Below are 72,089 nucleotides of genomic sequence, written 5' to 3'. Positions count from 1 at the left end.
TCATTGTGGTAAAACTAGGGTTGAATAAGCCATGAAAAATGGGCCAATGATAAAGGCCCCTCTTTTATGGAGAAGGAGTCCATTTTTTAATATTATTCCTGATATACCAGAACTCATGGAACTCCTCTAGTTTCTCAGACATACCCCCATGTCCCGAACTAATGGCCAACAAAGAACGATAGAAGCCCTGATACTTCATGTGTAGTCTTCAGCCAATTTTTCCAATTTCTGAAGATTTCTTTTCTTTCAGATTCTTTACTATCTGAGGACTCTTCAGTTTAACAACAGTGCTGGAGATGAAATCTCCTTCTCAGAAAATCAACTGGGTTCTGCTAATTTTGATCTCCTCAACTGGGTTTTCCTCTTGAATAAATCTTTTGTGCCCATCAAAATTGGGAAAATAGATCCTAGGGCTCCCCCAGGCAAGGATTTCACCTTAAACTCTGATGCCATTGTCTGGGCCACAAAGGTGAGCAGGAAGGAAATGTTGTAAGTTCAAGAAAAATCCATTCTCTTCTAGGGATGCAGAACATCCTTCTAACTTTTTTCATGGTGTGGAAACAATAACTTGGTCCTTAACACCAATAAGACCAAGGAGGTTATAGTGGACTATGGAAGGAATATATCGGACATCCAGTCCTTGATTTTCAATGAAGACCAAGTGGACCAAATGGCCAGTTTTAAATTTCTGGTTGTTATCTGAGGACCTGGAGCACTCACATTGCAGCACTGGTCAAAAGGGCCCAGCAGAGATTATACTACCTGAGACTTCTCAGGAAACAATAGCTGGATGAAAAACTGCTGGTGACCTTCTACCGCTGCACCATAGACATAGACATACACACCATAGACATAGACTTACTGCTCCTGTGTATGGTTTGCCAATTGCACAGTGGCAGATAGGACAGTGCTCCAGAGGGTCAACGTCATTGCCCAGAGGATCATTGGTTGCCCTCTCCCCTCCTTGGAAGAGCTTTATAGCTCCCGCAGCCTTAAGAAAGTTCAAAATATTCTTAAAGATCCATCTCCTCCTGGGCACCCTCTTTTTTTTTTAAACTTTATTACCATCTGGCAGACTGTACAGGACAATAAAAACAAGGACAAATGGGCTGAAAAACAGCTTCTATCCCAGAGCAGTAACTATATTGAATTCTACTGCATAATGCAATATTAATGCAATATCAGGGATTTTCAATTCAATTGTATAGAATGTGAAGGTTGTGTGTTTTTGTTTTATTTTTATAGTTTCCTTATGTATGATGTACACTGAAGACGGCATTTAAGTTCATTGTACGAGGTGCAATGTACGAGGTGTAACTAAATTAACTTGAGAAATGGTCAATTAAGTCAGAAAATATGGCAGGGATTTGGTAAATAACCTGCTTTGCATGTAACACACTTGAGTTCTGATTTGTATCATGCCACAAATGGTTGGGATTGGGAAAAATGTCTGAAACCCAGGACACAGTTATAAGATGGGTTGCCAGAAAGAAGAGGGGGTCAAGCTATTCTCCAAAGCACCTGAAGGCAGGACAAGAAGCAATGAATGGAAACTGATCAAGGGGAGAACCAACCTAGAACTAAGGAGAAACTTCCAGACAGTTAGAACAATTAATCAGTGGAAGGGCTTGCCTCCAGAAGTTGTGAATTCTCCAACACTGGACGTTTCTCAGAAGAGATTTGACAGCCATTTGTCTGAAATGGTATAGGGTTTCCTGCCTTAAGAGGAGGTTAGATTAGAAGACCTCCAAGGTCACTTCCAACTTTGTTATTCTAGATTCAAGATGCAACAATGAGTTCCCAACATCATTCCCATTCAGATGGATCCTCATGACTCTTTCTTTCAGAAGTGCTGTAGCTCAATGTCACAATATTTCTTTTGTATGTCCCACTACTTCCAATCTCCAGCATCTATTGGAGGGTCAGGAGTGCCACTGGCCTTAATTACCGGGAGCTGCTCCTGGTTTCTGGTAGACAGAGTTGAACCATTTCATTTGAAGAACATAGACATAGGAATATGGAATGGAAATAGGTATTTTGAAACCCATAGAGGAGAATATTTGTAGTTCAGAGTTGACATGAGGGATTCTTGGTGCTCTCTGAACTTGCTTGTTTTCTTAGCCAAACTAGGTAAAATGTAGCACTGATGATGTTACTTAATTTGGATCATGAAACATCTGCAAGAAAACAAGTAAGCTCAGAGAGCACCAAGGACCCCTCAATTTGGAAACTAATTAATGAAGCATGTTCATTGCTTAGGTCATCTCAAGAATTTTTCTTTTCTCTTTCAGAAGAAGCCCTTTGCCAGGTGTGGCATGAAGAGGTGCCATGCGGGAGAGAGGAGAAGAGTTCCAGAGGGAGAGCCTGTTTGCTGCTACCATTGTGATGCTTGTCCAGAAGGGACCATTTCTAATCAGACAGGTAGAGCAGACTTCAGATGTGGACCTTCCATGATCAAGGAAGCCACTCAGTAGATCAAAATATTTCCTTGTTATTGTTATCATTTTTTGTAAGATTGAGATGCATTCATATGTTTCAACAGAACCCTTCATGGATCTAAACTGTCCTGGTCCCAGAGGCCACCTTTCCTGATTTCAGGCAGGATAGTTTCAGGGTAGAATTTATGAAGCTCCAATTTGCATTTTCACTCCTATTGTAACATCCAGTTGGGAAAACAAACTTCCAAACTTTTCCTGAAGGGGTGAGCTGTGTGGTTCAAGTTCTCATTTTTACTGTTTTAGGGTGGGCTTCTTCTGTCAGCACTATCAATCTTCAAGGAAATCGACCTATCAGAAAATCTAAATCTTTCAATAAATGAGGATATTTGTAGCTCAGGGTTGAAATGAGGGGTCACTTGTGCTCTCTGAGCTTGGTTATTTTGCAGAGATTTCATTATCCAAACTAGATGATATCTGCAAGAAAACAACCAAGCTCAGAGACCACCAAGGACTACACAGTCCTCCTTCTCCTCCTCCTCCTCCTCCTCCTCCTCCTCCTCCTCCTCCTCCTCCTCCCCCCACTCCCTTCTATCACTGATAATGTTATCTAGTCTGAGTAATCAAACATCTGTAAGAAAACAACCAAGCTCAGAGAGCACCAATGACCCCTCAATCTCTGTGTCCACCTATCTCTCTGATTTTATCCCTGCAAGAAACCTCTGAGCAGATTTGAAGTACAAAGCAGAGAGTTCAAGGCTGGGATAGTCAACAGATAATGTACAGAAAAGAGCAACATTCCTCCCTAACAGATCTATCAATGTTCTGGGGGCTTCAGTATAAATTGGTAGTGTCAGTTTAAAAGCCACAGTAATTGTGGAAATTCACAATGGCTGGAGAGGGACTTTTCCCCAAGCAAACTGACCACGAAGTTGAAGCTGAACAAATCCTTGTCTCTAACTAACCTACCCAAGGATCACCATGAACAAAGGATGATAAGCCCCATAAATTGTACAGTGGGTCCTTTCACCACTCCTATTGTGGGTTGGCCACGACAGAAAGAGGAAAGTCATGTCAAGGGAAGGACTGTGGGAAGGATAATGCTCATGGCAGATGCCCCTGAAATCCTTAGACAAAGGTTCTTGATTTCAGATGCTGCTCACTGTGAACCCTGCCCAGAAGACCAATATCCCAACAAGGACAAGGACCAATGCATTGTCAAGAAGATCCACTTCCTTGCCTATCAGGAGACCCTGGGATACACTTTAGTTTCTCTCGCTCTTTTTCTCTCTGTGACCACATCTGCAGTTCTGGGGATTTTTTATAAACATCATGACACACCGATTGTGAAGGCCAACAACCGAGATCTCTCCTACATCCTCCTGGTATCCCTCTTGCTCTGCTTCCTCTGCTCCTTCCTCTTCATTGGTCAACCAGGGAAGCTCACCTGTCTCTTCCAACAATCTGCCTTTGCCATTCTCTTTTCTCTTGCAGTTTCCTCTGTGTTGGCAAAAACTGTCATGGTGGTTCTTGCCTTCATGGCCACCAAACCAGGGAACAAGACAAGGAAACTTTTAGGAAAACCACTGACCTACTCCATTGTCTTAGGCTGTCCTCTGGTCCAAGCAGTCCTTTGTGTCACCTGGATGGGAACCTCTCCTCCGTTTCTCAACATGGATTTCCACTCCTTATTTGGAGAGTCAATCTTGGAATGTAAGCAAGGCTCAGTTTTAATGTTTTACATTGTCCTCGCTTACCTAGGTTTTTTGGCCCTTGTCAGTTTCACAGTGGCATTTCTGGTGAGGAAATTGCCTGACAGTTTTAATGAAGCCAAGTTCATTACTTTCAGCATGCTGGTCTTTTGCTGTGTTTGGATCACTTTCCTCCCTACCTATCTGAGCACCAAAGGGAAGTTCATGGTGGCCGTGGAGATCTTCTCCATTTTGGCCTCAGGAGCTGCTCTCTTGGCTTGTATCTTTTTCCCAAAATGCTACATTATTCTATTGAGGCCCGATCTCAACTGCAGAGAAAATATAATAAGAACCAAGAATTTCTAATTGTAGGGAATGGAAGGATTTATACTCCTTGCAGACAGCTGTTCATTTCCATTCTTTTATAGAGTTCTTGAGGCCTTCTTGAGGAGGTTGAAGCAATTGGCTGCAGCCAAGAAAGCTACACACACATTTGCATTACTCAGGTGATCATGAGAACACAAATAAACCTCCAGGTGGGTTTAACAACTCACTATACTCTATCACTGTACCCTATGACTATCATTAAGTGTTGTACCTTATGATTCTTGACAAATGTATCTTTTTTTTAGTAATTTTTTTTTATTTTTTAAACACACAAACAAACATACAATGCATCTTTTCTGAACAGAATATTCGCCCGGTTTTAAATTTATACAGATTTTTGTTCATCTTTAACACAATTTTATATATAATTTTTCTCATATCATTTATTCTCTCTAATTCTAAAAAACCAATATTACCCTTCATCTTAACTTCTCATCCTAATATAGTTCATTTTTTTCTTTTCCCTCCTTAAAATTTGAATCCCTAAATTTAACTTCACATAACATAATACACTCCCCAATTATTACCTTATTTTCTCTTATTCCAATCACTAATGATTCTTTTATCAACTATTCCAAATAATACATTTCAACAATTAAACATATTCAATAAAAAATCAATTAAGTATCAATCTTACTCCAATACCTCTACATTTAAATTTGTATAACATAATACAATTCCCAATTATTTTCTTAAATTCTCTTGTTCTAATCTCAAATCAATTGGTCCAAATAGTACACTTCGACATTTTTATAAAAAACCAGTTAAATATATCTAAGTAGTTCATAATCCAATATCATTTCAACTTTCTTTTCTTATTTAGTTAAATTTCAACTATATAATTAAGAATATTCCATTTGTTACAATACCCTTCATTAATTAAAAATATTCCAATTATTACATTCATCATACATCCATATATTTTAAACTCACTTCATTAAAAATGCAGTGCATTTCTGCGTATTGACTTCCATATGGTTTTAAAATCACTTCATTAAAGATACATTTTCATCTTTTCCCTAGTATTCATTTCCTTTACCCCATATTCTCCTTCCATTTCTTTCTCCCTTTCTATCTTCATATTTTACTTTCTTTTTCTTTCCTCTTCTTCTTTTTTGTATTTTAAATTCCTGATCTCTCTTTTTCCTTTTTCTTATCTTCCCACTGTTAATCCCAATGTAATCATTTTGTTTTTTAAGATCATAAACTCTTCTATTTTGCTGTATCTTTCCCATTATTTTCCATCCCTTTTCCCTTTTTTTATTTTCTCACTGATAATCCCAGTGTAATCTTTTAAGTTTTTTTATATTCTTTCTATTCCATCCTCCTTTCTTTTTTTGTTTCTTTCCCCTTTTTCTATTTTTTCCATTGTTAAACCCAATGTAATTTTTAAAGTTCTCCTTTTTATTATTACTATCCATATAATCATTTAATTTTCCATAATCAATCTCCTTGTCTTTGTCCTCTTCTTTATTTTCAGTCTCTTTTCCTTGCTTCTCATTCGTTGTTTCTTTGTCAGCCTGAATGTATCCTAAGTCAATTTTTTGGTTATCAAGTTTCAATTTTCCATGCAACATTGTGGTCGTTTCCCTTATTTCCATTTTCAATGATAGGTACATCGTTATCATCATTTCCTTCAATTCCTGTGCCATTTTGTTCTTTCTAACTGATATTATTCCAATTGAAGTTATCTTATAATCCTTTTTTTTTTCCTCCGAGCCAAAATGCTTATGAAGAAACAAAGCCTCCTTAAAATTTCTCACATGCTGTTATCCCTTTCAAAGTCCAAGTTTTTTTCCTTTTTCCAAAACAAAAGTTCAGTGTTATAGTGATTTTTTTTCCTCCTGAAGATGGTTCTCTACAATCCACAATTATAATTGACGAGCTTAAAAGGCATCCATTTTGGTTACAGTCCATTTTAACAATTTTACTTATTTAAACTTTTTTCCCTTTCTTCTTTTTCACCTTTATATACACCAAATCAATTTAAAATTCAGTCCAGATTTATATAGTCCAGATTCTGTGTTACATTCCAATTAAGTTTCAATTTAAAGTCATTAACCAGTCCTTTCTATTACATGTTTTTCTTCATTTTTAAAAAATTTTTCTTCCCTTTAAAGTTTCCAAATTGAGAAAGAATCTTTTTGGATTCTTAGTTCTTCTAATTTTTTTAAAGTTCTCCAAGTATTTAAAATCCAAAACAGACAAATTTCTAATCGGGTTCTGTTGCTTTATAACTTCCGCCTTAATCTTCTTCTTCTGCCCTTTCCCACACCTACTAGCTGCTATTATAATGCCAGGACATTTACAATTGTTTTAAAAATCCTTTTTTTCCCCCTTTCTGCCTATGAGTTAGATATCACTCACCCAGCATCAATATTCCGCTCAGTTCTCCACTCCTGCACATTGCTTGGTCCGGTTGCCCCAGTTTACTGGCGATTATAAAGGATCAACCCCCCCCCCCACCGCTGCAGAATCAGAGAGAGTCAAATATCAAGTTCAACCAAAGATTAAATTTACAAAAAAGAAAAGAAAAAAGAAGAAAAAAATGGATTTCTGTGAAGTAAAGCAAATCTTCCCTGCCCTTCTACATTATATAAAAAAGAAAAAAAGAAAAAAAAATAAGATAGTCAAATTAGAAGGAAGGTAAAATAAAGTAAAAATGCAATTAAAAAGTAAAAAAAAGTGAGAAAGGCTGAAAAATAATGTTTTAGAATCAAAATCAAAAATCAAAATTAATAAAAAAGTCAATTTAGTAAAAAAGGGAGAAAAAATGGGGAAATTAAACAATAAAAATTTAAAGAAGAAGAATTCTTCTGACTCTTCAAGTCTTAATCCATGTGGGAACAAATTTTAGACGTCCAATTTAATTTAATTCAGTATATAGTCTCTAGTCCAAGGAGAATAAAAAATCAAAATTCAAGCCAAACATCTTCTTTTTAATTTTCAACACAAAACTGGTCAAAAAAGAAGATGAAAAATACAAAATCACAGTCCGCACAGCCAAGATGAAAAAAGGGAAAACAATACAAGAACATAAACAAAAAAGCTTCCAAAACACAGTTACTCTTCACTTCATTCTCCACAGCTCTTCTATTTATCTTCTAGCCAGAATGTCAAGGTCAGTTATTTATTCAATATTCTTCAAAGTAAAAAAGTCCTTCTTTATTTTTTTTTCTGCCATTAGATAGCACTGCAGGTTAACTTTTTGCCTCAGTTCAACACTTTCGATTCTTACTTTTGTTTAAACAAAGTGTCACAGAGCAATCAACAACGTAACAATCCAAACGGAAAAAAATGTATATTCTATTCAGTCATTTAAAGCCTTAATATACAGTAATTATAACAGTCCTCAGTCTTCTTTTCTTTTTCTTCAGTTAAATGTTAAAAATTAGTCAGAGTTTAATGGGCTCTCAAATGTGCTTTCTTCGCCGCCCCAGTTTCAGGATATGGGTGTGGATACACACCCACATCCATTCCTCATTCTCAGCCTCATTTTTTTTTTTTTTGAGGTAATAAAATTGAATTGATCTCACCTCACCGATGTCACAGGCTGCTTCTTAACTTTCTCTTTTTTTGTTCAGCCGCCCCAGCTTTTCAGCTACTTCTTGGTCGCTTTCCTCAGTGCCTGATTTGAGGAGCTTCTTCTGACCTCTCCTGGGAGTTTGTCACCTCCCTAGGTTGATCGGTATGTGCTCTACTCAGTGGTCGTCCCTACAGGATGACTTAGGTCACAGCGGACCTTCAGGCAGCAGGGATATCGACGACTCTTTGGGAGCTCCAAAGAGTTTGTCTTGCCGTTGCGGCATTGGCTCCACCTCCTTATATTGCTCATTCTAACGGCGGCCAGAATTACTCTAGCGCAAATGTGGAAGTCGACCAATGCACCATCGGAAGAAACAATAATAAAGAAAATCCTCGAATGCGCCAAATGGATAAATTAACAATGGAGATCAAAGAAAGAGAAGACTCGGATTGTTATAAAGTGTGGAATAGATTTTATACATGGTTGGAAAACAGAAATCAAATTAAGAAATAAGAATAAGTGAAATTAGATATTAACATACTGGATATAAATGTAAATAATGATCCTGCTAACAAAACAGTTAATTATGAATATTTAAAAATAAAGAGAAGGAGCGGGAGGATAAAAGCTAAGAGTAAAGACGATGCAGAAAGTTGTAAAATTGTATATATCTGTTGTTAGTATTGTATTTTAATGTCTGGTGTACGTGTGTTTTTGTTTTTGATTTCTTTTGCTATTGTGTGTTTGGTTTTAAAATGTAAAATATTCAATAAAATATACCATTTTCAATGGATCCAAAGCAGTGGTGGAATTCAAATTTTTTTTACTACCGGTTCTGTGGGCGTGGTTTGGTGGGTGTGGCAGGGGAAGGATACTGCAAAATCCCCATTCCCTCCCCACTCCTGGGGGAAGGATACTAGAAAATCCCCATTCCCTCCCCATTCCTGAGGGAATGATATTGCAAAATCTCCATTCCCACCCCACTCTGGGGCCAGCCAGAGGTGGCATTTGCTGGTTCTCCGAACTACTCAAAATTTCTGCTACTGGTTCTCGAGAACCTGCTGGATTTCACCCCTGATCCAAAGACTGTAGACCAGAGAGAAAAGTTTTTTTAAAAAAATCTCAGAAAAAGGTAAAGTGGGTTAAGGAATTATTGCAACTAACCTTGTGAAAACCTAAACTGAATGTTTGAAAAATGTTTAAATAAGCTCATTATGACTTGGGGATAATGTGCATCTGTCAGAATTGCTGAATCCAGCAATGTTTGTGTGTGTGTGTTTGTGATTGTATGTGTGTAGACGTGTAACTTGTGTGAAAGATCCGCAGTGGGGCTGAGGTGTTTTTGAATTGACTTCCCTTTTTTTTCCGATTTATTGATGTCTTTTCTCTTTACATACAATAAGTGCTTTGTGATCAGCGTATTGTCTGGGTCAATTGGCTTTCATAATGCAACTTTTCCAGTTCCTAATTTCTACCTCTCTTGTCCAACCATTGATAAAGCAAGCCCCATGTTTGAAACTATTCTGTGTCTTCTTTCCCTTTTATCTAATTATTTTAGTTATTTACTTGCAGACATTTCATTACCCAACAGGGTAACATTATCAGTGCAAGTGAGGGTGCCAACTACTGCATCTAAACAGGGAGCAATCCGTCCACCCCCTCAGTTGAAGATTCTGGCTGCTACTTCTAAAGAGCTAAATGGCTCTTGGGAATGGATAACCAACGGATACCTTCCTGAAATTTTCTGCATACCATACCTGGCCTTCAGTGCCTGCTGGTGGTAGGATTGTCTTTCATAGCCTCCCTTTTCTGAAACTGCTGGTCCCCAGAAGCACGGATGTCCTGGAAGCTGGTGAAAATTTGGTTCTTCCAAACTGGGGATAAACCCAAAACAATGGATGGAAATTAATCCAAGAGAGAAGCAACCTAGAAGGAAGCAGAACCATTAACCAGTGGGGCGGCTTGCCTTCAGGAGTTGTGGCTGCTCCATCAGTGGAGGCTTTCAAGAAGAGATTGGACAGTCGTTTTTCTGGCACGGCCTAGGGTTTCCTGCTTGAGCAGGGGGTTGGACTGGAAGACCTCCAAGGTCCCTTCTAATGTAATGAAGCGGGCTCTGATAGATGACCACTGGATAACTTTCTATTCACTCTATTCTAAAAAGCAATGCATCCGGTTGGAAAAAGAACAAACTCAGCCAAAATCCTTTTGGTTCCTCTAGGAGGCCTCTAAGTTGTCAGAAGAAAGGAACATCCTAATGACATACAGCTTAAAGGTTGGTTAGGTCAAGGGGATCCACATGAGTTAAAAGTTGTCTATCGTCAGAAGATGATTTGAATCTATGCTTCAGTAATCTACAAAAAGAATTATAACTGTTTGCAAAGAAACTCAGTAATTAGGAAATGTCAATTAAAAATGATAAATGTATATGACCATATGAATTGCTGAGTTAACAGAATCCTTTGTCTAGAAGGGTATAAAACCATTGTACCTAATTTCTGTCTTTGTTCAACGCTTCATGTACAGAGCCTTGAACCTATTGCGCAATATATAAAATCTGTCTCTGATTAATCCAAAAGTTGTGTTTGTCTTATTAAATCCACAACACTTCCAACCCTGTGATTCTGTTATCCTTTGCTGTTCTGAACCAGTTTATTCCTGCACGTTGTGTATAGTACGTTGTGTGGCTTCCTTAGGGGTAAACTGATTTGGCAAGCAGAGAATGAGGCGTTCTGGAACCTGCAGTTCTTTTTCTCTCTCTCTCTCTCTTTCATTCTCTCTGTCTCATTCTTTCATTCTCTCTCTTTCTCTTTCTTTCATTCTCTCTTTCTCATTCTTTCATTCTCTCTTTCTCATTCTTTCATTTTCTGTCTCATTCTTTCATTCTCTCTCTTTCTCATTCTTTCATTCTCTCTGTCTCATTCTTTCATTCTCTCTGTCTCATTCTTTCATTCTCTCTCTTTCTCATTCTTTCATTCTCTCTCTCTCATTCTTTCATTCTCTCTCTCTCTCTCTCTTTCATTCTCTCTGTCTCATTCTTTCATTCTCTCTGTCTCATTCTTTCATTCTCTCTCTTTCTCTCTCTTTCATTCTCTCTGTCTCATTCTTTCATTCTCTCTGTCTCATTCTTTCATTCTCTCTCTTTCTCATTCTTTCATTCTCTCTGTCTCATTCTTTCATTCTCTCTCTCTCTCTCTTTCTCTCTCTCTCATTCTTTCATTCTCTCTCTTTCTCATTCTTTCATTCTCTCTCTGTCTCATTCTTTCATTCTCTCTCTCTCATTCTTTCATTCTCTCTTTCTCATTCTTTCATTCTCTCTCTGTCTCATTCTTTCATTCTCTCTGTCTCATTCTTTCATTCTCTCTCTCTCTCTCTCTTTCATTCTCTCTGTCTCATTCTTTCATTCTCTCTCTTTCTCATTCTTTCATTCTCTGTCTCATTCTTTCATTCTCTCTCTTTCTCATTCTTTCATTCTCTCTTTCTCATTCTTTCATTCTCTCTCTTTCTCATTCTTTCATTCTCTCTGTCTCATTCTTTCATTCTCTCTCTCTCTCTCTCTTTCATTCTCTCTTTCTCATTCTTTCATTCTCTCTCTTTCTCATTCTTTCATTCTCTGTCTCATTCTTTCATTCTCTCTCTTTCTCATTCTTTCATTCTCTCTTTCTCATTCTTTCATTCTCTCTCTTTCTCATTCTTTCATTCTCTCTGTCTCATTCTTTCATTCTCTCTCTCTCTCTCTCTTTCATTCTCTCTGTCTCATTCTTTCATTCTCTCTCTTTCTCATTCCCCCCCTCTCCCTCCCTCCTCTCTGTTTACAATCGCCAGAGCTACTCCGGGAAGGGGGAGCGATGGGAAGACCTTCGATCTTCGGCTCTTGCCCTGCGAGGCTTACTCGGCGTTTTGCCCACATTCAGGGAAGAACGGGCGGGCGGAGGTGACGCTGAACTCCACCCGCCCAAGGACGCCCGTCTGTCTCCCGAGCGGAGCCGGCGAAAGAGCAGCCCGAGCTCCAGGCGGCGGCAACGGCGGCAGGTCTGGCTTTGAGACGGAGAAAACCTGGGAGGGGGGGGGGCATTTGGGAACCCTGGAGAGCATCAGTCCGGGCACCCAAAGGGGACTCGGAGTCCTTTCCGGGGAGAGGGGCCTCAACGCTGTTGGTGGGAGGGAGGGGTGGGCGGCTGGGAGGAGAAGAAGAGACCCCCGTCCTGCGTTCGCCCAACCAGCCCGAGCAGAAGCGTCGCTTTCCCGGGCTGAGTTTCGTTCCTCTTTCCCGACTGGGGCTCCGGCGGTAGAGGCTGTTGGGGGGTCGCTCCGGGCGGGTTTCCTTCGGGTTCTGGGTCTTGTGTGAATCCAGAGAAAGGTGGATTCAGGACCCAGGTTCTCTCTCTCTCTCCCGGGCAGAAATTCCGCTTCGGAGTTTTCGCCGCCAGAGCAAAGAGTTTCTTCCAAGAACTTGCTGGGCCGTTTCCCAACTTCTCCCCCCAAAATATGTCAATGGGGTTCAGTTGGGCGGCAAAATTAGATTTAAGTTTAGGTTTATTACATTTGTATACCGCCCTTCTCCCGAAGGACTCAATACAAAAATTAAAATAAATTAAAACAGAATTAAATCAAATTGGCTTCCCAAAATTTAAAACCCTTTGCCCATAAAATAACCCATTAAAATTTTAAGCCAGCCCGGCTTGGTGAAATAGGAAGGTCTTCAACGCTCGACGGAAAGTACGGAGGTCCGGGATCAGTCGTATTCCCCGGGGGTAGCTTGTTCCAGAGGGCGGGTGCCCCCACAGAGAAGGCTCTCCCCCTGGGGGTCGTCAGTCGACATTGCCTGACCAATGGTGGTTGGAATTAATAATCTAGATAAAAGACACTACAGAAGATACTACATGGAATATAAATATAAAGTCACTCGGGTGGTTTTTTTATATACGAAAATACTTATTATTGATGGGGGCAGATGGTAATTGAAGATACTGAATACACTGTTGGAAGCAGAACTTGATGTTACCCTAACACGGGCGATGGAATTAATAATCTAGTTGAAAGACATTACAGAAGATATTATATGGATTACAAACTTAAAGTCATTTGAGAATTTTATTTATATATGGAAATATCTTTTAGTGGTGTGGGCAGAAGAACAAAGATATTAAAAACATTATGTATAGTAGACCTGTAGGAAAGTGGGTGGAAATAGGTTAGGTTACTGATTGTTTAGTTTAGGAAAAGGGATGTTATGTTCAGATATTAATATACATAAAAGATTTGGATTAAGAGATATATGTATGGGGGTGGAGGAAATGGGTAGATTATGAGTTGAATAAATGCCAAATTAGGATTTATTATATAATTTTATAGCTGAATGTTGCTTTGAAATGTATAGTATAGGGGGGATATAATAATAATGTTAGAAAGAAAGGGTCAGCATATGGGGGGTGGTGTAAAAGGATGGTAAAGTATTATATAATCTGATATCAATTTGGATTTTATTTTGGAGAAGCCATGGGGGGAGGGGAGGTTAGGGAGGAGGGGGGGAAAAAGGGGAAAAAATCTGTATTTGAAAAACTTTTTCAATTAAAAAAAAAAAACATTGCCTGACCAATGGCACCCTGAGGAGACCCTCTCTGTGGGAGCGGATTGGCTGGTGGGAGGTTATCGGTGGCAGAAGGCGGTCTCGTAAATACCCGGGCCCTAAACCATGGAGCGCTTTAAAGATGAGAACCAATACCTTGAAGCGCACCCAGAAGACCACCGGGAGCCAGTGCAGCTCGCACAGGAGAGGTGTTACATGGGGGCACCATGTCGCCCCCATAATCACCCACGTGGCTGCATTCTGGACCAGCTGGAGCCTCCGGGTGCTCCTCAAGGGGAGCCCCATGTAGAGAGCATTGCAGTAGTCCAGGCGAGAGGTGACGAGGGCGTGAGTGACCGTGCATAAGGAGTCCCGATCCAGAAAGGGACGCAACTGGCGTATCAGGCGAACCTGATAGAAAGCCCCCTTGGTTAAATGTTGAACATGGGGATGTGGTTCCAAAAGTGCTTTTTTCCCAGAGGCAACTGGATTTTCTGGTTTTCCTTTGAAGACGTTTCGTTTCTTATCCAAGAATGAGAAGTGAAACTTCTTCAGAGAAAAGCCAGAAAAGCCAGCTGCCTCTGGGAAAAGGACCTTTGGGACAACCAGGACCCTGATGACTGAGGATCTCCATAGACATTGGGGATGGGGTCTTCCTGGATATGCAGGTGAGAAACAAGCTCTGTCCCTTTTGTGTCCTGATGCTGCTTGCATCGCAAGGAGGCAGTGCTTTTCTCGTGATTTTGAACAAAACTTTGGCCAAACTTATGAGGTCCATGTAACTCCCAGAGATGTTCTCTCAGTCAACCAGAGGTTCTCCGGATCCAACTCTGGAGTTGCAACTCCTAATACTCTACTGACCAGGTAGCCCTGCACACCTGGAGGAGAGCTCAGGTAAGAAAGGGCGTCTTGAAAGAGTCAAGAGATGATGGCAACCTGCCACCTTCGCTTTCTGTGGGGTCTCCAGCGACTGGCGAAGGGAAGGAGGAGAAGTTGAACATCAGGAGAAATTTAGCTAAAGCTGCTTTTACAGGACACGCTTTGCCAGATGGGCTTCAGACAGTGTTGGTATTTTCTTCTAAGCATCATCAGGTGGGAATATCTCCCTATGAGGTCTGTCTCAAGGTTATAGAAATAAGGATATTATAGAGGCTCTTTGAGATGCTGGCAACCTACCTAACTAGGTGGCTCAGTGGATAAGACACTGAGCTTGTTGATCAGAAAGGTCAGCAGTTCGGCGGTTCGAATCCCTAGTACAGGTCTCCTGCGTGAGCAGGGGGTTGGACTAGATTACCTCTAAGGTCCCTTCCAACTCTGTTATTGTTACCTTCCACCTTCTGTGGTGTGTCCAGTGACTGGGGAAGGGAAACAGGAGAAGACCAGCTGTTGAACATCAAAAGAAGCTCAGCTAAAGCGGCTTTTACAGGACAGTCTTTTGCCAAATGGGCTCCAGGCGATGGTGGTATTTTCTCCTGATGTTTCTCAGGGTGGGAATCTCTCCCTTTGAAGTCTGTCTCAAGGTTAGAGAAATACAGGCAATCCTCAACTTACAACCACAATTGAGCCCATGTTGTTAAGCGAGATGTTTGTTAAGTGAGTTTTGTCCCATTTTACGATCTTTCTTGCCTCCGTTGTTAAATGAATCACTGCATTTGTTAAATTAGTAACAACGTCGTTAAGTGAATCCAGATTCGTCATTGACTTCGCTTGTCCAGAAGGTGTTGACCACGGGATATTGCAACCTGGTTCAGCAATATGAACCAGTTGCCAAGGATCTGAATTTTGGCCACTTGACCATGGGAAGTGCTGCAAGGGTCGTAAGTGTGAAAAACGGTCATAAATCACTTTTTTTCAGGGCCGTTGTAACTTCGAACAGTCACTAACGGTCAGCTGTCGTAAGTCGAGGACTACCTGTAAACTGGATATTATAGAGCAAGATTGGGATCATGTTTGCGAAGTAATCAAGTTGTGGTTAATTTAATCCTTGGGAAATGTTTCACACGCCGCTTTTTTTAAAACACCTTCCACACCCGACTCTTTTACAATATTTGGGATGTCCTGAGGCTGTTAGGTAGGCACTGTGTGTGTGTGTGTAGAAGCTTCAAAGCTGCCGTCTCGGATGAAAATGGTTCGTGGCTCAGCATATGGAGGGATTCCAGCTGTGGCCTGAGCCCTGGTGGACTTTGTCAAACATCACAGGTTTTGTGAGCAGCTGCTGTTCTGGGGTGGGGGGTGGAGCTGTATAGGGGCAAGGGTCTCTTTTGCAATGCTTGGAGGCAGCCTGGGAGATTTGGCGGAACGCGTCTGCCCATCGCTTGCCAAGGCTTGCCTGAACTTGCAGAAAGACTGCAAGTTCAGGCTTTCCTTGGTTGGAAGCCTCAGCCCTGAAGGATCACTTTGCTGCAGATGATTTAACAGATCAACAGAGTTGGAAGGGACCTTATAGGTCAAGCTTCTTCAGCTCTGACTGGAACGGTGGGGGGTGGAAGGCTTTATATTCCTTGCAGATAGCTGCTCATTCGTGGTATATGAAGTACAATGCAGTGAGCCATGTGCAGATCTGTACATTGGGGAAACAAAACAACCACTTCATAAACACATGGAGCAACATAGGAGAACAAACACATCAGAACTAGATTCATCTTAGTCCATCTGCATTTAAAAGACAAAGCCCACTCTTTTGAAGATTGCAAAATCCACATTGTGGCAGAGAGGGCCGCTGATTAGAAAGAGGGGTCAAAGAGGCCATCTATGTCAAAACTGAACAGCCCTATCTCAACAGAGGGGGAGGGATATGACATCACCTATCTCCAGGCTACAACACAGTCCTTTCAGCAGTTCCAAGAAGGCTCCACACCCATTTTGCACTACTCAGATAACAGATAACAGATAACAGATTAACAGAGTTGGAAGGGACATTATAGGTCATCTAATCAAACCCCCCCCCAACTAAGCAGGAGACCCTACACCATTTCTGACCAACGGCAGTCCAATCTTTCATAAAAGTCTCATGTGATGAAGCTCCCACAACTTCCGAAGGCAACTTCTGTTCCATGGATTGATTGTTCTCACTGTCAGAAAATTCCTCCTTATTTCTAGGTTGAATCTCTCCTTGATCAGTTTCCATCCATTGTTCGTTGTCTGGCCTTCAGTTGCCTTGGAAAATAGCTTGACCCCCTTCCTCCTCTCTGTGGCAGCCCCTCAAATATTGGAAGACTGCTATCATGTCTCCCCTGGTCCTTCTCTTCACTAGACTAGCCATGCCCACTTCCTGCAACCGTTCATCGTATGTTTTAGCCTCCAGTCCCCTCATCGTCTTCGTTGCTCTTCTCTGCACTCTTTCTAGAGTCTCAACATCTTTTTTATAGTGTGGTGACCAAAACTGGATGCAGGACTCTAGGTGTGGTCTTACTAAGGCTTTATAGAGTGGTATTAGTACCTCCCTTGATCTTGATTGTATCCCTCTGTTAATGCAATTTAGGATTGGTTTTTTTGGCTGCCGCTGCACACAGCTGGCTCATATTTAGTTGGTTGTCCATTAAGACTCCAAGATCCTTCTCACAGTCACTGCTATTAAGCCTGGTTTCACCCAGTTTATATGTGTACTTTTGGTTTTTCCTGCCTAAGTATAAGACTCTCTACATTGAATTTCATTTTATTAGATAGGGCCCAGGGTTCAAGTCTGTCAAGATCCCTCTGGATCTTCAGCCTGTCTTCTGGAGTGTTCGCTATTCCTGCCAGCTTAGTATCATCTGCAAATTTGGTGAGTTCTCTTTCTATTCCCTCATCTAAGTCGTTTATGAAGATATTGAAGAGTACTGGGCTAAGAAGGAAACTTTGATACCCCTCAGATGACCCTGAGGACACAGATAAACCTCCAAGTAGCCTCAACAGCTCTCTAACCATCTGTCTGCAAGGAATATAAATCCTTCCATTCCACCACCAATTCAGTCAGAGCTGAAGAAGCTTCTTGGATGAGAAGCGAAACATCTTCAAAGAAAAAAATCAGAAAGTCCAGTTGGCTTTTGAAAATGATTCTTCAAGCTAAACTTGCCTTTCTCTATCTGGAGGGCTCCAGAAGTTGGATGTCAGTTTCTAGAGAGTCTTCAAGTTGAAAGAGACCTTTGAGGCAGGGGTGAAATGTTCCCGGTTCAGACCGGATCGCCCAATCCGGTAGCGATGGTGGTGGGTGGTTCGGTAGCAAAAATCCCGGCACCCCCCACCATCCTCAGCTGAGCCGCACAATCATCAGAGGCTTTTTTTTTTACTTTTAAAAGCATTTTTTCTACAACCTCTTCCGACAAAAAAATGCTTTTAAAAGTAAAAAAAAAAAAAAGGCTTGGATGATCGCACGGCTCAGCTGGGGTCCTCAGAGGCTTTTCAAAGCATGTTTTTTCTGCAACCTCTTGGCCCAAGAGGCGGTTTTAAAAAATGCTTTGAAAAGTCTCTGATGATCCCAGCTGAGTTGCCTGATCGGCAGAGGCTTTTCAAAGCATTAGAAAAAATGCTTTGAAAAGTTTTTGTCAGCGTTCCAATTTATGATTTTCCCCAGGGCTGACATGAATGAGAGAAAGAGAAGCCTTGCTTTAATGCTGAGATGAACTTTCACTTAGTTTCCTGCTGCTTGGTAGATAATGTTACTTAGGTGATAGAGGGAGGGGGGAATTCCTGTGACTGGAAAGAGCTTGAGACAGAGAGATGGATCTGCATGATGGCCAATGAGACATTGAGGAATAAAGAGCGGAAAGGGAGGGGTTTGGAAGGAGATGCCAGTTCTGGCTGCACCAAGAGTTCAGGAATGACGTAGTTAATTCTTAAATAAAGAAAAATTTCATCAAAGACTTTGCATTTGAGAATGAAGTTTATTTGAGATAACACCGAATCCTGACAGTTTTTTTTTAAAAAAAAAGTTGGCCATGCCCACCCATTCACATTACCCCCCCACCCCAAGCCACACCTACATAGTAACACATTTTACATTTCACCCCTGCTTTGAGGCCATTCAGACCACCTTCTGTGTCCAAATCCACCAGTTCTTTTCCAAATGTGGCCTCACTACTACAGTATTGAGTGTTACAATCACAGTCTGTGATCTTGATTACATCCCTTTGGTGATGCAGCCTAGGACTGCATTGGCTATTTTGGCAATTGGAGCACACGGGTGACTCACACTTAAGTGTTGATTCACTAGGATACCTAGATCCTTCTCACAGGCAACACCATTGAGCCAAGTACTGCCCATTATCTATTATTTTATTTATTTTATTTATTATTTTCAGATTTCTATACCGCCCTTCTCCTTTCGGACTCAGGGCGGTGAACAGCCAAGATAAAAACCATTTATACACAAAAGTTAAAAATAGATTTAAAATAATTAAATAAATTTGGCCCGTAATTTAAAACTTTTCAGTTAAAATCCATATCAAATTTTAAAACCAACCATAAAATCAGGACAGCCCGGCTAACTGAAAAAAATAGGTTTTTAGGGCCCGATGAAAAATCCAGAGGTCTGGGATCACTCGTATCTCTGGGGGTAGATTGTTCCAGAGGGTAGGTGCCCCCACAGAGAAGGCTCTCCCCCTGGGGGTTGCCAGCCGACATTGTCTGGCCGACGGCACCCTGAGGAGGCCCTCTCTGTGAGAGCGAACTGGCTGGTGGGAGGCAATTGGTAGCAGAAGGTGGTCCCGTAAGTACCCCGGCCCTAAGCCATGGAGCGCTTTAAAGGTGATCACCAACACCTTGAAGTGCACCCGGAAGTCCACCGGAAGCCAATGTAGCTCGCGCAGGAGAGGAGTCACATGGGAGCGCCCTGTCGCTAATCTATATCAGCATCAGTTGTTTGTTTGTTTTTGCCCAGTTGCAGGACTGAACTTGTCTCACCATTGAACTGCATCTTACTGGATAGTGCCCAATGCTCAAGTCTGTCAAAAGCCTTCTGACTATTGTGTTTATATTCCTAAGTCTTAGCAGTTCCCACCAAACCAGTGGTCTGAATGTGGGGCTCAAAGAGGCCATCTCTGCTAAAACTGAACAGCCCTCCTTCCTCAGAGAAGCACCTGTCTCCCCTTCAGAATACAGCCCACACCTGTTTACAAAAGGTGACTCTGAGGATATAGATAAACCCCCAGGTGGCCTCAACGACTCTCAGAGAGCTACCCCCGGTCCCTAAGAGTGCTAAGAGCCAGATGACAACCAGATATAAACCAGTGGTGGGATTCAAATTTTTTTACTAAGGGTTCTGTGGGCATGGCTTGTTGGGTATGGCTTGTTGGGCATGGCAGGGGAAGGATACTGCAAAATTCCCATTCCCTCCCTACCCCACTAACCTGCTTTCCAGCTCCTGTGCAGGGCAACAAAAGAAGACTGGAAGGCAATGAATAGATCGATTGGGTTAGCCTTATAGGCTAACTAGGCCTCCTTGCAGCCCCCTGGGAGCAAAAACGGACTATGGAAGGCCCATTTCCCACCTCCCTGGGCTCCAGAGGCTCTTTGGAGGCAGGAAATAGGCCCATTTTTGCCCTCCACAGGCCACTGGGAGGCCCATTTTCCACCTCCCTGGGCCCCGGAGACTCTCTGGAGGCTGGGAATAGGCCCATTTTCACACTCCATTGGCCTCTGGGAGGCCCGTTTTCCACCTCCCTGGGCTCCAGAGGATCTCTGGAGGCAGGAAATAGGCCCATTTTTGCCCTCCACGAGCCTCTGCAAGGCCCGTTTTCCACCTCCCCAGGCTCCACATGCCCCGTGCACTTACCTGAAATCCAAAACGGGCCATGTCGGGACTCCGGGGGGGTGTGGGCAGGAGGAGCGGAGCCAGCCAGTCATCGGAACTACCGGTTCATCAAACCGGACATAAAATTTACATCTGGTTTGCCCAAATCGGTCCAAACTGGCTAAATCCCACCTCTGATATAAACCCTTCTATTCCCCTCCAGTCAGTTAGAACTGAAGAAGCTTCTTGGATGAGAAGTGAAATGTTTTCAAAGAAAAAAAAAACCAAGAAAGTCTTTTGGAAAAAAAAACACCTTTGGTACATCCTTCTGAGTTTATATTCCAAAGCAATTCACTCCCAGCTTAGTGTCATTTGTGAATTTGGTGGGTGCTCCTTCAATTCCCTTATCTAGGTCATTTATGAAGATGTTGAAGAACACTGGGCCTAAGACAGAATGTTGAGGTACCCCAATACATACATCAACAATACATTGACGTAGTTCTATTGAGAACCGCATTGTGAGTGTGATTGGTCAGCCAACTGCAAATCCATCTGATGGTGGTACTATATATGCCATATTGTTCTATTTTACCAAAAAGATGGCTGTAGTCTACTTTATCAAATACCTTTCTGGAGTCTAAATATACTATATCCTTAGCATTTCCTTACTCCACTGATTTTGTCAATCAAAGAAGGCAATCAGGTTTGTTTGGATTACGTACTTTCAACAAACCCATGGTGGCTTCCAGTAATCACCTTCTTCATTTCTAGGTGCTCACCTAGAAATCTGCTGCTTGATGACCTTTTCCCGAATTTTCCCAGGTAGTGACGTCAAGCTGATTGGTCTGTAATTTCCTGGATTCCACTTTTTCCACTTTTTTGAAAATTGGAACCCCATCAGCTCTTTTCCAATCCTCTGGTGGGTCCTGTGTCCTCCAGGAGCTCTAAAAGACAACTTTCACCCATTGTCCCCTTCATCCCTAGTGTTAAGAATTAAATCTACTACAGCTGACTGTAGTTCTCTCTTCCACTTTTTTTGGATGGCAAAGTTGTAAAATAGGCATGTGATATGTGATCACAGAAGTGTTTCGGTAATCCTCGGATTGTCTGTTTCCTGACTTGACCTAACTACAAACGCTTGCAGGAAGAGAATAAGATGGAATAATGTTGCTGGAGTAGTGTGGGAAATAATATCCATGTGGTTCAGTTCCAAGCCAGGAGAAAGACACTGGAAACATGGAGGCTGATTGGAAAGAAGGTTTAGTGATGAACAGAACCACTTGGGTTCTGGTGCAGCTGACGTTGGAGTTGAGAGTGGATGGCTTTTATACCTTCACTTGAGTTTTGCACTTGAACTTCCTGTTCCTGTGCAAGAACATGTATTCTATTGGCTGTTGTCAGACTCCCATGGAGCCATGTAGGGGTTGTAGCTGCCTCTATAGGCAAAGTACAAATCCTAGGGGTTTGTCCAAGCTACGTTTGGTTGCGGTTTGGACTGCTGATACAATTTATTTATTTATCGATTAGTTCGGAGAAGGGCGGCATATAAATTGAACTAATAAATAAATAAATAAATATGCCACCCTTCTCCGGAGACTCAGGGCGGCTTACAACATGTTAAGCAATAGCCTTCATACTTTTGTAAATACCTGCTTAGTAGGGCTTTCGCCCCCCCCCCAAGCAGTGTTCTTTTTTTATACAAAGTCAGTTTATTGCCCCCACAATCCGGGTCCTCATTTTACCTACCTCGGAAGGATGGAAGGCTGAGTCAACCTTGAGCCTGGTGAGATTTGAACTCGCAGTAATTGCAGGCAGCTGGCAGCTAAGTGCTACTTTAATAGCACTTTAGTCTGCTGCGCCACAAGGCTCAATGAAGGGGCTTGTGTTCTGAAAGGGTGTTGGGCAATTCCTCTTGAGGCTTAATGTCTTTGTCCTGTGTTGGGTCTTGAGTGAGAGTTATTTGCTTATGAATAGAGCCATCTAGATACTTGTCTTCTTTCAATAAGATCTTTATCTCTTAAGTGCTGACATCTGCTATGGGCTATTAAGAAAAGGAGGGGGCTGCTTTCCGACTCTAAAAAACATGTTTCTCCATTTCTCATTTAGGGAAATATAATATTCTCCCTTTTTTAATATTTCCCAAAATATTTCATTCTTCTGGGAGGGTGGGTGGGTGCTAAGTTTCTACAGTAGGAAGGGCTGAGAGGGGACCTTCCTTCTGCAAACACTCTATTAGTGTACCATCTCACCCCCTGCCTTTCTTCTCTCTTCCCAGAGTGATGGCTCAGCTCACACAGTGGCTTTGGAGACATGAATACTGGCTACCTCCAGGATTCACCTGGGAGGACATGCAGGAGACGGAGGACGTCCACTATCCCCAACCCCATCACCTCCTGTTCGGCCTCCCCATCGCTCTCCTGATGGCCGCCCTCCGGTTCTTCTTTGAAAGGCAAGCTCTTGCCTTTCGTTCTTTCAGCCAAAACCAAGGAGCAGTGGAAGGAAGAGACACCCCCCCACACACACACCCCTATTTGGAGAGACCTTCCCTTCCCTTCCCACCCAAATGCTTGACACAGTGGATTGCTCCTTTTGCCTTTAGCAATCATTTTGGATGAATTGAATTTGGAAGGTTGACAAATAGGAGAGCCAAGGGAAGTTGAATATGGCATTATTATGTGTGACATTGCTTGTTGTTTGCATTAGCTTCCTAATCCAGAAAGAGGCATGATCGGGGTCCAATATGAAGGTTGGCAAAGGCCCTCCTGGTCTTGGCTGTTCCTTAACCAGGAACCACAAATCTAGGATGACCCCCAGATTATACGCTGGTTCTGCTTGGAGTAGGGCAACCCTCTCCAAATGGGGCTCTGTTTCTGTTTCAGTTTGTGCAAGTCCTTTTAGAATAGAAGATGGAGAACATAAATTACCCTCAGTTTTGCTAGGGTTGATATCACTCCTGGTACTAAGGAATGCATTCCATAGTTTATGCTCTTCATCCATTTTCTAAATGTCCTTACAGCAAAGAATACAGAGCAATTTGTTTCTTCTCTGTCAAGTATTTAATCCATCCATTTAAATGGGTTAAAGGTTCAATTGGTGCTACTGTATATTAATATAGTTTTTTTTTCCAAGTGTGATTCTAATCACTATTATTTAAAAATTATTTCATTCCATTATAACCATTTTTATTATTAGTTTATTGGATTTCACCACTTTTTAAAAACGCAGGTTACATTCACCAGACTTGCATTCTTTGCGTTGGTTTCATGTGTTGGCCTGTTCTTGAATGGACCGTCAAACAAGAAAGCTAAGGACCTTCTAAATTTAGAACATGGAATAATAGAGTTGTAAGGACCTTGGAGGTCTTTTTGTCCAACCTCTGCTTGAGAAGAAACCCAATACCACGTCAGGTAAATGACTGTCCAGTCTCTTTTTGAAAGCCTCCAGTGATGGAGCACCCACAAATTCTGAAGGCAACTGGTTAATTGTTCTAACTGTCAGGAAATGTCGTCTTAGTTCTCAGTTGCTTCTTTCTTTGATCGGCTTCCATCCATTGCTTCTTATCCTGCCTTCAGAATAGGCTCCCCTCCCCCCCGACTCTTTGTGGCAGCTCCTCAGATATTGGGAGACTGCTATCATGTTTCCCCTAGTCCTTCTTTTCATTCGATTAGACGTATCCAATTCCTGTAACCGTTCCACATATTTTTCAGCCTCCAGCCCCCTAATCATTTTGGTTGCTTTTTTCTGCACTCTTTCCAGAGTCTCAACATCTTTTTTATGTTGTGGTGACCAGAACTGGATGCAATATTCCAACTGTAGTCTTACTAAGGCTTTGTAAAATGGTACTAGAATGTTATGTAATCTTGATTCTATGCCTCTATTAATGCAGCCTGGGATTGCATTGGCTTTTTTGGCTGCCGCTGCATGTTGTTGGCTCCTGTTTAAGTGATTGTCCACTAAGACTCCAAGATCCCTCTCCCAATTACTGACATTAAACCAAGTTTCACCTAGCCTGTACATTAAGTTTTTCTTGCCTAAGTGCAGAACCTTATTTTTAGCCAGTGTTCATTCGCCTGACCGAAGCTGTTGCCTTTTCCAGGAAAATTGCCATCCCCTTGAGCAAAAAGCTGGGTTTGCAAGAAAAGGTGAGACAGAAACCTTCTCCAAACCCGATCCTGGAAGCTTTTTACACAAAGTGGAGGAAAAATCCCCAAAAGGTGAGTTTCTTCTACACAGGATTGCAGATAAATACCACCCATCTCTCTCTCAGAAGAACGAAGGGCAGTTGACAGCTCAAAGGATAAACATCATATGAAAGTAAAATACATCAATAAAACGGGAGCCTAATATAAAGACAGAATAAGGTAAAAATGAAAAGGTGAGTGGAGCGCCTTTAAGGGGTTAATCACTCTCAGGTTTGCATGCCACACTGCAAGCCCCATACAAGTTGGCAGAGCCAGATGTTCATGTTTTTCTGAAAGGCCGGGAGTGTGGGGGCCCACCTCTCTGTTTTTCTCCCCTCCATCCCTACATGTGAATTCATAGCACAGAGAAATTAACGAAATATTAAAAACTGGGGCGGGGCTGTTGCATTTCTCAGAAACAGGATCTTGGGACTTGGCTGTGCAGCTTTTCTCACCTGGTTCTGCCTCCTGCCTTTTAGGAAGAAGTCAGCGGCTTAGCCAAGCAGTGTGACCTCCAACCAAGGCAGGTAGAGAGATGGTTCCGGTACCGACTGAATCAGAACCGGCCCAGCGTGACCAAGAAATTCTGTGAAGCCAGGTGAGTGGAAACTCTTGGGGCAGGGCAATCCATGTGGACCAGAGCATCTCTTAGTGCCCAAGAGGATCTTTGTCACTGTTGACTTTACAAGAAGATTCTGAATGATTTAAGAAAGGTGTTTGTGTTGGTTGCCTGTTTGAGGAGTCTTTATCAATTGATCAAGGATGCGTCTCCCAAAGTTTCTGTACTTAGAGTGGGTTTCTAAGCTTGAAGAACGTTCACTGGGGAAGGGAAAGTCTTTGAAATCAACTGATCCCCTGTGTAGCTGGATTCTGTCAGAAAGCTTTGGAGCACAGGGAAGAAGAGACCGGCTGAATCATCAGCTGGGATGGGGCAATGGGAGAAGATGGCAAGGAAGCAAATGGCAGTAGGCACAAAGTAGAACAGCTTAATTCATTCTTTGCACCTGTCTACATGCAAAAGGAAAACAATACCCCAACCTACCAAAAGTAGAACCATAAAAAGAGACTAGTAGTACATGTCCAAATAGGTAAGAAATGGTAAGAAACACCTCTCTACCGTAGAGTCCAAATTACCAGAACCAGATGGTTTACATCCCAGAATTCTGAAGGAGCTGGCAGATGTGATCTCAGAGTCACTGAACTATATTTTCAAAGATCTTGGAGCATTGGGGAACTACCAGAGGACTGGAACAGAGTTGGTGAGGTTCCTATCTTCAAAAAAAATAAAAGAAAAAGGAAAAAAAAAAGGAAAAAAATGGATCCAGGAAATTACAGACCAATCAACCTGCCATCAATACCTGTGAAAAGATTATCAGGCAACAAATCATTGAACACCTAAAGGCAAGCAAAGTTAAAACTAGATGTGTTTGTCAAAAACATATTATGCCAAACAAATCTTATTGCATTCTTTGATTAAATGACTAAATTAGTGGACCAGCAAAATGCTGAGGGCACAGTATGCTAGGACCTCAGTAAAGCATCTGACAAAGTAGACCATCTACTACCTACTACTTGATAAGAGAGGAAAATGTGGAATAGATATTATCATTTTCAGATGAATTCGTAACTGGCTGATACATCACATTCAACATTTAGTCCTCAATGGAACTACATCAGAGGGAAGTATGCAGTTGGATACATCTTTCCTTGGATCCAGTACTCTTTTTTTTTTATTGAAAAGTTTTATAAGAAATACAAACAATTTTCTCCCCCCCACCCTTTCCCCCTCCCCACATAATAGAAAATATACATTTTCTTGTACATAATAAATCCTACATATACATGTTCCTCTTAAAGAAAGCATTAAAATAAAACATTTTAATTACATTCAGAGTTGCTGTTCTTCTCTTTCTTCCCTCATTCCACAACAAACCTTCTTCTTCTCCTCCTTTCTTTCCCTTCCCTCCCTCCTCTTCTCTCCTACTTTCTCCTGCCTCCTCTCCTACCTCATACTACTTCCTTTTCCTTTCCCCCACTTCTCTCTTCTTTTCCCCCTTCTCACCTTCACTCCTACTCCTGTCCCCTTCCCTTCCCTTCCTCCTCTCCTTTCCTCCATTCCTCTCCCTCCCTCTCCTCTTCCTACCCCCTCCTCCTCTCTCCTTTCTAACTTCTTTGCTGTGAAATATTTTCCTCCTTTAGTATCTGAGCAACTCCTGTATTCTAATCATAGATACTTTCTTCTGTTAAAACATTCCTCTATTCACCACTTTTTTCTTACCCCAACCCTTATCCCACCCTCCCCACCCCCCCTGACTTCCCAGAGCAAAAACAGGGTATAGCATCTAACAAACATATGCTAAAGTAAACTAACTAATAAAGTTCAAAACTCCCACACGTTCTTTAACTCCCCTTGCTCCAATTCATCAACCTCCCTTTTATAAATTCTCACAACCAATTAAGTTAAATTCATTCTTCCTAATTATAAAAAAACCTTTTCCTTGATGTATAATCCAATACTTTAACAATATTACAAACAGTAAAAATCATGAATAAATTCCATTCCATACCCTCAAACATCATTCTTTTAAACATAACTCCCTAATGAAATTCTGAATTTAACATTAATCCTCTTTCCTTCAGAAAAATTGGGCATCTTGAAATCTTACACATTTTATCTCATATATCTTTTAAAATAATATAATCTTATGTTAAACATTCTAAAATTCTCTTAATACCATTAAAACACTTATTTACCAAATATGAATTTCAAAATCTGCAGAAGGATATCTTTCAGATTTTCAATTAACCATTTTAATATCTCTAACTTTCTTTTTTTTAAAAAAAAACAGTCCTTTTACTTATCCAAAACTAATTATCATTTTGTAATAGGATTCTGAATTTAACATTAATCCTCTTTGCTTCAAAAAGTTGGGCATCCTGAAAGCTTACACAATTTATCTCATATATCTTTTAAAGTAATATAATCTTATGTTAAACATTTTAAAAATATCTTAATACCATTAAAACACATATTTGCCAAATGCAAATTTCAAAATCTACAGGAAGATATCTTTCTTAATCTTCTGTTCTTCTCTTCTTTCTATATTTTTTCCAATCCTTTTTTTTTTTATAAATTCTTTCAACAGTCCGCCCAATTTTATTTTTGAAAATTTTAAAATGTTGATTTGAGGTTGATGTTTCTGAAATACTCGGTCTCTTCTTGAGGTCACGTTTTCTAATTTGAAATCCCCATTTCAACTCTTCTTGCTTGTATAATCATTCAGTCCATTCCTTTGTCCATATAGCCAAAATTTGTTGCCATAAAGGTTGTCAGCTTGCAATAGAGAGTCTGTTTGTTGCTTTTCTATCAATTGAATGGAAATGTCCGCCAAAACCATTGTTTCGACTGTGCCAGCCTGCCTTTCACTCCTGACAGCCTTTTGCTTTTCCAAAAACAAACTCCTCTGAGTAATTTCCTGCTGGCCATCCAACAACTGCTTATGTTTTCCCGAGCTGTTTTTTGAAAAAGCTCTCTCAATTGTATCCAAAAGAGCAGAATTAAAAAAGTCTAGAGATTCTTGAAAAGCCTGAACAGTCACAGCTTGAGAATTTGCTGATCCCTCCAACAACTGCTTATGATTTTCCAAGCTGTTTTTTGAAAAAGCTCTTTCAATTGTGTCCAAAAGAGCAAAATTGAAGGAGTCTAAGAGTTCTTGAAAAACCTGAACAGTCACAGCTTGAGAATTTGCTGATTCACCAGCCCTGCTGTCAGCCATATTTCAGCCACTTTGTATTCATCCAGCTATCAGGACGACAATTCCAACTATTTTCCACACAGTATAATAGCAAGCTTTTAGTTAAAATCAGTACTAAATTCTTTTCCTCAATACCAAACTCTTTTCCTGGACGCTTCCACTTTAAAACTTTCTCTTAGGGTGTAATCCAGTAGCTGTATCACTGTTGCGAACATTAACAAGCGTTAACAACCACTTTCCCTAGTAGCTTCCTCCTCCCGCTCTCAGACGCCATTTTCTGCATTTTAAAACAGAGTTAAAGTATTACTTGCAATTCTTTCCTTTTTTTTCCTGATTTGCTCAGTCTGCAATCAAAGTAAAGATGTTAAAAGTCCCACCAGTTGTTTTCAGCAGATTTTGGTTGCGGCTTCTAGCTCCGCTTTAGCGGAGTCGTCCCTGGTCCGGAGCAGCTTGACAGGCTTCAATAGGGAGCCCACACCCTTCGCGCCCCAGGATTTCTCCTAGTGCACTTGGGGGGCTCTACCTCCGCCTGTCAGCTCTTCTCTCTCCCCTTTGCCCGGGGAGAGGGTTTTTCGCCGCCAGACAGCTGTTTTTTGGCTGTTCTGGCGGGATTTACAGTGCCGGGGATTGGGCGCTCATATAAGAGTGTCAGCGAAGCTCGCGGAGCCAAACAGGAAGTCAGATCCAGTACTCTTTGACATCATCATCAATGATTTAGATGAGGGAATAGATGGAGAACTCATCAAATTTGGAGATGACAACAAGCTAAGAGGAATAGCCAACACTTTAGAAGATAGGCTCAAGATCTAGAAGGTCTTGAGAGACTTGAACACTGGGCCTATCAAAAAAATGGTAAGACACTTCTTTCTCTTTTCCTTTCCCTTCACGATTTTCCCACTATTTTCATTTTCATTTTATATTTTGACTAGCTGATAACCCGGCGTTGCCCGGGTATTTATTTATCGCTGGCTCCCCCCTCTCTGTGTGTATCTCTCTCTCTCCCCCCCTCTCCCCCTCTCTTATCTCTCTCTTCCCCTGTCTCTCTGTCTCTCTCTCCCACCTCTCTATTCCCCTCCTTTCTGTATCTCTCTCTCTGTCTGTCTGTCTCTCTCTGTATCTCTCTCCCCGATTCTCTGATTTGAGGCATCGGGCAGGCCATGAGGCACTCTCACAGTGCCTTGCACAGCATAGTGAACTTTAGCGCGCTTCACAGTGGGGTAGATTGGGTCCCCTCCTCCTCCTGGAGCCCATTATGACACGGCGGCCCTCCCCCTCTCCCTCCTCCTCCTGTCGCAATCCATGGCCAGCTGTGGTGGGGCTGGGAGAGTGCGCCGTTACCATGGCAACTCCACTGTGCTGTCCAGTAGAAGCCATTTTAAGGAGCCTTGATAGTACAGTGGTTTAATGCACCCTGTTATTAACCCAGCTGCCTGCAATTTCTGCTGGTTCGAATCTCTCCAAGGCTCAAGGTTGACTCAGCCTTCCATCCTTTCTAAGGTAGGTGAAATGAGGACCCAGTTTGTGGGGGCAATAAGCTGACTTTGTATAAAAATATACAAAAGTATAAAGGCTATTGCTTAGCGCATTGTAAGCCGCCCTGAGTATCCGGAGAAGGGCAGCATATAAATCAAATTAAAAAAAAAAAAGGCAGTCCAGTAGAAGCCATTTTAAGGCACAACAGGCTGTATCTTAACAGAACACACACCCCTCGGTGGTCTTATCCCCACAGTATTTCTTTCCAGAGGGTAAGTCATCTGTGTACCAAGTTTGGTTGAAATTGCTGGAGGCGTTCCAGAGTTATGCTGAAATACACACACACACACACACACACACACACACACCTACCTATGGGTTCTAGAGGTGTCTTACCTCCACAGTATTTGTTTCCAGAGAGTAAGTCATCTGTGTACCAAGTTTGGTTGAAATTGCTCAAGGCATTCCAGAGTTATGCTGGAACATACATATAAGCATACATCCTTTTTTTATAGAGAGAGAGATAAATTCATTAAAATTATATTTTAGAAAAGAAGGGCATTTGTGTGATACAAAGGGAAGCATCCCCCTTCAGCATCTTACAATACTGGTAGTAATGTGTTTTGGCCTCCAAACCAATGGAGGGCCCAATTAGATTGTCAGAGAGCACATCTGTTGGGTGTTTGTTACTGGCAAAGCAAAGCGAGGCAATCATTTGGTGGATGGACAGTCATATCTCCTCTGTGATCCACAACCAAACTAGTCATCTTGACCAATTCAGACATGGATGGAGAAGCTAAACAGGGTTAAATTTTGCAGAAGAGAAAATTTTAGGGCTGTAGGTTGGACTGGAAATTGGAAAGCATCTCAAGAAAGAGGAGTGCTGACCAAAAAATAAAAGATACGTAGATGTCTCTATGACATAACCAGAAGTTGAGATCAACTTGACGAAATCTTTATTTTCAGTATTTACATAATACATTCAGGGAAGAGAAGAGATCTATTCAACTATTCTAGAAACCAGAATCTGGACCAAGGGGTTCAAGTGGAAGAAAGGCTAAAGGGTGGGAAAGTTATTGATTGCTTCAGAAGGTGGAAGTGAGGGCTGTTGGAGCAGTCTCAGTCCTCTGTCAGATGGATTTTGTATTCCATTCTAGCACTAGAAGCTCTGGATCTCTCAGCCTCTTGTCCAATTATACCCTGATGCTTTTTTCTGATTGTTTTCCAGCTCGAGAACTGTGCATTCCCTTATTCACCTCTTCATTGAATTGGCCATCCTTTATGATGTGAGTGCCAACTTTCCCTACTTCTATTGGTCATTGTCAAAAAAAACCTGGTCATGCGTAATGCAGGTATTGACCTTCTCTGCCTCCCACCTCCTAACATTTAATGATACATTTTTGATTAGCAAAAAGGGGTCCACTTTTCAACTCTTTCCAATGTCTTAGTAACTACAGTTGCTTTGTGGTCTCCTTTCTCTTCCATTGTCCCCTTCATGTCAGGTCTAAAGAAATTGGTATGGAGGAGGGTGATTCCATCAGGATTCCATCAGGACTGTCGGTGGGAGGGGCAGATATGGTGGGAGCAGGGGGCCGTATCGTGTTGTGGGGGCACGTGCCCGCTGTCTTCAAGTGGTGATGTGCTCCGGCCCCCAATGCTCACCTCATTCCCTGAGTTGTCCAGAGTCTAGGAGCCCCGGTCTTAGGCTGATGCTGTGCAATGCCAGGTCCGTGGTCAACAAAGCCCCCCTCATTTGTGAGCTGATTCAGGAGGGGGAAGCAGACCTGGTGGGTATTACAGAGACCTGGTTGGGCCAGGAAGGGGGGTCCCCCTTGTTGAGATGTGACCACCGGGTTTCCGCGCATTCCATCAGCCGAGGGCCCAGGGTAGGGGTGGGGGAGTGGCGGTTATTGTAAAGGAAGGTCTTGATCCTAGGGAGCCACTGTACCTCAGATAGCCGGATGTGAGTCTCTCCTTGTGAAGTGGGGCCATGGGATGCAGGTGGGTTTGCTGATTGCGTACCTGGCTCCCTGCTGCGTGGCAGCGGCCCTGCCCAAGCTCCTTAACGTCATAGCCGGGGTGGCGGTTGAGACCCCCAGGCTTTTGGTCATGGGGGATTTCAACCTGCCATCCATCGGTGAAATGTCGGAGGTGGCTCGGGAGTTCATGGCTTCCATGACAGCCATGGACCTGACCCAGTTAATTCATGGCCCTACTCATATAGGAGGACACACTCTGGACTTGGTTTTTGTCTTTGGTCAGTGGTTGAATGGCCTAGATACAGGGGATATAGTCATTGAACCCTTGTCGTGGTCAGACCATTCTCTCCTTAGGCTTGACTTCCTGACCGCTACACCCCACCGCAGGGAGGTGGAACCGACCAGGTGGTTCTGCCCCAGGTGCCTGATGGATCATGATAGGTTCCAAATGGAGCTTGGGCCATTCCCTGAGACTCTGTCGCATGACTTGTCGGAAGACCTGGTGGCTGCCTGGGATAGGGCAGCTGCTGGTGCTTTAGATTGGGTCGAGCCATTGTGGCCTCTGACCCACCGCCGAATCGACCCAGCTCCTTGGTTCTCCGAGGAGCTGAGGGAGATGAAGCGCTGGAAAAGACGCCTAGAGAGTAGTTGGAGAGCTAGTCGTTCTGGATCTGACTGAGCACTAGTGAGGTCTTACATCAAGACCTACTTAGTGGTGATAAAAGCAGCGAAGTGTAACTACTTTTCTGCTCTTATCGACGTGGACAGGATGCTGGGGAGGTTGAACACAACCACATGTTTATTGGACCCGTGTCCCTCCTGGTTGGTGCTGGCTACCCAGGAGGTTACATGAGGCTGGCTCCAGAGGATTATAAATGCTTCTTTGAGTGAGTGTTTCTTACCTCCCGCCTAGAAAGAGGCGGTGGTGAGGCCCCTCCTCAAGAAGCCTTCTCTGATCCGGCTGTTTTGGCAAACTATTGTCCTGTCTCCAACCTTCGCTTTGTGTTGAAGATTGTCGAGAGTGTGGTGGCGCAACAGCTCCCACAGTACCTGGATGAAACTGTCTTTCTGGATCCATTCCAGTTTGGCTTCAGGCCTGGGTACAGCACAGAAATGGAATTGGTCACGTTGGTCGATGATCTCTGGAGGGCTCGGGATAGGGGTTGTTCCTCTGTCCTGGTCCTATTAGATCTCTCAGTGGCTTTTGATATTATCAACCATGGTATCATGCTGTGCCGGTTGGAGGGGTTGGGAATGGGAGGCACCGTTCTACGGTGGTTCTCCTCTTATCTCTCCGACCAGTCGCAGTCCGTGTTGGCTGGGGGGCAGAGGTCGACCTCGAGGCACCTTGTTTGTGGAGTGCCGCAAGGGTCGGTCCTCTCGCCTCTCCTGTTCAACATTTATGTGAAGCCGCTGGGTGAGATCATCCATGGATTTGGGGTGCAGTGCCATCTGTACGCTGATGACACTCAGCTGTACATCTCCACCTCAGACCACCCCAACGATTCCCTTGAAGTGATGTCCCGTGCCTGAAGGCCGTGCGGGTCTGGATGGGGAGGAACAGGCTCCAACTCAACCCCTCCAAGACCGAGTGGCTGTGGCTGCCGGCATCCTGATATAGCCAGCTGGCACCATCGCTGGCTATTGGGGGCGAGTCATTGGCCCCCATGGAGAGGGCTCGTAACTTGGGCGTCCTCCTGGATGCACGGCTTTCTTTAGAAGAGCATATGATGGCCGTGGCCAGGGGGGCTTTCTATCAGGTTCGCCTGATACGCCGGTTGCGTCCCTTTCTGGATCGGGACTCCTTATGCACGGTCACTCACGCCCTCGTCATCTCTCGCCTGGACTACTGCAATGCTCTCTACATGGGGCTCCCCTTGAGGAGCACCCAGAGCTCCAGCTGGTCCAGAATTTAGCCGTGCGGGTTATTATGGGGGCGACATGGCGCTCCCATGTAACACCTCTCCTGTGTGAGCTGCACTGGCTCCCGGTGGTCTTCTGGGTGCGCTTCAAGGTATTGGTTCTCATCTTTAAAGCGCTCCATGGTTTAGGGCCTGGGTATTTATGAGACCACCTTCTGCCACCGATAATCTCCCACCGTCCAATCCGCTTCCACAGAGAGGGTCTCATCAGGGTGCCGTCGGCCAAGCAATGTCGACTGACGACCCCCAGGGGGAGAGCCTTCTCTGTGGGGGCACTTGCCCTCTGGAATGAGCGACTGATCCCAGACCTCCGTACTTTCCATCAAGCTTTGAAGACCTTCCTATTTCACCAAGCTGGGCTGGCTTAAAATTTTAATGGGTTATTTTATGGGCAAAGGGTTTTAAATTTTGGGAAGCCAATTTGATTTAATTCTGTTTTAATTTATTTTAATTTTTATATTGCATGTATTTTAATTTTGGCTGTTCACCGCCCTGAGTCCTTCGGGAGAAGGGCGGTATACAAATTTAATAAACCTAAACCTAAACCTAAGTGTTGGTGGGCTGGTATGATGTTGCTCCTAATGAACGGTGTCTTCTTTCAGAAACCCTGGTTCTGGAATGTCCGTGAATGTTTGGATGGGTACCCACAGCAGGTAAGGCATCAGGAGACATTTGAACAAACATTTCAATGGAGAAATGTGCATCAATTACTAATCCCTTTTGCTAAATCAATCAATCAATCAATCAACCAACCAATCAATCAATCAATCTGTTATCTATTCTGCCCTGACTTTCCAAACATGACATTCATCCAAGCTTTAGGGATTCAATTCTTTCCTATTCTTGCAGCTGAAAAGCAAGTGATTAAGCAGCAATAAGAAATAGCACATGAGGCCAAATGTAAGGAAATCACCATCATGTCCCGGGAAAAATCATTGAACTTTCCTGACTTTCCTAGCTGACAAATTTATCCTCCAAAAGATAGAGTAGGGAACTAGAGTGACAGCTATATTGGACGATTATAATTAATAGCAATGATAAAGAGATATATAAGACACAGGCATTTGCAGATGATGTGGTATTAATCATGGAAGAACCATTAGAATCAGGCACTAAAATTCTGGAAGAATTGGGCAAGTACGGGGAGGTAGCAGGCCTTAAATTAAATAAATCCGCGCGCTTAAGACGTTCTTATTTCATCAAGCTGGCCTAACCTAAACTTTTCCTCTTTTTAAATGGAATTTTAAATTTGGTTTTAATTTATTGGGGTTTTAAAATGGTTCAGCCAAATTTATTTAAGTAGTTTTATCTCGATTTTAAATTTTGTATCTATATGTTTTATTTTATGGCTGTTCACCGCCCTGAGTCCTTCGGGAGTAGGGCGGTGTACAAATTTAATAAAAGTGAAAAGTGAAAGTGAAATCCAAAACTAAATTATTAACAAAAAATATGACGGAGGTAAGGAAAAAAGTACTGGAAGAATCAATGGAGATCCAAACCGCCAAGAAGGTAAAATACCTGGGGGTCTGGATTTCATCAAGGTGCTCGGCCCTCAGAGAGGATAATTATTTACCATTGATTAGAAATATTAAACAGGATCTGGAAAAGTGGGGAAGACTACAGATATCATTATTAGGCAGAATCGCGGCAATAAAAATGAGCATATTACCCAAGTTATTGTATTTATTCCGAACGGTCCCTGTTAACTTAGATAAAAAAATTTTTTTGGAGCTCAATGGCATCATCAGGAAATTTATTTGGGAAGGAAAGAAACCAAGGATAGCAATTAGGAATTTACAGGACAAGAAGGAAAGAGGGGGTTTCGGATTACCTAAATGGGAGTTATATCAAAAAGCTGCAAACCTAGTATGGCTGAAAGAATGGGCAACCCTAAGAAATAAAAGACAGTTAACTTTAGAAGGGTATGATCTCCAGAAGGGTTGGCATGCATATCTCTGGGATACTGGGAAGAAGACAAAAACTTATTTCCATAGACATAAAATAAGGGAGATCTTGATACAAATATGGGGAGAGATGAGACAGAAGCACTATAGGAAAATTCCGAGACGGCTTTCCACCATGGAGGCTATAATATATCCAAATATATTAGAAATGGGTAAAACGGTCAGATACAATGAATTATTAGATGGGGGAGGGAACCTTAAAACAAGGGAAGAATTGATAGAACAAGGTATTTCTATAGACTGGTGGCCATATAACCAAATTAAATCTAAATATAAAAAAGATAAGGAGGAATTTGGCATTGAAACGAGCATAAATGGATTTGACAAGATATGGATGGGTACGGATGACAAAATTCTAGCTAAATTATATAATTACTTATTGGAGTACGATATGGCAGAGGAAGTAGTTAAAGAACCGATGTTAGCATGGGCCAAAAATATAGGACAGAATATAAATTTGAACAAATGGGATTCAATATGGAATAATAATCTTAAAATGACAAAGGCGACGGCGTACAAGGAAAACCAATACAAGCTGTTTTATAGATGGCATATGGCCCCAGCTAGGATAGCGAAGATCTACCCCAATTCGAGCCCTAAATGTTGGAAATGTGACCATCAACAGGGTACTTTTTATCATTGCTGGTGGACATGTAATCAGGCACAAAAATTCTGGAGGATGATATCGATGTGGATTAGAGAAATAATAAAAGAAAATTTTGATTTTGACCCAAAAGCCTTTCTCCTGGGAATTTTGAAAACTGAATATGCAAAAAAGAAAAAGTATTTAATTATACATATTCTGACAGCCGCTAGAATTTCCTTTGCCCAGTATTGGAAAGAAAAACGAATACCACCTCAAGAACATGTTATTGGAAAAATATTGGAGTGCGCCGAAATGAACAAATTGACTTCAGAAATTAATGACAGAGAAGATTCAGAATTTTATAGCGTGTGGGACATGTGGTACGAATGGATAGGGAAAAGAAATAAAGAAGGAAATAGAGATTAAATATTAATTAATTAACAAAATCTATATGAATAGTATTATATTTAGTCTTAGAGAGTTGAGCACTATTATCTTTAAGTGTTTTGAAATTAAATCTAGCTTTAAGAAACAATATCAAATAAAAGACAAGTAATAATGCATGTAGATGTATATATGTATATAATTGCACCAATGAACCGAAAATGTACCGAATGTATCACTATATGTTATAATAAAAATCAAATATATATATATATATATATATATATATATATATATATATATATATATATATATATATATATATATATATATATATATATATATATATATATATATATATATATATATATATATATATATATATATATATATATATAAAAGCAATGATAATGCAGGCACAGGTAACTTAACAAAGACTAGTGAGCTGACTTTAACAAACTACCATGTTTCCCCCAAAATAGGACATGTCCTGAAAATAAGGCCAAGCCTGATTTTTGGGGTGGGCATAAATATACGCCTTCCTCCGAAAATAAGCCCTAGTGAAGGGGTGGGGGTGGCCAGCCCAGAAGGCAGCCCTTCCCTTCCCAAGTCACCTCATTGAGGTTCAGCCCCTTAATTGCTGCCCGTTGATCAGCTGAGCCAGTGAGGGCTGTGCAACTCGGCCCAGATCTCCAGAACACCTCCCCAGCTGCCGGCCTCCTCCCTCTTTTCCTGCCGATAGTTCTTTACTTGCGATCACAGCACAGACACACATCCCCAAAATGCTCCACCTGAAGCCTTCAGCCTTCCAATCCTGGGAGGGGCGTCTGTACTGCAATCCCAAAGAAAGAATGGTGTGTGTATGAGAGAGAGAAAGAGACAGAGAAATTCGATCCAATCTTGGAGAGTTATCCAGGGCTGTCAGCAATGTTCTCTCTGTCCCCCCACTCTCTCTCTCTCTCTCACACACAGGTCCCTCACCCCCCCCAACCCTCCCAAGGCAGCCACATCCCTGCGAACTCCTGCGCCCCCACCTGCCCCTTCTGGTGCCCCCGCTGCCCATGGCACCAACTGTAGACCTTGAGTACCCGTTTCTGCACCACGATGGCAGGCCCCCGCTCTCACCCCCATGTCTGCATAGCCGCACTACCAAGCACCTGCAACAGCAGCCCCTGTGCCAGCATTGCCACAGCGGGTCTTTCTCAGCAGGGCAGCCGGAAGTGACAGAGAGGCCTTCATGTGCGGCAGGTGGAAGTCAGCACACACTGACTTCCACCTGCTTCTGGTGGGAGCAGGGCAGCATGGTGGAGCAGTCATGGAGGACTACAACTCACAGCTGGGTGCTGGACTTTTGGCAGGGATGGCTGAGGTGCTGCGGGTGTTGCTGGTGCTGCTGCCTCCACCTGTGGAGGCCACGGCCAGCCCCCTGCGGACATGCTCAGCCACAGGTGGGGAGCGCTGGCCATGGCTAGGCCAGCTGAGCTGCATTTGTCAGGGCTGCTCTTGGTGTGGTTGCCCAGCATCTCGCTGCTGGGAGCCTGGGAAGAGTAAGCAAGGCCTGCAAGAGGAAGGGGGAACAGGCAACGTGAGGCTCAACTCCCCAGGAAGAGTCTGGACCAGTTGCTATCCTATCCGGTCACTCCTGAGGCGGAGGGGCTTTCCGGTGGGCGCTCCAGTCAGTCAGCGCTCAGGTGGGGGGACCTTGGGGTGATTAGAGTGGAGAGGAGCAGGGGAGGCCTCCGGCAACCATCACCATAGAGCGGGAAGCGTACTCCCAGAACGGCGGCTGCTCTGCCTGGGGTTTGGAAGCTGCAGAGGCAGAGTTTGGGGGAGAGAAAGAAAGACTTTTGCTGCTTCTGCTTTTGACTGCATTTATTTATTTGTTTATTTTATTTATTTATTTATTTATTTATTTGTTTAAATTTCTATCCCGCCCTTCTCCAAATAGGACTCAGGGCGGTGCACAGCCTAAGTAAAAACAAAGCATACAAAATTTAAAAAACAGTATTAAAATAATTAAATATTCTGGCTGTAAATTAAAACAACCCAATTTAAAATCAATTTAAAATTTAGCTCAAGCCAGCCCAGCTAGTTGAAATAAATAGGTTTTCAGGGCCCGATGAAAAATCCGGAGGTCTGTTATTATACGTAACTCTGGGGGAAGGTTATTCCAGAGGGTGGGCGCCGTCACAGAGAAGGCTCTGGACTCGTGAGTTTTCTTTTACAACGTGTTTCCCTGGACACAAGGGCGAGGAACGTGACAGTGTTGGAAAGGTAAGACACGCATCCCACTTCTCGCCTGCCCCACTTGCCACCCCCAAATTGCATCCCTAAACGGGGCAGGTGGCTAAGCATACCCAGCAAGGGGGGGGGAGTAGAGATGGCAAGAAGAGCCACATCTCGCTCCACACGTCTCACGTCTTCCCTGCCCCACCTGCCAGAAATGAGACTTTGTGAGACTCGTTGCGCTGCCGCTGCCGCCGCCGCCTCATAGAGCAAGACTCAGCGAGGCTTGTGCCGCTGCACACATGAATGGCAGCGCTGCCACAACGTTCGACATACTGGTGGAGCCACGAGTGGCAGGATGCCAGCTGGGTCAGTATGATGAAGCTTGTGGCGGTTCTGCAGTTCGTGTGTGCAATGGCACAAGCCTTGCAGAGTCCTGCTCCATGAGGAAGTGGTGGCGGCAGAACACGTCACCAGTGGCCAGCCGTTCAGCCGGCATAAAGAACAAGGAGGGGAGGGGACAGAAAGAATGGGACATCCAGTCCCACGCTCACCACCTCCTGCACCCCCCAAAATAATAAGACTCCCCGATAATAAGGCCAAGCCCTTATTTGGGGGGGGTGTCAAAAGAAAATAAGACCCTGTCTTATTTTCAGGAAAACACAGTAAGAAAGACAATAGGAAGGATTCCACGTGTGGAAATTATAGAGTGAAAACCAATTCAGGATGATTGGGAAATTCTGAGAAACAAGGTAAAAAGGCCCGAACAAAAACAATTCCACAGAGAAAGAGAAACAATAGGCTCAAAATGAGATTAGCATGGTAGAACAAAGAATTCTCTGCCAAATTGAGAGACAAAATGGACAAGTGCAAAAAGAAAAAAAAAATGAAAAGGGGGCATATAACTATGACAGAATACTAGCAAGAATCCCGAATCTGCAAGGATTTAGTCAGGAAGGCCAAATTTCACAATTTATTTATTTATTAGTCCAATTTATATGCCGCCCTTCTCCGTAGACTCAGGGCGGCTTACAATGCATTATAGCAATAGCCTGCATACTTTTATGTATATACCTGCTTATTAGGGCTTTTGCCCCCCCCTAATCTGCGGTGTTCTATCCAAAGCTGGCTTATTGCCCCCACAATCCAGGTCCTCAATTTACCTACCTCGAAAGGATGGAAGGCTGAGTCAACCTTGAGCCTGGTGAGATTTGAACTCGCACTAATTGCAGGCAGCTGGCAGCTAAGTGCTAGCACTTAACAGCACTTAGTCCGCTGCACCACCGAGGCTCTTGAGATAAATGAAATAAGAAAAAATGAAATAAGAGTTGCAACAAATGCCAACAATAAGAAAAAAAAAATGTTTATTGTAAGAAGCAAGATGAGAGTCAAGCAACAGGAGCAATCAGGAACAAAGAACACTTCTCTGCGCTGCTTATTTACGCATTGTAGCCTAATTACAGGGTTCAGCAAACCCTGATTACGTGGCTCAGTTGTTTCTTAAAGAAACAGATATATTGCCTGACCAACAAGTTAGGAGTAAGCTACAAGCTGAACCTAACAGAACTGGTTAGTCCACTAATGGGAGAAGTTGCCAAAAACGGGATGAGCAGCTGAGAGAAAGCAGAAATGCTTAATTCCTTCTTTGCCTCTATCTTTATACAAAAGGAGAAAAAATAGTATAACCCAGCGATGGCGAACCTTTTCATCACCAAGTGCCCAAACTGGAACACAGGTGCATGCATGTACATGTGCATGGACGTACGCACCAGAGCACCGGAAAGCCAGCTAGCGCGCATGTTCGCTTCATGGGTATAACCTATCAGAAGTAGCATCATGGGAGGTAGAATAAGATTACAGGTCAAGATAGGCAAGGGTTGGGCAAGAGAACACCTATCTTTGGAGGGGCCTTGTAGGTCATCTAATCCAACCCCCCGCCCAAGCAGGCAATCCTACGCGAGTGATGGCTAACCTTTTCCAGACCAAGTGCCCAAAGTGCACAAGCGAATGTGTGTGCATGCCCCTGAACCACCAAAATGCAATGCAAGTGTGGCCCCCCACACATGCATCCCCCCCGTGCATGCTTGTGAGGCCCCCCCACACATCCTACACCCTGCGCATATGCGGCAGAGACCTGATGACCAATTGGCCAGCAGGAGGCGCACGCACATGCACAGCAGAACTGAACTGGGCTAACGCCTCAAGTGCCCACAGAGAGGGTGCTGCATGCCACCTGTGGCACGCGTGCCATAGGTTCACCATCACTGTCCTACACCATTTCTGACAGATGGCAGTCCAGTCTCTTCTTGAAAGTCTCAAGTGATGAAGCTCCCACAACTTCCAAAGGCAACTTCTGTTCCATTGCTTGATTGTTCTCATTGTCAGAAAAATTCTCCTTATTTCCAGGTTAAATCTCACCTTGTTCATTTCCATCCATTATTCCTATCTGCTTTGGAGGAGTTCAAATCTCTAGGACCAGATAGTTTACATCTCAGGTTATTGAAAGAGTTGGCAGATGTTATCTCAGAGTCACTGAATGAAATGTTTCGGAGCTCCTGGACCATGGGGAACCCGCCAGAAAAACTAAGACCAATCAGTTTGATATCAATACCTGGGAAAACCCTGAAAAGGATATTCAAGAAGCAGATTTGTCAACATATAGAAATGAATAAATTGATTACGAGAAGTCAGCATGGTTTTGTTAAAGGCAAATGATGCCAAACACACCTTATTGCCTTCTTTGATGAAATGACTAAATTAGTGGATCAAGGAAATGCTGTGGATATAGCAAGGCATTTGATAAAGTAGACTATCACCTCCTAAATGGCAAGGTAGAACAATGTGGGATAGACAGCATCACCACCAGATGGATTTGCAGTTGGCTGACCAACCACACTCAACAAGTGGTCCTCAATGGAACAATGTCTAGATAGAGAGAATCATGCAGTGGTGGTAACTCAAAATATTGTCCTGCTCTTCAACTTCTTCATAAGTGATCTAGATGAGGAGATGGAAGGGGGTGCTTATCAAATTTGTGAATGACACTAAGATGGGGGGAATTGCTAACATTTGGGATACCATGTCCAAGTCTGGTTATCATGATGCCAAAAAGATGCTGAGGCCCTAGAAAAAATGAGAAAAGAGCAACAAAGATGATATGGATAAATTGGAGGATAAATTGCATGATGAATGTCTAACGGAACTACTGTATGTATGTTTAGGGTAATGAAGAGAGGCTGATGGGAGACTTGATAACAGTCTACCAGGACTAGGAGGGCCGTCACAGGGTAGATTTATTCTCTGCAGCACCTGAGGGCAGGACAAAAAGAAATGGGTCTGGATAGATCCTTTTCAGGCATGAAATGTTGAGGGAAGATCCATACACATGGGGGCTCTCTAGAACAGTATTTCTCAAACTTGACAACTTTAAGACACGTGGACTTCAACTCCTAGAATTCTCCAACCACCATGAACACAGTACTAGGATATTGTCTTCACTTTGGAAGCTGAGAATTGGGATTACATGACACCATTTGTCCATTTATGCATTGCAGCCCGTCCAGCTGAGCCTTTTGAGCTACTACCTCATGCAGTTCTCCTACAACTGCTCCTTGATCATGACAATTCCTTTTGACGTCAAACAGAAGGTGAGTGAGCTCTGGCAGAAGAGATGAGGTCCAGCTGGTCAGGAAACACCATTCAGATTCCAGCAGGAAATGTGTGTCTTCCTTTGGGTGCTCTACCATCATTTACGCCTTTCGGTTAATTTATGTGGCAGCCCATCTGGCCCATGAAGCTCAGCTAGTTCATTTGAAAACTCCACAAGCAATCAAAAGAGGAGGAAAAGTAAAACAAAATAAAACAAGGGTGCTAGTTTGGTGCATCTTAAGATGCAAAACTATATTCTACAAAAATTCTTGTCAGTATGACCTTTAAGTACATCATAGGGCATTTTTTTAAAAAAACCAGGGTGCCTCAAATGAGCTAACATATGGAATGCACTCAAAATCTGGCAGCAATGATGTTGTGCCTGCTTCAGAGCTCCTGACTGTTGCTGTGCTGCTAATGAGATTATTGTCAGGGTTCTGACGGGTGTTTCCCATCCCTTCTGGTCTATGGCAACTCGAGAGCAGGCCAGGGATGCTTTGTGAGTTGACAATTATATGATCTTCATTTTCAATTTTCTGTGACCGTTTCCCAGCCAGTCTCGCAATCCCTTGCTATCTTCCTCCACCCAGCAGTAGTCAGATACCTGTTTGCTGGCAAGGAGAGGGGGAAGGGGAAAAGGAAGGGAAGGGAAAAGGAAGGAAGGAAGGAAGGAAGGAAGGAAGGAAGGAAGGAAGGAAGGAAGGAAGGAAGGAAGGATTTCCAATACAAGATTCCCAAAGGTAAGGAAATATTTCTGAAACAATGACTCAACAGGGCACACTTGTCTAACTCCACTCAAAACCCCTTCCTCATAACAGGATGTATAGGCCCCCTGGAGGAGCTACAAAATCAATAACCCAGTTATCTTTTCTTCTTGCAGGACTTTAATCTGTTAATTGTCCACCATGTGACCACCGTCTTGCTCATTGGCTTCTCCTATTGCACCAATTTCATCCGTATCGGTTTAGTTGTCATATTCCTACAAAATATTCCCGATAGTCTGCTGTTTGTAAGTTAATGCTCATGAGCACTCTACCTCTACTATAAGATTTTAAAAAAGAATATGTTCTTCCCCTTCCTCTCTTTTTTGGAAAAAAAAACATCCATGTTTTTTGGAAAGAAGAAATAAATCTAGAAAATACTTTATACCAGCCTTCTCTTGCCTGCAGTCTACCAGATGTGGGACCAGCTAGATAATTGCTGCCATAGTCCCAATCTGAAAAGTTTCTTTGAAGGTCAAAAAATACAAAAAGAAAACAATAGTTCAGAGAAAGAAGCAACATTAAAAAAAAATGAGGATGAAACTGTTTCAAATTTTAGATATCCAGTTTTGACTTTGAAAACATGTTTGTTCTGTACTCAATACAAAATGTTTGGAAATGAGCTAATCCCCACTTTGCTTGCAAGCTGGTCTGCATCAGTGGTGGAATTCATTTTTTTTACTACCGGTTCAGTGGGCGTGGCTTGGTGGGCATGGCAGGGGAAGGATACTGCAAAATCCCCATTATCTCCCCACTCCTGGGGGAAGGATATTGCAAAATCTTCATTCCCTCCCCACTCTGGGGCCAGCCAGAAGTAGTATTTGCCCGTTCTCTGAACTACTGAAAATTTCCGCTACTGGTTCTCCAGAACCTGTCAGAACCTGCTGGATTTCACACCTGGTCTGCATCCAGATTTTCATATTCTGCAAACTATTATTCCCAGGATCCCACTGGGAGATAGAATACAGGTGCTGCAGCTTAAACCCAAAGAAATTTGCCATCGTATTCTGAAAATTGAGTGTTCTCACAACAGGAGATTCAGCCACTCAACAATTTCTGTCCCAAAGGTGCTTTTTCAAGAGGCAACTGGACTTTCTGGTTTTTCTTTGAAGACATTTTGCTTCTCATCCAAGAAGCTTCTTCAGCTCTGACTGGATGGTGGGGAATGGAGGGATTTATACTCCTTGTAGACAGCTAGTCATTTGCATTCTTTTAGTGAGTTGTTAAGCCCACCTGGAGGTTTATCTGTGTCCTCAGGGTCACCTGAGTGATGCAAATGGGTGTGGAGCCTTCTTGGCTGCAGCCAAGTGGCTCAACCTCCAAGTGGCCTCAACGACTCACTAAAGAATGCAAATAACCAGCTGTCTGCAAGGAGTATAAATCCTCCCATTGTCCACTATCAGAGCTAAAGAAGCTTCTTGGATGACATGAAACACTTGCAAAGAAAAACTAGGAAGTCCAGTTGCCTCTTGAAAAAGCACCTTTGGGACAAACATGATCTGGATGACTGAGAGTCTCCCTAGATATCAACAATTTCTGCTTCTTTTTCTCTTTTTTCCCTAGGGTGCAAAGATGTTTAACTACCTGAAGTGGAAGAAAACCTGCAACACACTCTTTATCATTTTCTCAGTGCTATTCCTCTTTACTCGTGATATCGTTTTCCCTTACAAGTATGTTTCAGGAATGCATGCAAAAAGGGGAGGAATTTGACAGCACAATTGCAGAGCCATCTTTTTTTTGACATTTCCCCTCATATCTTGCGACATATTTTTTATATTATGATGACCAGAACTGGATGCAATATTCCAAGTTTGGCCATACTAAGCAGTGGTGAAATCCTCCGTGGATTGCCACCAGTTTGCTGCCTGTGCATTCGCAGTGCTCGCCAAACGAGTGCTTCGCGCTAAAAAAGAAGACTTCACTAGGTAAGTAGAACAGTGAGGGGGGGGAACAGCTGTGCCACGCGATTTAGCTTCACTAGAAAGCAGGATTTCCTGGTTTCTAGTGAATATAAACCCCACAGCACAGCTGATCGTCAAACATACCGGTTCAGATGAACTGGTAGCTTTTTTAAACTATTGGGTCGCCTGAACCAGTAGCTTTTTTTTTTTACTACTGGTTCACCCGAACCGGTAGCATTTCACCCCTGGTACTTGTTGTGACCCAGGCCCAAGTAGGTAGTAATTGACACAAACAGTTCCAAAACAAATAGACTTTATTAGAACAGCTGAGAATTAACTCATTCTCAGCGTAGTCCAAACTAAATTAAAACAAACTCTTCATAACACAAATTCTTCAGTCTAATCACCAACCTTGGTATAATTAGGCAAACTGCCAAAGGCTTCTCTTGGCAAAAGTTCAAAAGCAGAAGACGCCAACAAGAGATAAGTGCTGCAATACTATCAACGTTGTTTTCTGACAAAGAGCCCAAGAGCCGTTGCTGGTCTTTTAAGCCTTAGGGGACGGGCCAATCATCTCTTGGCCCTACTCCTGAGTTGTCCTCTTTGCTTTAGCTGCTCTTGCCTTCTGGCAGCTCTTCTCATACGTGCACTAGGAACAGGCTCCTCCTGTTCCTCTGCCTCTCTACTGTCAGCTTCTGGAGGCTCCGGAGTCCGCACATCACTCCCCGATGGCCCTGGCCCCATCTCTGCCTCCGACGCAGAGCCCTCATCCGGGCCTTTCCCTGACTTCAGGACTGGCCCATGTTCTTCCTCAGCCTCATCACTGTCCGACTTCTTTGCCAACTCCGCAGGCTGCTGGCGAACCACAACACTACTAAAGCTTTGTTAGTATCACTTTACAAAGCCTTACTACAGCATACTTGGAATCCTGCATCCAGTTTTGGTCACCACAATATAAACAAAATGTTGAGATTCTGGAAAGAGTGCAGAGAAGAGGAACAAGTGTGACTAGGGGGCTGGAGGTTAAAACATAAAGAATGGTTGCAGGAATTGGGTATGTCTAGTCTAGAGAATAGAAGGACTAGGTGTGACATGATAGCATCTTCCATTATTTGAGGGGCTCCTACAAAGATGAGGGGGGGGTCAAACTATTTTCCAACACACCAAAAGGCAAGACAAGAACCAATGGATGGAAACTAACTAAGGAGACAAGCATCCTAGAGCTAAGAAATTTCCTAACAGTGAAAGCAATCAACCAATGGAATAGCTTGATTTCAGAAGTTGTGGGTGCTCCATCATTGGAGGCTTCCAAGAAGAGACTGGATGGCCATTTGTCTGAAATGGTATAGAATCTCCTGTTCGAGGAGGGGTTGGGCTAGATGACCCCAAGGTACCTTTCAAGCCTATTATTCAGTGTTCTATATTCTATCCCAGCTTGTAACTGCTATAAACAAGTAGAAGTTACAACCTGTATGTAACCCATCAAACTTCCAGAGTTGGAAGGTAACATCCATCTGTTATTCTCTACTAAAATACTTCAACCTTAATCAATTTTGGCTAAATTGATCATCTGTTTAGATCATCTGCTCCTGTTTTGAAGCCCTAATGGATATCCTGAATTCCTAACCGGATTGATTATCTCAGCCTTGAAAAGTACTGAGGAGATAACCATTTTCCTTTTTCTTTTTCCATCCCCTCTCCCTCCTCAAGGGTTTTCAACATCACATATTACTATTTGGCGGAGCTCCACCCGCCTTATTTTGGCTACTACTTCTTCAATGCCTTCCTGATGCTCCTGCAGCTTCTCAACGTTTTATGGTCCCGCCTACTCATCCTCATGATGTATAGGTTCCTGATCCATGGCAAAGTAAGGGCAGAAATTGGGCACTTTTGAATTGGGCACTCCACACTCAGGAAGGTGGGAACAGAAGGCACGTATTGGGGTGGGGGGGGGAGACCACCAATTACTTTGGTTTAACCCTGCTCCACCTTCATTTTTATTCCGTGGTTTGTTTGTTTTTTTAATTTGATTTATATGCCGCCCTTCTCCGGAGACTCAGGGCGGCTTACAATGCGTTAAGCAATAGCCTTCATTCTTTTGTATATTTTATACAAAGTCAGCTTATTGCCCCCACAAACTGGGTCCTCATTTCACCTACCTTAGAAAGGATGGAAGGCTGAGTCAACCTTGAGCCTTGGAGAGATTCGAACCAGCAGAAATTGCAGGCAGCTGTGTTAATAACAGGGTGCACTAAACCACTGTACTATCACTGTTGAGTCTGGCGCAAGATTCCTTGGTCCTGCTGATAACTCGCTCTTGTCTTTCATTTTTCCCAGTTTGAATTGGAGATTATAAACTCTGCAGGGGAAATGTGTGCTCTATTTTGTTCCGTCCAGATGTATGAGCCTCAGTGGCGCAGTGGTTAGAGTGCAGCGCTGCAGGCTACGTCTGCTGACTGCCTGTAATTTGGCAGTTCGATTTTCACCAGGCTCAAGGTTGGCTCAGCCTTCCGTCCTTCCAAGGTCGGTAAAAATGAGGACCTCTTGCTGGGGGCAAGAGGCTGACTCTGTAAACCGCTTAGAGAGGACCGTAAAGCGCTGTAAAGCAGTATAGAAGTCTAAGTGCTATTGCTATCATTTAAGAGGGCTGTTGGGAGGGGGGAATTCAGTGGTAGTGAAGGGGAGTCCCTGCTTGGTTGCGTAATTTCATTCATTCATTTGGAATGTTTGTGGGTGGCAATTGAGATGTGTGCCTTGGTTGACGAAGGCTGCAACTTCTGGTGCAGATGATTTTTTGCACTTTCACAAATGTCCTCTCCTCAAAGGAGAAGCAAGCGCTCCCCATCCACCGTTTCAGACGCCCGTTTCTTTTACTTCCTGCTGAGGCACGAGGCCCACTCTCAGCCTTTGGGCTACTATTACATTCAGGCACCAATAACATCCTGCCGGAAGCACTTCCTTCATTAAAACAAGAGAGAAAAAGGAGTTTGAACCCCACTGTGGTCTTCTGTTTGACACAGAATGGCCATACTCACAGCTCCAAAACCAGATTCCCCACCTTGCTTTCTGGCAGTGGTGAAATCCAAATTTTTTTACTACCGGTTCTGTGAGCGTGGCTTGGTGGGTGTGGTGTGGCTTGGTGGGCGTGGCAGGGGAAGGATACTGCAAAATCTCCATTCCCACCCCACTCCAGGGGGAAGGATATTGCAAAATCTCCATTCCCACCCCACTCCAGGGGAAGGATACTGCAAAATCTCCATTCCCACCCCACTCCAGGGGGAAGGATATTGCAAAATCTCCATTCCCACCCCACTCCAGGGGGAAGGATATTGCAAAATCTCCATTCCCACCCCACTCCAGGGGGAAGGATATTGCAAAATCTCCATTCCCACCTCACTCTGGGACCAGCCAGGGGTGGCATTTGCCAGTTCTCCAAACTACTCCAAATTTCCGCTACCGGTTCTCCAGAACCTGTCAGAACCTGCTGGATTTCACCCCTGTACTCACAGCTCCAAAACCAGATTCCCCATCTACCCTTTGCTTTCTGGACACCTCTGCTCAGTGATGCTTTCATCAGTGATAGGTGGCTGAGAATTGGAACGTAACAGACCACATAGATTCAACAATGCTCCCTAAATAAATCCAAAAATAGACTTTTTGACACAAACTGTTACATTGCCACACACTCCTAAAGGATGGCCTTATAATGGCAGTGGGCAAAAGACATGGGATCAAACTCACCGCAATACCCAGTCTATAGGGTGCCCTGTTGTCAGCACTGGACACAATCTGAAAATCCTAACCCCAGAGTTGTTGGGTTTTCTTTGGGGGGGGGGCATATTAAACGTCAGGACCCAAATAAGGGATCTTGTACCCCTCCCCTCTACAACAGCAAAGGAAGCACACTAAAACTCTTCAGAAAGTTTTCAGGGACACCAAAAAGACTCCATGCTACAGCATCTCAATTTCAGGTCTTTCTGGCAATTTGTTATGGAGGGGCCACTCATCTTTGTTTTCATGATATAAAATGCCCCCCCAAAATGTACAATCCTGTAGTCAAGTGGGAGTCCTACTCTGGGGTGAAATCCAGCAGGTTCTGACAGGTTCTGGAGAACCAGTAGTGAAAACTTTGAGCAGTTCGGAGAACCGGAAGAAATTTTGAGTGGTTCGGAGAACCGGCAAATACCATCTCTGGCTGGCCCCAGAGTGGGGTGGGAATGGAGATTTTGCAGTATCCTTCCCCTGGAGTGGGGTGGGAATGGAGATTTTGCACTATCCTTCCCCTGCTATGCCCACCAACCCACCAAACCACACCACGCCCACAGAACTACTAGTAAAAAAAAAATTGGATTTCACCACTGGTCCTACTGCAACCCTCAACCCCAGAGCTTCAGAAGAGGAGAATGACCATGGATTGGGTTTTTGAAGAGACATCAGAAATAATGTGGATATCTCAACTTTGCAGGGGGTTGAAGCTCCCATGCCTCTTAAATGTTTTGAAGCCCCTTCTTCTTCTAAAGAGCCATGGGCTTGCCTGTATGCCATGCAAAACATAGCATGGCCCTTGGGTTGTATCTCCAGTGCAAAAGGCCAGTTGTGTGTCCCCCAAAAGGGTTTTTGCTCTCTGATGGACTCCAGCCAAGCAGAGAGGTGACGTCTCTGTTTCTCTGTTGTAGGTGGAAAAGGATGTGCGGAGCGAGTCAGAGGGCAGCGAGGAAGAGGATGTGGATGAAGTGGACCAGAAGGCGGAACAAAAAATCAACAACAAAACATCACCATCATCAAGGAAGTGTGCAGCAGGTGTCCAGATGAAATCATAGACACTGACACGAATTTCTAGTTTTCTATAAATAAATATTTTTCACATTCGTATTTACAGCAGACAGGGATGCCACATAGAGGAGGGGGTCAAGCTATTTTCCAAAGTACCTGAAGGTCAGACAAGGAATAATGGATGGAAACTGACCAAGGAGAGATTCAACCTAGAAATAAGGAGAAATTTCCTGAAAGTGAGAACAATCAACCCATGGAACAGAAGTTGCCTTCAGATGTGAGAGCTTCATCACTGGGAGCTTTCAAGAAGAGATTGGAGTGCCATCGGTCAGAAATGGTGTACGGTCTCGGACTTCCGGTCTGGCTTCCGCTGCCGCCAGACGGTCCTTTGAGACCGCCAGCCCCGATGCCTGTAAAGAGCCGCCTTTACACCTGAAAGGCGGCTCGAACAACTCCATTTCCTGATGGAAATGTGAGTCAGAGCAGGCGAGGGCAGGTAGAGCCCTCTGCGAAGTCCCCAGAGTTTTTTTTTTAACTCTTGGGGACGAGCAGGTTGTGGCTCCCTATTCCCGTTCGCCGCTGCTCCGGGCTTCGGGAGAACTCTGCCTTTTTGCAGAGCTAGGCACTGGAACTGGATCAATTAACGAATCTAACAGATGGATTAATTAAAAAAGATGAGACTTGGACTTGGGACCCTAAATCGCAAGTATCCTTAATGAATTTACAAGCATTTTAGAGTGAAGGAGAAAAAAACTTTAAAATGGCGACTGCTGAGGCTTGGGAAGTAGAAGAAAGCCGAAAGTGAGAGTCCTTCCGTAACAGCTACAAAGTAGCGGAATAAATAGTGCTGGTTAGAATCTGGAAGAAAAATAGTTATTTTAAGTTCCTTTTTTCTTGGAGTTTTGTACTTGATCTTGTTTGGGGAAAAGTTTTCCTTTTTTTGTTTAAAAAAAAGTTTGTTGGCAGGATGGCGTTAAAACTTATAAAGCCTGACAAACAAGCAGTGTGTGGGGGGGTGTTCCCCCACTTGCAATTATGTGAACAAGCTTTGAGCTTACAGACTCAGCAGAATGGCTTTGATTTAAAAGAATTTCTTCAGGAGGAAATGGCTAGGTACCACGAGACTGTGAACCAGAAATTTGAAAAATTTAGGCAAGAAATTAAAGAAATGATACAACTAAAGTATGATAATTTGCAACGAAAGATTGTAACAGTGACTAATGCTTTTTCAGAAGTTGTTATAAAGATGGATACAAATATCAAGTTATTAGAGTCTAAAATGGAGGAAGTTGATAACAAGATTTATACTTTGGACAATAAAATACAAATAATTGAAAAAGATTTGATAAATATTCAAGACAAAAGTTTAGAAGTAAAGTTTAAAAAGGAAGCTGGTCATGAGACTTACAATGCAGAAGATATAAAGCAAGGAATTGAAAAAGAAATTATAATGATGCAATACAGGCTTACAGAATTTGCGGTCAGAATGAGAGGGTTACAGGAAAATAATAGTGATGATTTAAGAAAAATATCTGCTCAAGTTCTGGCCGGGATTTTAAAGGTTCATCCTGAGGAGGTATCTTGCAAGATTGACAGGGTTTACAGAGTAAATTCTTGGATTGCAAAGCAAAGGCAGTTGCCTAGAGATGTGGTGATTTATTTTACAGATAAAGAAATGAGAAATGATATTGTGCAAAAATCTTTCAATTCTACTTTACAACTGTATGGAAGAAAGATCTTGATATATAAAGAATTGCCGCCTAAGATTTTAAAAGATAGAAAGAAATTTGGATTTTTGGTGAATGAGCTAAAGAAACAAAATATTTCATTCAGGTGGGACGTTCCAGTTGGTATAATATTGAGATATCAAGGAGAAAGATATCAGTTAAATACTGTTGAAAAAGCGGAAGAATTTTACTACAAGGTTCAAAAGCAAAACCAACAAGAGATAGAAATTCAAGATAAGCAAAAGGAGCTGGAAGTAATGGAAAAACAACAAGTTACAGAGGTTCTTCCAGATGAACCGCTTTCGGATTCTTCCTTAGAGATCTCAGCTGGATCATTTATAAATACAAGAGAGGCGGCTCTGGATTCTAAAGTGATGACTTACCAAGTTACAGACCAGCACGGAAATCAATCAGTTGATATACAATTTATAGAACCAGAATGGAGATTTAAGCCACAAAAGCAAAACCAACAAGATCAAGTTACAGATCAGCATGAAAATCAAATAGCTGATATACAATTTACAGAAAGAAAATCAGGATGGAGATCCAACCCACAAAAAGTCAAGAAAAGAAGTAGGTCTCACAAAAACAAAAACTTTTAAACTACAACAGTGTAATGCCAGTTATTTAAGAGATGATTGAATACATGATAAGATAATCGGCAAAGTATTGGTTTATATTATCCTGAGGAGAGTGACAGACCTCTGCAGTGCTGTATTTTTGGGATGTGAAAAGGGCCTTAAACTGAATGGATTGGAATTATCTTTTTTTTTTTTTTTGGGATTCTTTGATAAATATACTACGTTTATGCTGAGTCATAAGGCAAGAGTGTTATGGAATTGGGGCACGCAGATGATCTGGCTGTTACCCAATTACGGTGGTTGGAATTAATATTCTGGATAAAAGACACCTCTACAAACACGATATGGAATACAAATATAAAGTCACTCGGGTGGTTGTTTTTTTTTTTCCTTATTATGAAGATATTTGCTATTGATGGGGGCAGATGGTAATTGAAGATACCGAACATACTGTTGGAATTAGGATGTGATGTTACCCTAACATGGGTGATGGAGTTTATAATCCAGCTGAAAGACATTACAGAAGATATTATATGGACTACAAGCCTAAAGTCTTTTTAAGAGGATTTTATTTACATAAGGGAATTTTTCTTTTAGTGGAGTGGGCAGAAGAATAAAGATATTAAGATTTATTAAGTATGGTAGTCTTGTAGGAAAGTGGGTGGAGACAGGTTAGTTTATTGATTGTTTAGTTTAAGAAAAGGGATATTATGTTTAGATATGAATATATGTAAAAGATTTGAATTAAGAGATATAACGATGGGGGTGAAGGAAATGGGTAGACTATGAACTGAATAAATGTTAAATTAGGATTTATTATATAGTTTTATAGTGGAAGGTTGCTTTGAAATGTTATATTAATATTCATAAAAGATATGACTTAAGAGATATATGTATGGGGGGTAGAAAAAGGGTAGTTATAATAATATTATTATGTTATGTTATAACATTATTATATAATGTTATAGTAGAATGTTATTTTGAAATGTATAGTATAAGGGGGATATGATAATTTTATTAGAAAGAAAGGGTCAGCATATGGGGATGGAGTAAGTGGATGGTAAAGTATTATATAATCTGTTATGAATTTGGGTTTTATTATGAAGAAGTCACGGGGGGGAGGGGGAGGGGGGTTAGGGAGGAGGGGGGAAAAGGGGGGGGAATTTGTATTTGAAAAACTTTTTCAATAAAAAAAAAAGAAATGGTGTACGGTCTCCTGCTTGGGCCCCAGGGTGCTGGACTAGATGATCTCCAATGTCCCTTCAACTCTGTTGTTCTGTTCTGTTCTGTTCTGTTCTGTTCTGTTCTATTGTCAGGAGAACAGGGGCATCATGAGGTAAACCACAAGCAACATACAGCGCACACAGAAGAAAAACACAGGAAAAGGGGAAACTCCCCCTTTACACCCACAACTACCAATCATAGCATTCAATTGTGGTTCTAAGGAACATCTCCAGAGATGCTGTCCTGAGAGGAGAAGCAGAGTGGCGTAGTGGAAGCGTGCTGGGCCCATAACCTGTCAGAGTTTAGACAGCGTAACTAGTAATTATGTGATAAACCCAGGAGCTATAACAGTACACAGCAAACAGAGCCTTCTTAGATTAACAGTGGTTTTATCTATAGTGAAAACTATTTACAAATATATGTGTGGTATTAAATACCTTTTGCAGTTAATGATACTACGGAGATTGCTTTCTGGCAGTGGTGAAATCCAAAAATTTTCTGTGGGCGTGGCTTGGTGGGTATGGTGTGGCTTGGTGGGCACGGCAGGGAAAGGATACTGCAAAATCTCCATTCCCATCCCACTTCAGGAGAAGGATACTGCAAAGTCTCCATTCCCTCCCCACTCCTGGGGGAAGGATATTGCAAAATCTCCATTCCCACCCCACTCGGGGGCCAGCCAGGGGTGGCATTTGCCAGTTCTCCAAACTACTCAAAATTTCCACTACCAGTTCCTGGTCCTGCTAGAAATACTTAGAAACCTCCTCCCAGAGGGGGGCAACAGAAACAGACTGTAAAGTTGGTGTGTCAGCATTGGTCTAACAATGCTTTGAGCTCCAAGCACATAGCACAAATTTGTTTAGTGTCTGAAACACTTAGGACTTACATGATAAGAACCACTATAATAATAACTGAGATTCCAGTTCAATTCCAATTTGAACACTTCTCATATCATTGCTATTTTTTAAAGGGAAAATAAAATGCTAAAAGTGTTCTCACCGTTAGGAAATTTCTCTTTAGTTCTAGGTGGCTTCTCTCCTTGTTTCCATTCCTTGCTTCTTGTCCTGCCTTCTGGGGCTTTGGAGAATAAATTGACACACACACACACACCCCTTAATGTGAATGATGTAGGAATAGTACAGGGTCAGCTTAATATATTTTTAAATATTTTAAATTGGTTTGTTATTTTAAATTGGGGCCAAATTAATATATATATTTTAAATTGTTTTTAATGTTTGTATTGCATGTTTTTATCTGGCTGTACACCGCCCTGAGTCCTTCAGGAGAAGATGCGGTATATAAATTTTAAATAAATAAATAAATAAATAAATAAATAAATAAATAAATAAATAAATAAATAAATAAAAATATGAATACTGAAGGACCCTCTTTATTCACATTATTATAAGAAAGAAATGTGCTTGTTTAGAGATTACACTAAATCAGCAAATTCCATTCTTGGTAATATATATCTTCTGAGGGGCCTAGCTGTCAAGGATGCAAAGACATCCATCTGAAACAAAAAGTTACTTATTATCCAAAGCAGCCATGAATCTACGCATCAGCAATTACAGAACTGAGGAAGGTTGTTTAGCTAAGATAATCTTATGAACTAGAAAATAATGAAAGAATTTAGTAATTAGAAAGTGTCAATTATCATGTAACAAATGTATGTTAACCATATATGGAAAACTGCTGTGCTCACAAAATCCTTTGTCTTGGAGATGTATAAAAGGAGTTGTATCAGAACTCTTCTTAGTTCAGAATTGCAGATACAAATCTGGTTCTGAAACTGCGCAATAAACTGTCTCTGGCTGAACCAGGAATGTTGTTTGGTCCCATCATTCCATAGCACCCTTCTTTGTGGCAGCCCCTCGAATATTGGAACAATATCTGGTAATTGAAGTCCAAAAGCTGAATTTTTTAAAAAAAACCAAAAACTTGCTGGTATTTAAGTGGACTCATTCATGCATTCGGGATACAGAACAACTATATATTGACACCAGCAAGGATTATATTTGCTAAATACTGGAAAAATGAGAGCACCCCACCAGATGAGGAAGTAATTCGAAAATTTTTGGACTGTGCTGAAATGGACAGGCTAACTTTAAAAATAAAGCATGAAGAAGACACAGAATACTATTCGATATGGAATAGATTTTATGAATGGGTACAGACAAGAGGTAGAAATTAGAAGAAGAAAGACTATGAATATTTGTACTAAAAATAGAGAAGTTCTATTCACTTAGCTCCTTGGTTCTCCGAGGAGCTGAGGGAGATGAAGCGCCGGAAAAGATGCCTAGAGAGCAGCTGGAGGGCCAGCCGATCTGAATCCGACTTGACACTGGTAAGGTCTCATATTAAGACCTACCTAGTGGTGATAAAAGCGGCGAAATATAGCTATTTTGCCGCTCTTATCGCGTCATCAGATAATCGCCCAGCCGCCCTGTTTAGGGTGACCTGCTCCCTCTTCCATCTGGGAGCATGGGATGACCCCTTGCAGGGCCGAGCTGACGAATTTGTACAGTATCTGCATGATAAAATAACTCGGATTCGGGAAGACTTGGCCGCTGACTGGTTTAGTTCAGACGAGATGACTGAGGCAGGCCTTGAGAATGTTATCTGGGAGGAGTTCGATCCTGTGGCTCCCGAGGACGTGGACAGGATCTTGGGACGGCTGAATGCGACCACATGTTTATTGGACCCGTGTCCCTCCTGGTTGGTGCTGGCTTCCTGGGAGGTTACACGAGGCTGGCTCCAGGGGATTATTAACGCTTCTTTGAGCGAGGGTGTCCTGCCGGCCGCCTTGAAAGAGGCGGTTGTGAGGCCCCTCCCCAAGAAGCCCTCCCTGGATCTGGCTGTTTTGGCTAACTATCGTCCAGTCTCCAACCTTCGTTTTATTGCGAAGGTTGTTGAGAGTGTGGTGCTTCCCCAGTACCTGGATGAAGCTGTCTATTTAGATCCACTCCAGTCCAGCTTCAGGCCTGGGTACAGCACGGAAACGGCATTGGTCGCGTTGGTGGATGATCTCTGGAGGGCCCGGGGTAGGGGTTATTCCTCTATCCTGGTCCTGTTAGATCTCTCAGCAGCCTTTGATACCATCGACCATGGTATCATGTTGTGCCGGCTATAGGGGTTGGGAGTGGGGGGCACCGTTTTGCAGTGGTTCTCCTCCTACCTCTTCAACTGGTTGCAATCTGTGTTGACAGGGGGGCAGCAGTCGACCCTGAGGTGTCTTGTTTGTAGGGTGCCACAAGGGTCAGTCCTCTTGCCCCTCCTGTTCAACATTTATGTGAAGCCACTGGGTGAGATCATCCGTGGTTTTGGGGTGGAGTTTCATCAGTATGTTGATGATACTCAGCTATACATCTCCACCCCAGACCATCCCAACGATGCCTTGGAAGTGATGTCCCAGTGCCTGGAGGCTGTGTGGGTCTGGATGGGGAGAAACAGGCTTCAACTCAACAGTTCCAACACCGAGTGGCTGTGGCTGCCGGCATCCTGGTATAGCCAGCTGGCGCCATCGCTGGTTATTGGGGGCGAATCACTGGCCCCCACGGAAAGGGCCCGCAACTTGGGCGTCCTCCTGGATGCACAGCTGTCTTTAGAAGAGCATATGACGGCCAGGGGGGCCTTCTATCAGGTTCGCTTGATACGCCAGTTATGCCCCTTTCTAGATCGGGACTCCTTACATACGGTCACTCAAGCACTCGTCACTTCTTGCCTGGACTATTTTAACGCTCTCTATATGGGGCTCCCCTTGGGGTGCACCCGGAAGCTCCAACTGGTGCAGAATGAGGCCACGCAGGGGATTATGGGAGTGACGGGGCACTCCTCTCCTGTGCAAGCTGGGTGCATTTCAAGGTGTTGATGATCACCTTTAAAGCACTCCATGGCTTAGGGCCGGGGTACTTATGGGACCGCCTTCTGCTACCAATTGCCTCCCACCACAGTTCACTCTCACAGAGAGGGCCTCCTCAGGATGCCGTCAGCCAGACAATGTCGGCTGGCGACCCCCAGGGGGAGAGCCTTCTCTGTGATGGCACCTACCCTCTGGAACAATCTACCCCCAGAGATACGAGTGATCCCAGACCTCCAGACTTTTCGTCGGGCCCTTAAAACCTATTTCTTTCAATTAGCCGGGCTGGCCTGATTTTATATTGGTTTTTAAAATTGATACTGATTTTAATTGAAATGTTTTAAATTATGGGCCAAACTTTATTTAATTATTTTAAAACTATTTTAACTTTTGCGTACAAATGTTTTATTTTTGGCTGTTCACCGCCCTGAGTTTTCTATGAGCTGGTTTACATGATGACTTTTTTTTTATTATTATTATTTTTTAATTTGATTTATATGTCGCCCTTCTCTGAAGACTCAGGGCGGCTTACAATGCGTTAAGCAATAGCCTTCATACTTTTGTATATTTATACAAAGTCAGCTTATTGCCCCCACAAACTGGGTCCTCATTTCACCTACCTTAGAAAGGATGGAAGGCTGAGTCAACCTTGAGCCTTGGCGAGATTCAAACCCTGCAGTAATTGCAGGCAGCTGGTCTTAATAACCAGCTTAATAACAGGGTGCCTTAAACCCCTGTACTACCAAGGCTCTTGACCTACTGTGCACTCTACGGGGGTTGGAAGATCCAGTTGGGGAGCAAAACCACATTTTAACCAAAATTTTGGTGGGGTTGGGATGAAACCACAGAGTCAGGTAGTGCATTCCAGGCATTGACCACTCTGTCACTGAAGTCATATTTTCTGCAATCGAGTTTGGTGCGGTTTACCTTAAGCTTGTATCTATTGTATGCTCATGTATTGTTGTGGTTGAAGCTGACGTAGTCATTGACAGGTAGGTCATTGTAGCAGATAATTTTATGAGCTACGCTTTGGTCATACCGAAGGCAGCATAGTTCTAAATTTTCTAAACCCAGAATTTCAAATCTGGTGGCATAAGGTATTTTGTTGCGAGCAGAGAAGTGAAGGACTCTTCTTGTGAAATATTTCTGGACACATTCAATTGTATTAATGTCTGATATGCAGTGCGGGTTCCAGACAGATTAGTTGTATTCGAGAATTGGTCTAGCAAATGTTTTGCATGCTCTGGTTAGTAGTGTGATATTACTGGAGAAGAAATTATGCAAGATTAGGTTTACAACTCTTAATGCCTTTTTGGTGATGTTGTAACAGTGGGCTTTCCGAAAGGAGTGGAAACCTTTTTTAAGAAGTATGCACATAGCCCATCAGGTCCGATAGATAGAGATGTTTTAGTCTGCGTAGTGCCTTTTCAACGTTATCTTCTGTGAAATCTATTTGTGTTAAATCGTTGTAGTCATTAGTAGTACAGCTAAGGAATGTTGAGCATGAGCCATTGCTGTTTACAAAGACTGAGCCAAAGAATGTGTTAAAGAGGTTTGCTTTAACTGCTTCATCATTGCATTCTTTACCGATAGGTCCTTTTAGGGCTGGGATGAATCCTGAGTCTTTAAGTTTGTTGTTTACAAAATTATAGAAGGCGCGGTTGGATTTTGTGCCAAGGAGGTTCTCTTCTTGTTTAGCTTGGTTTGGTAATTGGTGCTTTCAGTCTTTATTTGGTGGTATATATTTTTGTAGCGGCTTTTAAAGTTAGCTACATAGCCAGTTTTGTTTTTTCGCCAGAGGATTTTCCTTCCTTCCTTTCTTTCTTTCTTTCTTTCTTTCTTTCTTTCTTTCTTTCTTTCTTTTTTCTTTTTCTTTTTTTTTTATTGGAGCTTTCTTATTGATATGGGTAATTTGTTTTTCCTGGTTTTGATGGTTATTAGTGGTACATATAGTTTAATAACTCTATTGATTTCAAGCAAGAAAATGTTATAATGGTCTTCGGCAGTGTTACAGCCAGAGAATAGAATTTGTCAATCAAGAGATGAGAGGTCAGTGTCTATGAGATCATAGTTGGGTTTTTTGAAGTTGTAGTTGGGTATCCCATTATTTTGATGATTTTTGTAAGGGCGTATTTTGAGACAAAAGTCAATCATACTGTGGTCACTATTGGAAAAGGGTTCTTTTATCTGTAGTCCATAAATTGAGTTTAAGCTGTTGCAGAAGATGAGGTCGAGGCAGTTGTTGAGTCTAGTGTTGTTAGTTACTAGTTGATCTAGACCTAGATTTATAACAGCATTGTATAGGATTGTATGAATGGGTTCAGTTGTACATTCGTTTATTTTCCAAACAATAAGAGGTAGGTTGAGGTCACCAAGAAAGATGAGAGGGTATGGGGAGGAGGCTGCCCATGTTAGTAGTTTAGTTTAGTTTATTTGATTTGTATTTGCTTTGTAGTAGTGAAGTTAACTTGTTCACATGTGCAATATCGTAGTCAGGGACTCTGTAACATAGTAAGAAGCGAAGTGTGGTGTTTAAGGACAGTTCACAGACAATAGTTTCCGGAAGAGCGAGTTCATGTGAAATTTGAATATTTATGAATAAATAAATAATCATCATTTATTAGAAATCTTATCACATTCTAAACATGCCTCAAAGACAAATATAAATTAGGCAAATCCCTGCATTAGTTAGAAATTTTTGTTTCTTATTATATTTTCTCTACAATTCAGATCGGGCCTCAGAAGAATAATGTAGCATTTGGGGAAAAAGATACAACCCAAGAGAGCAGCTCCAGAGGCCAAAATGGAGAAGATTTCCACAGCCACCATGGACTTCCCTTTGGTGCTCAGGTAGGTGGGGAGGAAGGAGATCCAAACACTGCAAAAGACCAGCATGCTAAAAGTAATGAACTTGGCTTCGTTAAAACTATCAGGCAGTTTCCTAGCTAGAAAGGCCACTGTGAAACTGACAAGGGCCAAAAAACCTAAATAGGCGAGGACAATGTAAAACATTAAAGCTGAGCCTTGCTTACATTCCAAGATGGTCTCTCCAAACAAGGAGTGGAAGTCCCAGTTGGGAAACGGAGGGGAGGTTCCCAGACAGGTGACACAAAGAACTGCTTGGACCAGAGGACAGCCTAAGACAATGGAGTAGGTCAGTGGTTTTCCTAAGAGTTTCCTTGTCTTGTTCCCTGGCTTGGTGGCCATGAAGGCCAGAACCACCATGACAGTTTTTGCCAACACAGAGGAAACTGCCAGGGAAAAGAGAATGGCAAAGGCAGATTGTCGGAAGAGACAGATGATCTTCCCTGGTCGACCAATGAAAAGGAAGGAGCAGAGGAAGCAGAGCAGGAGGGAGACCAGGAGGATGTAGGTGAGATCTCGGTTGTTGGCCTTGACAATTGGTGTGTCATGGTGCTTATAGAAAATCACCAGGACTGCAGAAGTGATCACAGAGAGGAAAAGAGTGAGAAAAACTAAGATGTATCCCAGGGTGTCTTGATAGGCAAGGAAGTGGAGCTTCTTGACAATGCAGTGGTCCTTGTCCTTGTTGGGAAATTGGTCTTCTGGACAGGGTTCACAGTGAGCTGCATCTGAAATCAAAAGTCTTTGTCTAAGCCAGGGGCAGAGGTGGATTCAGCTGGCTTGGACCAGTTCGGGAGAACCGATTGTTAAGACTTTGCGCAATTCGGAGACCCGGCTGATTGCACCAGTGGCTGGCCCTGCCCCGTCCCACTAGTTGGCCTGGGTATTCCTCATTCCCAGGTTGAATAGCTTCTTCCAAGCAGCTGTTGCTCTGCCTTTCGGTGCCAGCCATCAAAGACAAGTTTTTTGTGGACAGAAGAATTTGCCCTACCCACCACCTCCCAGATGTCCTCGCTTCCCCCAAACATTTTTTTGCCTACCTCCTGATTTCCAACTTCTCGCAAAAAAGAAAAAAGATCTTGCAAAGTTGGAATTGATTGATTGAAGGGTTTTTTTTAGTCCCACAAACTTGTTTCCCTGCACACAATGGCGAGGAACGTGATGGAAAAATGCGACAGAGGGGAATTCAGGAGGTAGGCAAAGAAATGCTTTGGGGGAAGCAAGGGACTGGCCTGTAGTGGGTGGGGCAAGCTCCAAGGCGCTGCAACAGCAAAAAGGGCAACAGAGCAGTCTTCTCTTCTCCCTTCTCCTACTGCTTGGGGGAAGCAAGGACCTGGGGTCGGTTGGGGGAAGCTCCAGGGTGCGGCACTGCAATGGAGAAAATGGCAACAGAGCAGCCAGTGTGAGGAAAGGAAGCCTCTTTTCGTCTTTCCCTGCTGCTCATCTTTCCCTCATGCCGGCAGCTCCCTTTCTCATTTCCCTATTGAGCACAGTGCCCAGGATCCTCTTTGATGGGGGTGGGTGGTAATTTAACAGCCGGGCTTTACACCGGATGGAGTAAAAAGGTCCCGATTTTTATACAGGAGGGTAAGGGAAGATTTTACAGAGTAGGAGCATCGCTCTGGCACCCCCCCCACCCTCCATCTCCACCTGTTCATGGCAGAGCTACTTCCCCCTCACTAGGCATTAGCCAAGGGGAAGCAACTGGAGCGGGCATGGCAGGGAAGCCTTGTGCTTCAAGGGAAATGTATGGGCCAGGGAGGAAATCTGCTTCCTCCTCCGCATTCTGTCTGCATTGCGACACTCAGGGGAGTTGTGCCTGAGAGAGCTTGGTGGCGCCTCAGAGCGCAAAATTGGTTTTCATTTCTTTGTGTAAAAGGGGGAAAAGGGGGGGGGGAAGAGCATACTGCCAATGCACAATCCCCAAAGAGGCCAGATTGCGGGGGCAGTGCAGCCCTCTAAGCCAAAACGTCTAGTTTCCCAACTTTTTTGAACTTAGCCTAACGCGCGATTAGAGGCGCAAAGCTGGATGGCTGCATATCAGCCTGGCTGAAGTTAGGAACCCAACTAGGGCTAGCTGTCTATCCCCAACAGTGCCGTTGGCCTTATCTTATCAGGCCAGGTGAGGAGTGGCCATGAGGGGCGTGGCTGAGTGTGGGCCACACCCACCCATGACCACCAAGCCACACCTACCCAGCCGGTCATTAGGGCAGAGAACCGGTTGTTAAATTATTTGAATCCCACCACTGGGCAGGGGTGTCAAACTCAATGTGGCCAGATCCGGCCTGCAGGATTATCCTGGAAAATGTAAGTGGCTAGCCCTCATTGCTTTGGCCCAATCTATCTTGTGCAAAGAGGAAACATCGGGCCTGCGTCACTTCGGCCCCATCAGCGTGGCTTCGGCCCGGTCTACCCAGTGCAAAGAGGAAACATGCCAGCAGTTTGGGGAATGGCATCAACCTGGCCACTCCCATCCCCATCCTAGCTTAATTTTTACCCGTGCACCCTGGAGTGGGTGGCGTCTTAATTAGGGCTTGTTTTGGGGGTAGGGTTTATATTGGGTTAGGGTGTAAAAATCAAGCTAGGACTTACTTTCTGACTAGGTTGTATTTTCGGGGAAACACGGTAGGAGTGGAAATGCAAGTTGGAGAGTCATAAATGCTTCCCTAAAACTGTCCTGCATGGAATTGTTGAGGATTGGGAAAGGTGACCTCTGTGGCCAGGGAAGTTTAGATCTGTAAACAAAACGGTTCTACTGAAAAGTATGAGTGCATGTCAATCTTATAAAAAATGACCACAATAGCAAAAAATATTTTGATCTATTAAATGGCTTCCTTGAGCCTGCAAGATTTACATTTGAAGTCTAGTCTACCTGTCTGATTAGAAATTGTCCCTTCTGGACAAGGGTGACATTGGTAGCAGCAAACCTGCTTTCCCTCTGGAACTCTTCTCCTCTCTCCTGCATGGCACCTCTTCCTTCCACACCTGGCAATGGGGATAGTCTGAAAGAGAAAAGAGAAATGCTTGAGATGACCCAAGCAATGAACCTGATGCATTCATTCTTTTTTCTATTCCTATTTCACTTCCTTATTCTTACTTCTATGTTCAGCAGCTCTTCTAAAGAAATAGTTTACCAGCATCTATCAGAAATCAGGAACACTCCTGAGGAAGTCAGGACACTGGCATTCCTGACACACCCATGGATGTGGGAGATTGGATCTGGAATCTCAGCCTGCAGAGGAAGGGTTGTGATTGGACTACAGCATTTCCAAAAGAAAGAACCATGAGGATACAACTGAGTGGAAATGGTCCATGGAAATCACTGTTGCTTCCTGTAATTGCATCCTGTGTTTCAAGCAGATGTTGTTCCCAAGCCTAACCCTTTGTGGAATGACATGAATCAGTCCTCAAAGGTGTTACGTGCAAAACAGATTGTTCACTAAATGATTTCTGATTCAATTGATTATTTTTCAAGTTAGAAAGATGTTCTGCATTTCAGGAAGAGAATGAATATTTTCCTGAATTTACAACATTTCCTTGCAGCTCACCTTTGTGGCCCAGACGATTCCATCAGATTTAATGGTGAAATCCTGGCCTGGGGGTCCCTTAGGATTTACTTGCCCAACCTTCATGGGGACAAAAGATTGATTGGGGAGGAAAACCCAGTTGAGAAGATCATAACGAGCAGATCCCAGTCCATCTTCTGAGAAGGAGACTTCATCTCCAGCACTGTTGTTGAACTGCACATTCCTCAAATAGGAAAGAATCTGAAAGAAAGGAGACCTTCAGAAACAGGAGTATTTGCACTAGACCTACAAATGAGACATCATGGCGTCTATCATCACATAAAGGGCATCTTGAGAAGATGAATTTATGTCTGAAAAGCTAGAGCTCTTGCTGGAGATCTGAAGAATCAAGAGTAATGCCAAATATTTAACTCTGAAACTATAAAAGTTTCCCTTTATTACTGGGCATGGTTTCCAACCCCAGTTTCATCAAAATATGCAAGGCATACAAAAATTTTACCTCCAGATCCCAAATTTAATTATAGTGTTTTCCCTCTTGTGATACTTGGTTACCTGCAGTTTGAAATAGTTCCTTTGTCCCAAGGTCTTGTTAACTGATAAATGAATGTTTGAAATGAATAAATGATTTCTATCACAACCATGGAAAATTCCATTGATTTTCTCTAGTTCATAGTCAAAGGCAGCAGAATGCAGGAACTAAGTCTGACCAACTGGGCCATGTGGAAGGAAGCACCTGCCCTGGTTGGTCACTTCACTGGTCAGAGAGGTCCAACATTTTAGCCTTTTATGCAGAAAATTCTGATGAATTTCAAACCAGGAGCCCATTGGGACCTCTCTGAGTCCTGCTGTGTGCTGTGGTTGACATAGAAATATAGACAATTAGAGGTCTTCTAGTCCAACCCCCTGCTCAAGCAGGAGATCTTCTACCATTTCAGACAAGTGGCTGTCCTGTCTCTTCTTAAATGCCTCTAGCTTCCTCTTTATGCATCTGTGGACTGAGTAACAAGTCACAGCAATTACCTGCCATGACTGGACATTTGAGATCCTCTTTCCAAGCCTCATCCTGATCAGTCCAACTCTGAATCCATACAATGCATGTAAAGCGTGTGCCACAGCATAAATGGCATTGTAGATATTGTAACTTTCTCCTGTCATCCGTATTTCAAACGTGTAATTGGGCACATTCTGCAGATTCTCCTTTTCTGTACATTGTTTTTCCCCTTTTGGAGGGATCTTTCCTGATTTATGGATCTTGCAGCCAAAGACTGCTTCCCACCATAGAGGGAGAAAGACGTCTCCTTGGGGGTTCAAGGGGTCTAAAGACAGGAGGAAGTGGCTGAATTCAGAGACATCCCTGGAGTGGTCCCTAAAATGCAAGACCCCATGCAAAGGTTTTATATATTGCAATGTGTCTTGAGATTCATTCATACTAAATTTCCAATGGGAAGTTAATATCCAAATTTTCCTAAATGATATCCTTTTGATTTTTTCAAAAAAAGCCAGCGCCCCTTGTACACAGCTAGTAACAGTGGAGTCTCCAAAGATAATAAACACTTCGATTTTAGACCAGGTTATGAAAATGCGAACTAATTTACTGAGTGTAATTTGAAGATCATCTGATTTCAACCTTTCAGTGAAGGCCAGGCAGATCTCCTTCTCCTGGAGTATTGGCGTCAGAGTTGAGATGAAATGTTCTCCTCTGTCATCTTCAGGGGCCATAAGACCAACCCAGTTCCACTGGAAATACAGGAGCAGCTGCACTAAACCCACATATTGAGGAGATTCCTTGGGATTCATCCAGAAGAAGGAAGGAAAATCAATTCTGTCTCCCACACTGAACTCAAAGCCAGCACCTAGCTGGGAAAAGGGACAAAGTAAAGTATTTCAAAGACAAAGGAAAGTTTTGTGGTGACTTTCATTGTGTGATTTATGGCCCTAGCAGTCAGGCTGATTCTCTCTGAGAGGCAAACTTAATGTCCTTCCATTCTTAGGAAGAGCCAGTGGTGGGATTGAACCGGTTCACACCGGTTCAGAAGAACCGTTTGTTAACTCTTTGTGGAGTTTTCAGAACTGGCCGAATAGTCAAGGCTGCCTGCCTGCCTGCTGATTCCAGTAGCTCACACACACCTCAGACATTCCTGCTTGTTTGTAATTAACTAAAGGAAGGGAAAAGAAAAGAAGAAGAAATAACCACATAGCCATTTCCTCATCAGAAAAATTCTAGCCTCTAGGCTTCCTTCTCTCTCCCTTCAGTTAATAGCTCCGGCCTGGGCAGACACCCAAGAACCATTTAACAGGTGAATACTTAGTTGCAATAACAAAACCGCAGGAATGCAGTCAGCACAGAAACAGAAACAATAGAAATTTACAGATCATAGAGATTAACAAGAGTTGGAAGGGACCTTGGAGGTCATATAGTCCAACACACACACACCCCGCCGCCCAAGCAGGAGACCCTACACCATTTTGGACAAATGGCAGTCCAATCTCATCTTGAAAGTCTCCAGTGATGAAGCTCCTACAACTTCCAAAGGCAACTTCTGTTCCATGGGTTGATTGTTCTCACTGTCAGAAAATTCCTCATTTCTAGGTTGAATCTCTCTCCTTGTTCTTGACAGGATTATTTATTTTATTTATTTATTAATTTAATTTGTATACCGCCCTTCTCCCAGAAGGGACTCAGGGCGGTGAACAGCCAAAATTAAAAAACATACAAATGCAAAAGTTAAGATAATTAAAAGAATTAAATCATTGGCTACCCAAATTTAAAACCCCAAATCCATAGAATTTAAAATCCCAATTAAAAAACCATTTTAGGCCAGGGAAGGAGTTTTTAAAAGGTTAATAGAGATCAGGAGTTTCTTGTCAGATTTCTTATGTCTTTTTAAATAGACATTCTAATTAGCAGAAATGAGTTTATTAATTTCATCAAACATAAACAAAGAGTCAGAAGCTCACTAAAAAGCTATTTTTGTCTTCTGTGTATATTTCTCATCTTTGTCTACTCCATACTATATCCAATGGAGCCTCCTTACCTGTGGGACCTTAAAGATGCTGAAGATGGGGGCCATCTGCCTTGAGAATTTGGAGATGAGACCCCCAATGACGGAGAGCAGAGTGTCCTTCAGGTCACATTTGTAACCTGGAACCACTTGGCCTCGCGAGGAGAGGATGGAGAGGCTGTTTAAGGAAATATATATCTCCCTCTGGAAATGTGCATACATGTGGAAGCCAAGGGAGATGTTGGGGAGCAGAAGAAAATCCTTATTGACCTCGGAGACAGCAAACATCAATGCAAGGAACTGCTGGTAGTTACTGGGGATGAGCCTGTAGTGAGAAAAACATTGGGGAACATTACAGGAAAACTCGTGTTTGCTGGTAGAATTTTCTACATTGTTTGGGGGGTATTTTGGAAGCAGGAAATTTCATTGGGTTTGGGTTTTTTCAAAGGATCTCCCTTGGCAAAATATGAATGGCTTTGTGAGAAAGGAAACAAGCCTTTCTCTACATATCATAGACAGTTTTATAGCCCTCTATCCTCTCTCCCATCTTCACTTTGCTCCACTGGTTGCAATCCTTCCCATCTGCTCCTCTTTCACGCTAATGATTTGGGGTCCCTCTTGGAGCAGCTTCTTCAGGTGTGGTAAGGATTGCTGAGCACAGGAGTACAGTGGGGGGTCACCTCATAGATTTACTGAAGGCCATTATGTGCGTTTATTTTTGCAAGACTTGCAAGCTTCTGTTGATATAGCCTAAGGGTAGCAATATGTCTTTCAGGAATCTCTCTTGATCTTTAGGGATGCTGCTCCTCAAGTTGCTGAATCTGAGTCTCTGTTTTTTTCTATTACTATTACTATTTCTATTTCTATTATTTCTATTTCTATTTCTATTATTTTTATCTCTATCTTTATCTCTGTCTCTATCTCTATCTCTATCTCTATTTCTATCATCTCTATCTCTATCTCTATCTCTATCTCTATCTCTATCTCTATCTCTATCTATCTCTATCTCTATCTCTATCTCTATTTCTCCTCCATGGCCATTCCCAATCAGTGTTGCTGGGGAGTAAGAGAACTGGGCACAACCAGCAGTTCTGAAGGTGAGGAGCTGGTGTTATCTCCACATCCAGTTATCTGGTGTGACTTGTTCCATGCTGACCCAGCCATGCTCACCCATTGACACCCACCAGGTCGTGCCTGCCTGGCCAACCCCACCTGGCCATGTCCACCCATCCGTGCTGAGTCAGCGGCACCTAGCCTGCCATGCCCACTCTTCTGAGACCATCTGGCCACACCCACCCAATCACACTTGCCGCCCTGGCGACTGTAAATTGTCCCATTCTGCTCTTGTAGACATAGTTTGAATTGTGTGCAGAAAATTTGATTAATACCTCAATATTAATCTCCAGAAACCCAGGGAAGCCAACCATACTGTACATATACTGTATGTATTTGTATGTGACTAAGAAACCATGGTGGTGCAGTGGTTAGAATGCAGCATTTCAGGCTAACTCTGCTCGCAGCATGGAGTTCAATCCTGACGGGGCTCAAGGTTGACTCAGTCTTCCAGCCTTCCATGGTCGGTAAAATGGGGACCTAGATTGTTGGCAGGAATATCCAAATAATGCTTATATGTTATAAACTGTTCGGAGAGTGGCTTCAGAAGTTGTAGGGGCTTCATCACTGGAAGTTTTTAACAAACAATTTCGATGCCCCCCAAAAAGGACGCCCAGAGCGTCAGCGGGCTTCGCAGGACAGGGGCGCGTTCTGCAACCGCTCAAGCAATTTGCCAAATGAGAAGAAGCAAGAAGGTGAAATGGAAGTGGAAGAACTGTAAAATTTGGTCAATGCCTGGTATGCACTACCTGATTCTGTGGTTTCTTTCCCCAAACCCCCAAAACTTTAACCTTAGACTGTCTACTGTCAACTTCACCCCTTTCCTAAGAGGTCTGTAAGGGGCGTGCATAAGCACACCAACCTGCCTACCATCCCTGTCCTAATGTTCCCTTTTATTTGTATCAATTTCCTGTGTTCATATTCAAGTTTATACTTATACCTGTTATCTTATACATGTTTGACAAATAAAAATAAATAAAATATGCCAAGCATCCAAGAACAGGGCACTTGAGAGTGTGCTAAGGTCTTCCCCATCCCACCCCACTTCCTGGAGTAGTTCTGAGGTTTGTACAAACACACATACAACCAGTGGTGCAATCCATTTTTTTTTTTACTACTGGCTCTGTGGGCGTGGCTTGGTGGGCATGGTGTGGCTTCGTGGCCGTGGTGTGGCTTGGTGAGCATGGCAGGGGAAGGATATGCAAAATCTCCATTCTCACCCCACTCCAGGGGGAAGGGTATTGCAAAATCTCCATTCCTACCCCACTCTGGGGAGGGAGGGAGGGAGGGAGAGGGAGAGAGAGAGAAAGAGGGAGAGGGAGAGGGAGAGAGAGAGAGCGCACAGAACTTTATTCCTTTTCTAAAGCCCCCAAATTTCTGGCTGATCGAGATAGGTTAAAAATATCCAAAATAAGTAAGTAGGTCCTTGTTGTATTAGAGAAAGGCCTTGAATTATATTGATTATGCAGATTGCCCCAAACGGTTAAGTGTGCTTAGAACAGAAAAAAAAAATGGAAATCCCAGAACGCCTCATTCTTTGCAAGCAAATCTGGTTTACCGATCAGAAAGTCATGGAGTGTACAGAATGTGGTGGTGGGAAAAGCTGGATGCAGGCTAGCAAAGGAACAGGCCCAAGGCTGCATCTTCTCCTTGGGGTTTATGCAACCTCTTTGAGCAACAAAATCTCATGATCACCAATTTGTGACCTTCCCTAACTGGTTTCCACCTCGCTTGTCGGAAACCCAGATTTGCTTTAATGACCACAATTCCCTTAACTGCAGTGGCTCGTTTAATGACCTTATCAGCACCACTTGCTGTAACTGGACACACTGTGAAGTGTAGACTTAACAGTTGGGAATTCTTCTGGGTCCCCTTTGTCCTGTGCTTTTTGGGAGACGGCTACACTCAATAATTTGCTCTCTGATTCTTTCTCCTGAAAGGCTGGAGTTAGGATATGAGATTTTTGCCCTTCTCTGCCCTGGGATTGTTCAAATAAATCTTTTTTTTTTTCTGTTTTACAACCCGCTTCACCAGTTGTTCTGCTTTCTTTCTTTATTTTAATTGTTTTATTCATAAATATTATTGAATACAGAGTATTGTCAGGGTATACAAGAGAAAGAGAGAGAAAAAGAAAAAGATCAAATAGAAAATAGTAATAAATATTAACAAATGAACTAATAATAGTAATATTCATATAATAACACGTGTACTAAGAATAATAATATAACTGAAAAAGTTTTAACTAAGTTTCCTTTTAAATTGGCTTATTTACATTTTTTGTTAATTATGATGATTGTAGTTATAGAACTTCTCTATTTTTGGTACAAATATTTGTAGTCTTTTTTCCTCTAATTTCTACCTCTTGTCTGTACCCATTCATAAAATCTATTCCATATCGAATAGTATTCTGTGTCTTCTTTGTTAGAAAGGGAGGATCTAACCCAATAACTCTCGATGCAAAGTAGTAGTTGTTACAAATTATTTATTTGCAGTTTAAATATATCACAGGCTTAAGTATGCAATGGTAACTGACCTATGTCCTTTCTTCTCAGGTATACATCTGGAACTGGCAGATGCCCATGTGGATGGCCCTTTTGTACTCAGTGGGAGGAGTCAAGGTAAGGTGGGATTGTGGGAGTTATGGGTTCTGTAGTAGCATTAACCCTTGATGGACCATGGGGTAGTGGGTGCATATATACAGGTTAGACATTTTACGTGACAAAACCCTCTCTAAATGTCTGATACACATATGATTTACATATAAACACATAATTTTGACATAAGGTATGCGTGCTGTTTTTGTTGTAATGGCTTGGTAAGTATGTCTGCTGTTTGCTCCTCGGTATCACAATGTATGGCTCTAATGAAACCGATCTCTGAGAGTTGTCTGACGTGTTTGCATTTTATATCAATGTGGCGTGACCTTTGACCAACTGTGTCGGCTTTTGATATTTCGATGGCTGCTTTATTGTCCTCATGGATAACTATAGGGTACAATGGTTCTGTCCAAATATCATTGAGTAAGTCATCGAACCAAGTTAGGTTATTAGCGACCTTGGACATACAGACAAACTCTGCCTTGGTGGTGGATTTGGCTACTAGTTTTTGTTTACCTGTGTACCAGTGTATGGGGCTGTTGTTGAGGAAGAAGATTGAAATGTAGTGGGTTCCAATGAGCCAGGCAACTCCAAGTGACTTCAGCATCTCTTTATTACATGATAAAAGCAAGTAGTAAAAGGCTAGAACAAGCTTTCTTAACCAGAAACAGACCAAGAATATATACTGTTAAGGCTGCTGCTACAGGCTGGCCACTGGGTGGAGTAATTGACCAGCAAAGCTGATTGGGCCTAAAACCCCGGCCAGCTGTTAGTAGAACAAATGTTAGTAGAACAAATAATCACCGGGCGGGGCCATTGCAACCTGGAAGCACAGGCAAGCCGATCCCAAGACACAACACTCCTCCCCTCTAAGTGCGAATTGCCCCACAGACATAGTCTTTAAGGTATGTGGGCAACCGCCCTTCTCGGCACGACCTGCGTGGCAAGATCTTTTCTGGGGAGGTGGCCCCCTCCCCAGTAATAGTTGGAGTTTTAGCCACTAGGGGTTCCACGATCACATCCACCGGCCCCGTCTCCGGCTGAGATCGACTGGCTTCCAAATTAGCGGGGATCTCCAACCTTGCCGGTTCTTGCTCCAGCCCTACAGGGCTGGGTAGGGCAAGTTCCCCCTGTGGCTCTGGGAGGTGCGGATGCTCCAACACTTCCATCTCCTCCTCTGGAGGGATTACCCTCCGCCTCAACTGATCAATATGACATCCCCAGATGGCCCCCCGCTCTGTGGAGACTTCATATGAGGTGGGCCCCTTGACCCGTATCACATAGCCAGGCAAACAAACCGGGCCAATTCCATAGTTCTGAATATATACTGGGTCCCCGGGGAAGAACCCCCTGGGTGCTCCCCTATTCTCCGTATTGGGCCTTAGAATGGGTGCCATATTGGGATGGAGCCTATCTAATAAGGTGGTGAGCCTTCGCCCCATAAGCAGCTCAGCAGGACTATAATCTGTCACTGTACAGGGGGTGGTATGCTGTGCAATTAGAAATTGGGCTAAACGATGTTGTAAGTCCCCATTCCCCAATCGCCTGAGCCCCTCCTTGGCCATACGCACCATACGTTCGACCTGACCATTCGTGGCAGGATGGAACGGCGCCGACCGTATGTGTCGGATACCGTACTTCCGAGTAAACTCTAAGAACTCCCTTGATGTGAAAGCTGTACCATTGTCTGACACAAGGGTATCAGGCAGCCCAAAAGTGGCAAACAGCTT

General features: G+C 43.0%; 1 protein-coding gene across 2 annotated transcripts; it reads left to right on the top strand.

The window, feature by feature from the left end:
* Positions 1-11,934: 11,934 nt before the first annotated feature.
* Positions 11,935-49,964, top strand: LOC117660361 (ceramide synthase 4-like). 2 transcript variants are annotated; one of them, XM_087893325.1, is made up of 11 exons: positions 11,935-12,068; positions 22,590-22,763; positions 24,411-24,528; positions 24,975-25,093; positions 30,952-31,009; positions 34,227-34,277; positions 42,339-42,431; positions 43,313-43,441; positions 44,757-44,863; positions 46,805-46,961; positions 49,771-49,964. In XM_087893325.1, exons 2-11 carry the CDS (start codon positions 22,594-22,596, stop codon positions 49,912-49,914), a joined length of 1,146 nt encoding a protein of 381 aa, XP_087749451.1. In that variant the 5' UTR covers positions 11,935-12,068; positions 22,590-22,593; the 3' UTR covers positions 49,915-49,964. The 2 variants fall into 2 exon arrangements, with proteins under 2 accessions (XP_087749451.1, XP_087749455.1); XM_087893329.1 differs by lacking the exon at positions 11,935-12,068 and adding an exon at positions 21,114-21,136.
* Positions 49,965-72,089: the final 22,125 nt, after the last annotated feature.

This window comes from Pantherophis guttatus, chromosome 1 (genome assembly GCF_059756535.1).
Source record: "Pantherophis guttatus breed Tessera chromosome 1, ASM5975653v1, whole genome shotgun sequence".
NCBI lineage: Eukaryota > Metazoa > Chordata > Lepidosauria > Squamata > Colubridae > Pantherophis > Pantherophis guttatus.
The sequence above is the reverse complement of the archived record's forward strand: the minus strand, read 5'-3'. Positions and strand labels throughout refer to the sequence as shown.

What these genes read in the sequence shown, in the direction of transcription:
- LOC117660361 (XM_087893325.1), top strand. Translation starts at nt 22,594, where the DNA reads ATGGCTCAGCTCACACAGTGGCTTTGGAGACATGAATACTGGCTACCT. An exon ending in CTCCGGTTCTTCTTTGAAAG is followed by an intron (nt 22,764 to 24,410) that starts GCAAGCTCTTGC and finishes TGCCTTTTCCAG; the next exon opens with GAAAATTGCCATCCCCTTGA. An exon ending in GGAGGAAAAATCCCCAAAAG is followed by an intron (nt 24,529 to 24,974) that starts GTGAGTTTCTTC and finishes CCTGCCTTTTAG; the next exon opens with GAAGAAGTCAGCGGCTTAGC.